This window comes from Macrosteles quadrilineatus, unplaced genomic scaffold, assembly GCF_028750875.1.
Source record: "Macrosteles quadrilineatus isolate MER2022 unplaced genomic scaffold, UCM_ALF_1.0 Scaffold_3__2_contigs__length_128488019, whole genome shotgun sequence".
Lineage (NCBI taxonomy): Eukaryota > Metazoa > Arthropoda > Insecta > Hemiptera > Cicadellidae > Macrosteles > Macrosteles quadrilineatus.
The window spans coordinates 115641611-115713699 of NW_026542596.1; the positions used below are offsets into that span (position 1 = coordinate 115641611).

The window sequence follows — 72089 nt, forward strand, 5'->3', positions numbered from 1 at the left end:
TATCGGTGATCTGATGCTTCCAAATATGTTCTGTAGTTTTCTAGTATTGAAATACATGGTTATTACTACTGTATGAACCAGTAACGTTTTTGCACAATGATTTAGAAACCGGCTCCGAGGATTTCCTCTAATTGTTAGGAATGTCTTAGTTTCAGACTAACAACAATTTTCAACGACTCTGTTCTAAGAGAATTCATTTTAAAACTCTAAATTAAATTTAATATTTTTAACATTGGTTTTATGAATTGCCAATCCGTGATGGTTTCACGAAAATATAAATACACAAATTGTTACATATACTTATAACGAACCATCTACAGTACAATTGCATATTATTTAATACAGTACAAAAGTAAAGGACATTAATATAAATACCATTGAGCATTATTTATATAATACACTTGGGATGTATTACCAATGAATACAGAACCTTAAGGCATAAATGACATAAAAAAACATGTTTCAATTGTTATTATTATTCATATCATATAATGATTTAATATTTAATATGTGTGTGTGTGGGGTGGAGGGTGCGTGTGCGTGTGTGTGATATGATTTTAATGATATAAGATTTAAACATATAATACATACATATCTATATTCAGAATTAATTTTAATTATTTATTAATAATTAAGCTGTAAACACGGGCTTCGTCCACAAAGAGAATCTACAGTTCTAATGCACGGTGGTTCCCTACTCTTTGACTCAAAACGATGTTAGAATCTCATTATTAGATTCGCCGCGAAAGTAATCCAAGGATAATTTTATACCCTTTACACGTCGAGATTTTAAACGCCGGTGAAAATGTAAACAGCCTTTTAGCTCAGCTTTCTCATACATTTTAAATTGCTTTTTGAGACATATTACCACGAAGCGTTCCATGTAATATACGGGAGCGCATGTCAACCTTCTGTAAGACGTAAGTGCTAGAATTTTGAGATAACCGAAGATAGTAATACAGTATTAAGATTTACCATGAAATGCAAGACTTTACACAGGAAGACATTTGTGAAACCGCAATGGATGTACAAATCGTGTAAATTAGGAAGGCGTATATGTAGAGGGTCATAAAACTTCCACGACTTCTCTTCCCTACTTTGGAAACGTGTATTAAATTAGATCCAATGGTAATTTGAAAAACGAATCTTCAACTGAGTGTTCCCTAGGTCGTGCATTAATTGCGCCAAAGAGTTCCTTAGTTGCGCCAAGCCAAGTAGGGGTGAGTTGCCAGCAGAAGGAATAACCTTTTTTACGTGTCATCCTAGCCTAACCTAACCTAATTGAGTGTGTGTCCTTTACAAAGGGCTTTTTATATTAGCCTTTTTACATGAACGCTTATTTAAAATCACAGACAAGGGAAACTGACAAAGGGAAACTTTTATTTCCTTAGTCAATGGTAAAATTAAGGAGACACGCTTGAAGAACTTAAACGCAATGATATTGGATATCTTACATTAAAACTCATTAATTGTGTACTCATTGGTTACACAAGTACTTGTAAAAACAACGTAAAACAAACAATTTATAATATAAATATGATTTTATAGGTTCAATAAAATTAAAGGGTTTTATCTACTGAACAGTTAATTGAGCACTTGACTTGTACCATGCTTGTACCTCTAGCCCTGACCATCTTAGTCAGGATAATACTCCATATACTGATATTTCGCTACAAAGTTAAATAACCAAATATTTTATCAGTGAGAGTTATTGATTTATTTAATACATTTAGTTTTATCAAGAGTTTTATCGAGCAATTATAAACTTTCACTTCTGCTTTAAGATTGCTTTATTTGTGGGAAACTCAAAAGTTGGCTACCCTCTTGAAGTTTGTAGCTTACTATAAAAGCGCACTTTGCTACTCCTTATGAGTCGTAGTAACCGGATACAACTCTAACATTATAGATTTCCTAATAATATTTAATCTGATAGAGTTAAAAAAAACCAATAGTTTTCTAGACATTTATACAAACTTTTGGGATGACTTTTTGGGAAAGGCTATTCCCCCATTTTGACTGTATTAACGATCATCATTAGGTATCAAATTACCGATCCTACTCCCAAAGTTTAATAGTTAAAACTTTAATAGTTTAATAGTTAATAGTTAATAGTTTAAAAGTTTAATAGTTTAATAGTTTAAACAACTTACACCCTCTGAAATTAGTTTATACGGCTTTTTAAATTTTCCAAAAGTATATGTCTTATGTTGAATATGAAAAATAAAATTTTAATAATACTTATTATTTGTATAAGTTTCCTATCATTGCTTTATGAAAAGACTATTTAAGTAGTAGGGAGAAAGATTTTGAATCATACTGCAATAAATCTCCACATGGTTGAGTGGAAAATATCAAAAAGGTTAAAAGAAGAACGGGAACCTAAATATGTTGTTTATGTTTGGTAAATTAGAAAATAGAGATAATTTTATATTATATCAATTTTATGAAAAAGACTGAATTAATTTAGATAAATATAATCTAATTCATAATGCTAAACATACTTTAAAAACTATGACTAACATTTATAATTTTAATTTGTTTATGGGAAATATTTAAAGTCATGATCCACGTAACCAATCTACAGAACATCAGAATATTTTTCACAGTAGGAAGATTACTTCTGCAATTCAATTTAGGACCAATCATTGGAAACAGCTAATTTTTATTGGTAGCTTTTCAATTAAAAATATTAATATCTGAACAGCGTGCATTTCGTAATTAAAATCGTGAGATTGAAATATTTACGAATAGGACGGTTCTTTGCACAATTTAAATACGTTACTTTTAATAAGTACAGTACTGCGACCCAGGTTTTGATTTCCGTGTTGTGTTTCATTGATAAATTGTTAAATCACCATGATTAGTTTTACCAACGCAGTTACATTTACGTGTCTTGTTTTCGTTTTTTATCGTACTGTACTGTGATCTTTTGAAATTCTTAATTTGAATTTTTAAATGGCTGTAGATAGTATTCGTACTGGACCCAAGGCAGTAGGGATGATGAATTTACAGGGTGATTGATATAAGTGTGCCAGCCGTTTTATTCGAAAACTATTAGAGATATCAAAAAAGTTAAATGGTAACTGCCTTGGATTTTTTTTTCCAAAAATTGTTGTCAAGTCGAAAAAATTATTTTAGCCGTAATTTTTCCAATATGGCCACCAACTTTGATTTTTCTTATGGAACACCCTGCATTTTATGAAGTATCCCGCTAGAAAATGTAATTTCAAGAAGATTTTATATCTGTGATTTTTTTCATAAACCTAACCGTTTCAAGGATAATAATGGTTAAAGTTTTGAAATTTCGTCATGAGAAAGAGTTTCAACAAAGGCCTACGAAAGCATGCCAGCTATTTATTCGAAAACTATTCAAAATTTCACATCTTAAACCATTATTACCTTTGAAACGGTTAGGTTTATGAAAAAAATCACAGAAATAAAATCGTCTTGAAATTACATTTTTCACCGGAATACATCATAAAATACAGGGTGTTCCATAAGAAAAATCAAAGTTGGCGGCCATATCGGAAAAATGGCGGCTAAAATAATTTTTTCGACTTGACTGAAATTTTTGGAATAAAAAATCTAAGGCACTTACCATTTAACTTCTTTTGATATCTCTTATAGTTTTCAAATAAAACGGCTGGCACACTTATATCAATCACCCTGTATATTGTTTGGAGGATATCTTAGGTGTCTTAGATATGAAACTTTGCATTAATACATTTCTTACTTGTATAATATAATCTTTGGAATGTAATCTGCCTGTATACTGAAAAAATACCCATATTTTAACAACGAATATGACCTTGCAATCAATACATTCATTTGATTAACCATGCAAATCAAACGAATGTAACAAAATAATATGTTAGCGTATACGGAAAAAAGGACTACTCGTATTTAAAAAGTTGTTTGTAAAATAAAGTAAATATGCAATCTTAATAATTAAATACAATTCGAGTTATTGTTACAATCTATCAATACTGGCAGCTCGGTACATTCAAGACTAAAGAGCTTTGATTGGGTTTGTGATAAGATCATCTAAGTGAGATTAAGATTGGCGAAATACTCAACCGATGTTTACAATGGGACCAACCTGTCACATACAGATTATTGGAATTTAGGCATACATCATATTTTTACATAATGAACGGTATCAGCAATCTAACACATACTTTCTCCCATGAGCTTGTCAACAACCTTTAGGATGGGTAAGCGATGAGAGTAACTATGATATTTAATAGGTAAAGTCACAAAAGTTTCATTTCATTAGATTTTGAACCATAGATTTTTAAGCAATGGGGAGTTGCACTATATTGTTAAGAATTATAAGGATTATCACAGACTAATTTCAATCAAAGACGGCTTAAAAAAAATAAGATTTTCTCTTATTTTATGGTAATTTATGGGAAAATAACATAATTTACAATAACTTTTTTCACTTTTTCACTTTAGTCAACACAAATTAGACACGAAATATTTTAAGAGTTATATTTCATTGTCTGATTTTCCTTGAGGCATGGTTTATAACAATTATTAGTAACAAATAACTAGTTATAAAGTTTAAGGTACGAGCCTTGACATTTAAAAATACGGTCGTAGGTAAGAATTCAAACTCGTGTGTCTAGAGCTATTCCCAATTAAAAACTTCGCTAAAAAGACATGTTTTAAACATTCATCCATATATACGTAAATTGTTGTATAATCTAGTTGTTTATCAGTGACTTTTACATTAAAACATAATGCTGGAAATTATAATTAGATGACAAAGTTTAATATTAATAGCTTGAAAATATTATACGTAGAAATAAAGTAATAAAACTGATCGAAAAAATACAATCTGCCTGTCAAATGCCATCGCTTGTCAAAAATCCAATTCTAAAGATGTTACTCTCACTCTGTTAAGCATTGACCTCACAGTAAAGGGAATGTTGATGGGAGTCGTCAATATTGTAGTCATTTTAAAAGCGGAGTGGTACATTTCAAGTTGTGAAAAGTATAAACAACACGAAAGTATATATGTATATAACACACACATACCTGCAATTACTTCATGAAATTACACATTTTGTCGAATAAAACCTAAAAGTAATATATAAAATGTACTTTTCATAAAAAAAATGAAACTGTAAATAATGTAGCAAAAGAGAGTTTTAGCATTGAATTGAATTATTTTGTATGTCATACACTAGCGTATCAATAACAATAAAACAGCTAAAAACGATTAATATGATAATGTAGGATTTATTTTTTGCAATTTGTATTACTGGTATTAAAATAAATAATAAATCAAATAGTAAAAACACAAACCGCAACACAGATCCATTGATGCTGAAGTAAAACTGTATCATTTGTCATCCACATTCAGTTATTTTTCTATATCAATTTCCACCGATGTTACATTTTTCATTAAAAAATATTCATTGGTTCATCAAAACATAATTTTCTCGTTGGAGCTAAGCCGATTACGTCATATAATACAGTTAATCAGGCAATAATCCTTGGGATTAATTATAATGTGTATGGCGAAAGACCTTAGAAGGCATTCACGCTAAATCATACCATAGATTAAACATACCTTTGATGGTTAGTCTATCATCATACATAATATTTTACCTAACGATATATTTTATACAACTGATCAACTTATATATTAATGATAGTCTATTTTTTTTTTCAAAAACTATTAAGATTTGAAACCAAGAAAGCCAACTACTTATAAATTTGTAGTGTTGAAGTTTTTTTTTAAGAAATATCTTTTAAAAATACTTTAGTTGGAAAATCCAAAATAAGTTTAGAAAAGAAATATATTTTTTTCTATTAGAAATTGTTTAGCTTGTCTTATATCATGCTCAGTCATAGATTGGTCTTTTAAATTCACCAATCATGTACATATATCCTATAGACTATAAAAAATAATTAATTTTGATACAGCTTGAACTGTAAATTATTAATTTCATGTTTTGCCTTTCTTTAAAAACATTTAATTGACTTAGTTTCCTGTTGTACTGTAAAAACAGTCACGATCTGTGGCACATCCTGAAAAAGGGTTCCAGAATTCAAAGTAGAGTACTAAACCCTAGTTTCTTTAAGCTTTAGACACTGCAATATATTTAAGAACTAATAGAAACATTGTATATGTCTTAACTTCTTCATTCTAAAATAAAAACAGGTAAACAGTAATTGCGTTAATAATAACCTTAAAACCATTTTTGATTAACTTAAATGTTTGAATATAATTTTTATCAAAAATATCCTTTTAATTTTTCAATTATATTTTTAGCTTAAAATGTAGAAAGTTTGTCATTACGTTTGACAGTCGTGATATTAATTACGATAGCGACACTTCATTTTATTTTTTAATTAATCCAAAAAAGGCAAGTTTTTTGCACCCAGTTTTGCATTTATCGAATATTAGCATTTGGTTAGTTGTACTTCTGGTGAAACATGCTCTACCATTAATATATTTACATTTAATACAGTACGTTTCTAAAATATTGTAAAAGAAACTCAGAAACTCCTATTTGAAACTTTAAAATAATTGTTTTGTATGTTGAATGATAATTGAGTACAACTATCTTGCCTATATTACATCACTAGACTAGATACATATCCGGTTTGTTTAGTAGTAACATTGACTATTGTAGTCAAAGGTAGTAAGTAACAATTTAGAAATTAATTTATTCCATGTTAATAAATTTGAAAATAAAGCAGCCCGAGACATGGACAGGCTAGTGGATCAGTGGATGTAGATCAGAGTTTTAAATAATGAATCACATTGTTAATGATCGCTGGGCCACTGCTTCCCCCGGAGAATCAGCGGATCTGAATAACCCAAGGGAGGCAACTGCAAACGCCTACAACTATGGATTTAACTCTGGGAAGGTCGATTGAGTTAACAAATACAACAATGCTAGTTAATGTCATTATTCATACCTTACCATTACTGTTAGTTGTGCGATTAATATTAATAATATTTCTTTTTAATTTACTATGGTGAATGAGGAGGAAATAACTGGATTTATATGGTGGAATTACGATAGTAATAAATTAATAACTTGTTAAATGCATGCTTCTTATATGGGTATCCTTTCATAAAATTCGGAAGAATCTCTGAATAATATAATATAAAAATAAAGTAATTTAAAGATGTCCTTGTTATATGCTACATGAATACTATCCTATATATTATTAGGCAAATATGTTTCTTAAACACATTTTTTCTCAGCTTGTGTCTATCGCTGAGAAAATCTACGCATACTGTTGAAAAGACATTTTTCCGTAAATTTGCGGAATCCCTTTATAAATTATAAAAATAGGCGAAAAATAATCTCAAAAAATGAATAAAAAATAAAAATAAAAAGTTCACATGGCCCTTATGAGTTTCCATGCTGGTGATGAAATAATAACGAAATATTATCACACAGTACGCGAGGTATTAACGAAAATAATAACGAAGTATTAATATACAGAAAGTAAATCAAACCAAATGGAATCAACATCACAACAATTAATATTGTTTTTTTTTACTTATTGTATAATCAGCTGATTTCATGTAACTACGTGTTTGTAAAACTTCGTTAAATAATACGTTGCTTTTTTAGGGAATAGGTTCTGCAAGCAGCATTCTTGCCATAAATTTATCAGGTACTTACCATACATTTATTAATACCATAATTTTACCATCAGTACTTACCATAACTTTATCAGGTACAGTTATGGAAATATTGCTTTTTTTGATAACTGATCAATACTTATTGTATAGTGAAACAGATAATTTACAATTAGATCTCGGCATCGAATATTTGGTCCACACCGAGTTGGGTGAAAAATTGGTTAAGAGGTTTTCAAAATAAACCTGAAGCACATTTTCATTTATCAATTTAACCTTATTTTGTTTCGTCCACTTAATGAATTGCTGGCATGTAATTTTATACCTTTGTTTCGATTTTGGTGGCAAAAGATTAGCACAAACTGTTTGTGCTCTCATTTCCCTCTCGTCAACTTCGCTTTCACTAACTGACATTTTTAAACCAGTTTAATCTACCTTCCTTTAACTTCCACCAACTTAGGTTAAGAATACGCGAGTATCAACAGGAACAAGTCGGATCAACAATTAAAACTGTCAACTGATCAGCTGATAAGTTGACGTTCTAAGTATTACAATTTTACTTCTTTTCTCTGAATCCTTGAACCTCATTAGTCCGTTACCCGTGTTGTTATGAGAAAAACTATGCTGTTATGAAATGAACCTATGCTGTTATGAAATGAAACTATGCTGTTATGAAATGAAACTATGCTGTTATGAAAGTAAATAGCTGTTCAGTGAAACCTTTCAATTCTAAGAACTGAACTGAAATGGCTACTTAACAAAACAGTCGTAGGTAAATGTATATTTATGATAGTATTAGAATAATGTCGATCTGCATTTGTTTTGTATTGACTTTCAATTCCACAAAATACAGTTAATCTGAAACTAATCGTTCAAAAAAGGTTACACGTAAGTTTTGCGTTAAATTAAACTCTTCTTTATCAATATAGGAGATATAAAATGTACAACACGATGGCTTCTTTCTAATTTGTACAGAGTAGCCTTTAATGGCTTTTGTAGCAGATTTTTCTACTTTTGTATAGAAAATACAGCCAATGACCAGCAAAAGACATACTGCGACACAACACATGGTCTGTAAACATGTAACAGTCCTCTCAAGATTTACTGCGTTAGGCTTCACCTTAGACATCAGAGTAGTTTGTCTTTAGTACTCCACATATCAGCAGTCTGATGAATTCAAATGTCTTCTCCAGTTGTGTCTGACTCGTATACAATTGGTATGGCTTAAAAATATGCTAGTATACGTCTCTGCAGAAAATGCTACGAACTATACAATACCCCCGCCGCAGCAAACCTGCATACTAAGCGAATTTCCATTTGACTGATTGGATTTACACTGAAATGTCTACTTAAAAATATAACATTTATTCTTGATTTAAATAAAATTTGTTTAACAAGTACTTAGGTTTGCTGAATCAGCAAAGATAAAACTGTTTTTTTTTGTTTTTTTTTAATGTGAATAGTTAGTAAGAAATAAAAACATTTTCCAAATTTGATCAAAATATGTTCACAAACAAGCAAACTACAACAGTTTACTTTTTCTCCATAAGAATAACATGGGAATTTTAAATTTACAATTTTTTGGAATTTTCTCCGTAACTATTAGGCGCATAATAACGCTTCAATATACCAAATTATTTGTTTTATTAAGCTCTACAAAATGGTTTGGAAAGAAATTGCAAAATTTTATGTTTTTTGGGTCAAAAATGGGAAAAACCTATTTTTACCCCATAAAACCCCCCGTAAACCCCAGTTCCCATGGTCCGATCATGCTGGATCGCGAACTCGTTCGAATAAACGTACAAATTTCATCAAAATCGGATCATTTTTGCTTGAGTTATCGTGCTGACGGACACACACATATATATATATATATATAAATATATAAATGTTACTAAGCAAATCAAAATACCACAGTACCCTAAAAACATTTTATTTTATATTACTTACATGTTTCGGACATTAATGCCATGATCACAGTATAGTATATAACCTGTATATATACTGTGATCATGGCATTAATGTCCGAAACATGTAAGTAATATAAAATAAAATGTTTTTAGGGTACTGTGGTATTTTGATTTGCTTAGTAACATTTAAAGTAGCCCTCATTGATGTATACAATAACAAAATATATAAATATATATATATATGAATTTGAACGGATGGTGTTTTTGGCCTCTAGGGACCTCAAAACGAAAAAAAAATCGGTCCCGCGTCCAGGTCTTACCATGAGTACTACGGTAATAGCTTATTCCCTATATGGGAAATTCGCTAAAAATGACAGCGTTTTAGGTTTCAAAATGATTCAACCGATATGATATGTGAAAGTTAAACCTACATTTATTTGAACAAGTTCCCAAACCTGCATTATTGTACTATGGAAACATCAATAGGTTTTTTAATTTTTAACCCTTGAAAGATAAAATTCTGCAATTCTTGTTTAAAATATTTGCAAAAATAAGGTGTACATGTTTAAGCTCCATGACAATTCTGAGGACTGTTAGAAAACGGTTGTAATTTGGTTGTTTAAAGATTCTTATTGCATTTGGTGAATTTACTTATTTTATTCAAAGCTATAAAAATTTCACTAGAAAACCCCAGCCTCAAAACCCCTTATTGCTCTCCCTGTTGCATCATTGTAGGCCCATTGTTGGGGATTAATATTTTAAATTGCTATCCATAAAACCATTGAATAAAAAACAATATAAGGAAATAGTGTGAGTGTTTTAAATAATTATAGAGCTATTGTACGCGTCCAATAAGACATTGACAACCTAATTAAAAGTAACAAAACTCAATGCCAGTGGCTCTAATACGGATACAAAATCATGTTTGTAAATCAATATAGCACACTACTATGATCGTAACAAAATGAAAACAATCTTTCCTAATAAATACAGTGCTTTTACACAAAGAGCTGACAATCTACAGTCTTACTGCTCGGTGTTATTTCTCTTTGTCCAAAAATGACATCACAGACGTATCATTAGATCCGTCACGAAAGTATTTTGATCACTGAGTATAAGACCTTGGGCGTTGTAAAGATCACAAAGGTCCGTAAGAAAGGAAAAACCCCGTTTGTTTTACTTCCTGCCATATACACGTCAAGGTTTACCATGGCTTTACCACATCGATACATAGCTATGAAATAATAAGTCTCTTTGGCAAGAAGAACTGTTTCTTTATTGTAGACCCCTCCCCATAAAAATCTATAAGATAAACGCACTGATACATAATATACAGGGTGTCAAAAACATTTTCAGAACTTAGGAAGTTATGTCCGAAAATGCATTTACCCAGATATCCACCATTTTGTTTTCATACATGAACATTTTATCTTTGATTTTTTTCAACCGATCTTAATGAAACATGGTATGTCTATTAACGTTAAAGATATCAATGTTAGGAAACAAAATCAAGTTAATCAGAATTTTTTAATTATAGCCATTTTAACTTTTTGTTTCTGACTACCAAATAATGGCGTATTACAGAAGTAATTTAGGTTATACAATTTTAAACGGCCACCATTATAAAACTTCGTATTGGACAAACTTGATTTGTTTCCTAACATATATCTCTTTAACAGTAATATAAATACCAAATTTCGTAAAGATCGGTTGAATTAAAATAGGATAAAAAAAGATAAAATAGGAAAATAGGTAGTCATAGATTACCATACGAGTACGGTTAACACATTTTGGATGAGTGACATACGTTATTTTTCGCCACACTAGTGTAAACTAACCTAACATAAAAAAAAAACAAAAAAACTGTACAAATCCATTATATATTCCCACCGAATAATAGCTATTTACATTACAAGTGTAGTAAGAGCGTTTTTACATCACGCAGGTGAATGTTATGCAACGAGCGGAAGCGAGTTGCATAATTCACTCAAGTGATGTAAACACGCTCTTGCGTAACGTGTTAACACTACACTGTTTTGACGAACTTCCCACTCAAGGATGTAGTCCAGAACACAGCTGTTTGCCGCAAGCTTAATCAATTGGGTTTCATTGCGTACTACTGAACTGTAATGAGTTTTTACCGGACACCAACCAGCTGATAATATTTACCAATGAGTACCTCTCTTAGAGGTTATGAGTAGTGATTGTTAGTCCTTTAGTCGGAGGTAATATGCAAGGATTTGTAAGGATTTTTTATTTTTAAGTTAGCTTATGGCGTAAAATCATCGTCCAAAATGTGTTTACCGGACTCGTATGGTAATCCCACACTCGACTTCGTCTCGCAAGGGATCGACCACACACCTCGGATAAACACCTATTTTCAGCACTAGTAACGTAATATACTATAACAATTACTCACTACTCATAACATCTTTCCGATCATTGATTCGTTGATTTAATGCCAATCATAGTCAGCTGGTATCCGGTAAAAATTCATTTAAGGAAAGTGTAGCACCCATTTGATTAAGCAGGTGTCAAACAGCTGTTTTCCGCACTAGTTTCATGCTTGGAAAGTCGATTAAAACCGGTGGGCGTGGCGAAAACTTATGTTTTGATCACCATGTATGTTAATATTTTGATCTAAAAGTAATGAGTACAGCTACTATTGTGTTGTGAGTCAACAAATAAACGGCTTTACGGCTTAGTTACAAAGCTGGACGGGTTGGTTTAGTTCAAATAAAACTCGCCGCCATTTATTGCACAGTTAATTGTACATTTGGCTTTACTATTAACCCCGGTTCTTATTTCAGGAAACCAAATAAAAAGCATTTTACAGTATAAGAGTTTAAGTGGGAATCAACAATGCACCTATAGGAACTAAAATATAACAACTAAAATGTGGGGTGGAAAATATAAAATCCATACCAGGATATGAAATAAAGTGAAATAAAAATCCTTCAATAAGGTTATAATTTGTTGGTTCTATTTAAGGCACTACAAACTAAAGCTTTATTTATTTTGTGTAAAAATTGGTCATTCTCCTTTTCTTAGAGGATTTTTCCAAACCTCTAACTTAAATGGATCCTGGATAATATGTCTATAGTTTGAGTTAATTATAAATGGAACGTTCTCACCAATCTTCTGTAATAATAACTTTCTTCTGAATAATGTAGGCCTAAATTCTTCTTTCTTCAGTTTGGATATTTTGACAGTACTTTATTTTATAATTTCACAATTTATTTATCACAACTAATAGTTTCTGTATTTTCTTCTTGGATACCTTAACTGCACTGTAACTGTTCATTTCTTAAATTATGGGGTTCACATAATTAAAAACATGGTTGAATTTTATTGATAATCTTGAACCCAGATGCACTGTACAAATGGAGGGATTGTTTGGATCAATAATTTTGGATAAGCCAATGAATAAATTTTGATTATAAATTATATATATGTTGAGACAATGTGGTTTTCCTAATATTAACAACGAACGTGAACAAATATTAAAAATATAACACGATTTAGTTTGGAATTTAACTACGCCTAATGACTATGTTTATAAACATTAGTTGTTGAGTTATTACAAATTAAGTATGTCAAAGGTCTTTTATGTGTGTAGTTTGATCTTTTTCATGTAATACTAAGAGAGTGCCGTCCTTCGAACGGGGTTGGCGTATAAATATAAAATGATTATTGCAGCAGTTATACTCGTGCTTTGAGTTTATAACGGGAGAGGACATGGTTGAAGGAAATATGGTTCTTTTAATTCACTGTATACTATAGTATAGCACATCTGGGTTCTCTGCTAGTTCCTTTTAAATATGAATACTCATAAGGTTAACACTCCAGAGCCACTGGGGCAGAGCCCGAAAGGATTTGTGTGATAAGAATATGTCTATATGTTAATCGGGAATGCGAGCTATCGTCAAACCAAATTTAAACCAAAACCGACCAATAGTTAATGTGTGATTGAACTTCAAAAAACAATAAACACACAAACTTTCACATTTATAATATTAGTATGACAACTTTTTAACAGAAAATAGGTTTTGTAGAACTCCGCCACCAAAGTTTTTATCGACAAATGAAATTTTATATTACTGACCATTTAATGACGACTACCTAGTGCGGACACTTAAAAGGTTTAAGAGGAGAAAAGGGGTTCTTTACAAAACACCAACTTTCACTAGACTACTGCTGTAAGATTGTTTTTCTTTGTTGAAAGTTAAACTCAAAGTCGGTTACCCTCTTACATGAAGTTTGTAGCTCGTGATTAAAGCGTTCTTTGCTGTTTTTTGTCCTGAAAAGGTGTTGAAACTTGTTAAGTTTTCGAATAGACTAGCTAATACAGTTAGATACGTTATGAAATCAGCAACTTAGGCTTCTTGATAAAAAATTGTGTTATTTAATAAAGAAAAATACAATAAACTGATATACAATGTTTTAAACTGGGCATTTGAACAGAAGTTGCTTATCAAAATGAAAGTACGAGATGTAAAACTAAAAAAGTAGATATAAAAGTGTAATTAACTTAGGTAAAATTACAAACACCAAAACAGAACTAGTAATAGATAGTATTTTGATACAATAATAAAATCCATGGAATGTTTCGATTTTTGCCTTTTACTATTGTTTTAGTCCAAACCAATTTAATCTGTTTTAAATTTTTTTTTTATTTTGGAAGTATTTTACTGAGGTTGTTAAATAATTAATTATGCTTGAAGGCTTTTTTCAATGAACGAGATAGCTAGGAACTGTATAGCAACACAGGATATTAAAAACATTTAAAAGTTTAAAAACCCCTAAAGAAAAAATTCGAAGAATTTTTGATTACCGAAATATATCCTCAGGAAAATTTTTAAACCTATGCTTAGGAGTTCTTCTTCTACTAAGTATATACAACAATGCTGCATAAATAATTTACTTTCTGATTTCGTTTTGAATATAGATACATGATAATACTTCACCTATAAGCAAGCAGTTTTCTTGGTCCTGATAACATTTGGGTTCATACAAACGAAAAGAATTATGTACCTATTTACCTATTTATTTCTGTCTGCATTCTCAATTTTTGCTTAGGAAAAAGCAATTTTTATCGGAAAAGAGAAGGATTTCTAAGAATGCAACAATAAAACTTCCCATTGTTAGACGAGAAATATCAATTACATTGAAGAGATACACAAAAGAAGGGTTCAATAAACTTAAACACACAAAACAGGCGATTTTTTTTTTATAATAAATTGTTTAATTCAATTCAATACAACTTATAAAATACGATTAAGACTTTGAGAAATACAAACGTTTAGTGTTAACAGCAATTACAAATGTAGAATAACAATGTTATAAATATACGTTTTTATTTTTAAGTTTCTTACTTCAAAATTAATAAACACTCAGTAATCACAAGAAATCCACGTTGAATTAAATTAAAAGGTTTTTGTTGTTTACATAATGTTTTACACCGAGTGCAAAATACGTTTGTAAAGTAAGCCGAAGGCAATTATTGGGAACACTAAATTGATTATTTATTGGTAGATTTTCAGTTGAGAGTATCAATGTCCAACCAATGCTTGTGTCGCAGTTAAATTCTCGATTCGTGATATTTATGAGTGATTTTATAATTCTGACTTTTCAAAAGAATTTTCGTTTTTTTTTTAGTAAATTAAGGTCATTGATGGTATTAAACTTTTTCGTAAAACGTTCATAATAGCTGAGTCAAGGTCAGCCATTTCTAGTTCTTAAAATCCAGCCCATCCCCACCTGAGTTCGTATTCCTAACACTAACAATATCTCTATTTCATATATTTGTGCCATATGCAATAGAAAAACATACACTGACTGCGAATAATATACTACCGTAGGTCTCATGTTAAGACCAGGGATTGATACACTCCATAATTTCAAATTCATATATATATACATATGTTTCTGTTAGCATGATAACTTGAGCAAAAATTATAAAATCTTGATTAAATTTGGTTCGTGAACCAGCATGATCGGATTATGGGAACTGTGGTTTATGGGGGGGTTTTATTAGGTATGAACTTGCTTTCAACATTTTTGACCATAAAACATGAAATTTTGTAAAATATTTCCAAACCATTAGGTGGATCTAAAAAAACAAATAATTGAGTATTTTAAACCGTTATTATGTGCCCAATGGCTTATGAGTAAATAAAAATTACCCCCGCCACAGGATACCTGCCGACCAAGCGAATTTCTATTTGTCTGAATTGATTTTCAATTAAATCTTTTAAATAACATTAAGTTTAACGAGTACCTAGGTTTGCTGCTACAAGGAAACTAATAAAGTGCGTTTTTAGTAAAATATTAATAGCTTGGTCTAAAATAAATAAATTTGCTCAGTTTGATAAAAATATATTCATAAACAAGCAAACAACAACATTTTACAAATAAGAATAACATGGAAATTTTAAATTTACAATATTTTCCGTTACCAATAACCGTACAAAAACAATTTTATATACTAAATTATTATATTTTAAGCTCTTTAAAAAGGTCTAGAGAGAAATTGGGAAATGTTGTGTTTTGAGGGTCAAAAATGAGAAAGCCCATTTTTTACCCCATAAAAGCCCCCGTAAAACCCCGTTCCCATGGTCCGATCATGCTGGTTTGCCAACTCATTCAAGTGTATCCCGCCTTACACATTTAAACCAAATTTCATCAAAATCAAAGAAAAAGTTATCGCTTGCAGGATATAAATCTATATGTATATAAAATTGAACGAATGATGTTTTTGGCCTTTGGGGACATCAACATGAAAAAGAAAATAGGTCCCGGGCCTAGGTCTTACCGTGCCACCCACGGTAATAACTTCTTCCCTATAGGGATAAAACAGGGATAGCGGGGGATTCCCTATAGGTATTTTTCGCTAAAATGAAATTTTCCCCAAACTAATGTTATTCAAGTGAGGAACATATGTCAATTTTTTTAGGTGATATTTGAGCGAAGATTGAATGAGGCCTATCGAAAGGTTAGATATTAATTAAAGTAATTAGCGAAAATGAGTTGTAATTAGGCCTATTATTAACAAAACTGCTCTGTTTGTCCCTTATGGTAGTGTTAGTTTTCATACAACCCGTTGTCTGTTTGACTTAACATTGGGGACATGAGTTGCAAAAGCTGCCAGGCCAGATGTTTATTTGTTTAGCAGCTACCATCCAACAACACTGGACAGTACCCATAGTGATGAGGGTTCATGTTATAAACTATTCATGTTGCTCAGTTGTTTCTGAGCTTATCTTTATTTGAGGAATCGTCACTTATATCTTAATCCACAGACAAATATTTCTTTGAACGAGTAAATAGCCTTTAAGGGATCCAGGCTTCAGACATATTTTTTTTTTTATTGAATGGCTCCCCGGAAAAACGTTCCAAGCGCCAGAATTAGAGTTTGCAGGTTTTTGATAGAAAAACGTTCCTTGTGCTTTTGTCTATCAAGTGGTGACATCTTTTGGCTGATTTTATAACTAAAACATTGAATTATGGGTAGGGGAATTTGGCACTCCCTGGAAGAACGTTCCTTGTGCAGCGTATTGGGCAGACAAGACCATGTCTTCACCAGTGTCAAGCCTTATTAAACAATTAAATAGAGGCAAAAAACTCAAGTTAAACATAGATTTTTGGAAGAAGAAAGCTGAGAAGAGTCATAGAAATAGCGGGAAAGAGTAAAAAACTAGAAAAATTAAGTAGTGCCTGAAAAAGTACCTATTTCTGAAGTATTTGGAAAAACGTTACTTGTGCTACAATGCACACTACAGTTGAACACTATAACGTTTGTGATCCAGAATATTTACCAGGACATAGGATTTTAATTTCCATTTCTAAATACTTATTATTAGTAAATTACAACCTAGCTGTTGTCAATTTACTGTTTACTGTCTTATATGTTATTTTTGTTAAGTGAATGGGCTGATTTATTTAAGGATTTCTCATATTCCTGCACACACAACGGCTGCAAGACTATACATTTTGTGACTGACTATACTGTCGACTATACTGTACCAAGATAATACGTTTTTTTACAAGATTTGGTGTGTTCTTTTAGTTAAATGAAGTGTAATATTGTAAAAAAAATCTTTCACGTGCAGTTTGAGAATTTCTGTACCCAAGCAATAAAAATAATGAATTATTGCAGCTATTAAAACTTTATTCTTTACAAAACGTTCCAAACGCCAGTATTGTAGGCCAGGTGTGTGGCTATGTTTCAGAAGAAAAACGTTGCTTGTGCATATCAACTACGCCCAAGCAACGTTTTTCCACTACATTTACACTTAAAATGTCAAAAGGTTAATAATTTGGATTTTTACTTGAAAAAAATCCTTATAACATTGTTTTGACTAGACCTATCAAGTAGAATCTAAAAATATCCAAAAATAATCTTTAAAAAATTACTCTCTCAAAGTTTTTTTTAGTTTCTGTAAAGTTTACAAAACGGCGCATGGAAAGTTTTTCCAGGGAGCCATTCAATTGTTAGCTTAAGTTTTTTAACATGTTTATTTATTTATTTTTTTGTCTTACGACGCTAGGCATGAGCCCTGAATTGTTTTTCACATTACTTCAGCCTAGACCTAGGGGGTTGCGGCTTTATCACATGGATAAAATCCGTTGGTGATTTGGCGGGATTTGAACCCGGCACCTCTGGAACCGAAGTCTGGTGCTCTAACAACTACACCAGCTCGCTCCCCAAACATGTTTATTACATTGAATTGGTTTCAAAAGTATATTTTTCATCATTATAGCCGCTCAATATACTATGCGTACCCTTTTATTTACCGTTATGCAGTAAAATGTTACACATTTGTAAATTTGAAAAAATTCATAAAGTAATTAATATATTTTTTTAAATGAGTCATTTTGTAGATATGAAAACTAACTAAATACATGGGCATTATTTTTATTTAGAATAATTAGTGTGCATTGTATAAAGGTTTAAAAATAAACGAAAACATAATTTTAGTTCTTATCAAATTAAAAAAAATTAAAAGAAAACAAATTTTACCTATATTGATAGTTTTTATACCCAAAACATGTTTTAAGTATTCTACAAATCAGAACAGCTGGAAAACATATAGTAAAATGTTTAGCTAAGATATATAAACTTTTCTTGTTACAACCATTGATGATAATTGTGATGGAAGCACAACACATCCTCCTGCAGTATCATAGGAACATTCATTTTTAAACAAGAAAACCTTATCAGATTGCTACAAAACTTATATTTCTTATTCAGAAATAATCAATGAACACAGATATAAAAATAAAAAATAAACGCATTTTGTTCCATTTATTCATATTCTGAAGCCTGGATCCCCAGGGGGCCCGCTTTAATTCAAAATTTTCCTAGCAACCCCAATAATACCCAGTTTTGTGAAAAAAAAATAGATACCAACAAAAAAGTGTAATATATGTCTTATAAAAGTGTTCCTGGTGTTTATTAGTTTGGTGTTCCTGGTGTAACCCGTTTAAAGGTTAACAGGGGGGGGGGTCCATACTTTTGTCCTACCCTGTATAATATAATATAAAATATATATTATAAATAAATAATATAAAATACTATAGGAGTAGGTAAAATGAGCCATAAATGATAGTACGTATATATAGAGGTCCAATGTATATGGAATAACCAAAATGTTGCAGAATTATCCCAATCTTTTCTTCAAAACTTTACTTAAATTGTATCCCAAAATGTCACACGGAGGATCTAATCCAGTCTAAAGAAACTATAGACAATCTGCTCCTGACACATTCATTTACAGCAGCAGATCCTGTTGGCAATATAATCTTGTATTGACGTCTCCAGATCAGGTTACTGAGATAATACAATCTGTTTGATTCTCCCTTTGTTAAATCATCCCTTGCAAATACTTCCAGCTTCTTACGTCACTCTTTCTGATTTTGAGAATTGAAATAAAGAGGCGCTATCCTATGTAAAGTTTTGTGTTTTGTTATAAACGTAAAAAAGTTGTTTTTTACGAATTGTGGATATTTATAGGAAAGCACTGTGGATGCGATACTCCCTGGTGTGGATTAACGTCCGCACGAGTGAGTACTACGACTATCCGCAGTGCTATCCTGATAATTAGACCAATTCGTATATACCAAGGAAAAATGTGGTTCGGATTCCACTATAAACTATAGGTCCCTTAGTTGCCATTAGCTGTTTGGGCTATTAATTAACAGCTGTGTCTAAGGAATGTCGGCCTTAGTCACTAACAAGACTACAAGATCGCACCACTCATCCTACACTCATCTCTATTCATACTTGGCTAAAAATGCCTACTATGTATGGTCGCCATTTCATTGAACAGTATTAACAGTATTTAAGTGGATGAATGTATTGACAATGAATTGTCAGTTTGGTATAATATATAATATATAAACAAATTCTTATCAGTTAATATGATTTGATTTTAATATTGTTTTATTGATGTATGTCATTGAACTTCCAGCATTTTGAGATTTAAAACAATTTTATGGTCGATTAAACCTTAAAATGTTGAGGTTATTTTAACAAATAACAATTTAATATTTGCTATAAAATAATTTTCATTAAAACTACATAAGGAGCGAATCTATTTTGTGTTAAGTGAGCGTTTTTAAGATTTGAACAAATATAATTTTACCAAAATAATAATTAACTTTTATTTTGATAAAATTATTAAATCCCGGCCATTGAGTGATCCGATTTCTAGAATTGTATAAAACACAACAGCCTTTAGTAACAAGACAAAACATTGTCGGTGTTTTGCGAGACCCTACTGTTTCGGTAAGCTTCAAAAACATCGTCACAATCGGTGACAAGGCATTCCAACCATTGATATTTATAAACTGAAATCAGTTAGTTGTTAAACTCTTCACAACTAATCGTGTCAGTACGGCAATAACTAACGAGCTACCAACTATTGGAAACATGTAATTAAACAAGCATGGCATCCAATTGGTATATTTTTTAATTACATAAGTTGCGATTACCTATTTCCTAAGAAATAAATAGGTTTAGTGGAGCTGTATATTTGAGCTCTATTATAAACAAAGTATAGGTATTTAAAAAATAATTAACACTTACAAATTGTTGATTTATAACTGACCAATTGATGAAATGTTTGGTAGAAGACTAATACCTTAATTTGATAATTCACACAGTAAAGTCAAATCACTGATTAAGAATACCTAATTAGGTCTAGCCGCTGTACCCGTGCTTTGCAACGGGAAGATGTACTATACCCCCTAATCCAACCCTTGTTTAGTAGTTCGAATTTATAAACAAAAGATACCAAATTTATACAAATATTTATAATTTACATTTCATCAAAATACATGAATTATATATCATAATTTTGTACATGTAATATATCTACATGAAAATATATCAATAACATTATTTTCATAACTTTCACTTTAATAAATCAAAAGCAGAGCCTGGGTTGATACAGCAATGGAAATAGAATCTTTTTAATTTCCATAATCAATGACATAACTTAAGAATAAAGAATCTACGGCAAAGCTAATAAATATAATAAAAATAGAATAAATAAACCTACCACATAGTTGTGTCAACTGTCAGCTGTCTGAAATTTTGAAATGAGCGTTGAAATGCCAACGCAAAGATAAACATGTGAATTTTCTCATGTATTTATGGACACGAATTATTAATATTAGTTTTAAAAACCTCACGTCAAAACTTCGGACGTCCAAGGGGCGTAGTCCGAGAGGAACTCGGGGAAGTGAATAGGCCTGTGACATTCCTAGATATGTGAACCATCTTTGTGCTAAATTTCGGCTGTATCGGTTTAGTATTTTAGTCGTGACAGCTGCCCAGACAGACAGACACCACCTCAATTTTATAATAGTATAAATAGATAGATGATAAAATACTTAAGTAGTGTCCCATAAGTTAGAGCTGGCCTTGGATATTTTTTGCTTAGGTATATAATCCCTACAATCACCAATCATTATTGGTTGTGGTATTAAGAACTAATGACTATATCATAATGCCTCAACCCGGTGGTTCAGAATCCATCTTAAGCTGTATAATAGTATAATAGATGTACTTAATAGTTAAGTAAAGAAGAAAAAGTTTGCAGGCTAGTAAAAAAGTTTATCTATTAATGAACACCCTTCACGAAGAGCCAAACAATGGTATTTAATGGATTTATTAATTAAGCATCAACCATAGTTATAAAAATAGGTTCCTCTATAGAAATAGGTCCATCAATGACGCAAACCCCATTAAATAGCCCAGCATTTACTAATTTAAGCTGAAAGGGGATCTTTTTCAACCTTATATCACCCTCGTATAAGATCATGCAGTAACAGCGAGTAACGTTTTATACGATACCGGTTTATGACTTTGGTCATTACCTCGAAACTCACCCATCTATTGCACGCTTGAAACCCCTTTGTTAGTGTTCTACATTTGGGCAAGAACAATTCCTCTGTGTTTTTACCACCGATGTTACTCTTTGGTTATGAAAACAATATATAGTCTAACCTACTAAATCTACTTGTGCATTAAGCATAAACATTCTATATATTCTGCTCGAACTTGATATATTATGACACTTTATTTAATATAAATAAAAAAAGTTTATGATATATTAGTTTGGCATTAAAAACTCTACTATTACAGGATTATTTTATTTATAAGGAGATTCTTCTAAACAAGACTGTAATCAAGTAATGTGTTTGCAATTCAGATAAATTTTACCAATATAATTTTTGGTGGGACATAGTTATTGATTACTACAAAAATTTTTTTATATTATAATCCCTTTAGAATCCTGAGTATAAACATTCCCACTGTAACGGATATGCTCACTGTAAGTTATTGATTACGTAACAGAATAAATTATCCCTACAGCCAGAAACAAGTAAAAGCAAAACCAGACAATCACAAAACAATCAAACTATCAACAAGATGACTTTCTGTACATATTTAAATGAATAAATACTGTACTGGTATTTATAAAAGTATTATAAACATGTTTATTGTTATATTAGTTTACGCAACGGTTGCGTTAAGTTAGTCTTTACAAAGCTCGTGCCTTAAAAACTTCTACGAGTGACGTAAAGACTATTAGCGCGAATTGCGTACTTTGCCTACAACCGTTTTTTTTATTACTAACAATCTGGTTATTAATTGCTAACAATCACTACTTATAACTTCTTAGAGAGGTAATGTTTTCGATTATTGTCATTGCCACTGAAAGTGATGGAATGACTCATTGTATAAACAGCTGATTTCATGTAATTACATCAATTTAACCATATTTTGTTTCGTCCATTTAATGATTTGCTGGTATGTAATTTCATACCTTTGTTTCAATTTTGGTGACAAGAGATTAGCACAAACTGTTTGTGCTTTCATTTCCATCTCGTCAACTCCACTTTCACTAACTGACATATTTAAATCAGTTTAATCTGCCTCCCTTCAACTTCCACCAACTTAGGTTAAGAATACGCGAGTATCAACAGGAACAAGTCGGATCAACAATTAAAACTGTAAACTTATCAGCTGATCAGCTGATTAGTTGACGTTCGAAGCATTACAAGTTTACTTATTTTCTCTCAATCCTTGAACTTCATCGATCCGTTACCCGAGTTGTTATGAGAAAAATTATGATGTTATGATATGAAACTATGCTGTTATGAAAGTAAACAGCTGTGAAACTTTTCAATTCTAAGAACTGAACTGAAATGGCTACTTAACAAAACGGTCTTAGGTAAAAACGTTTTTAATAGCTAAAACAGAACTATAATTATTATTACTAGCTGCCGTACCTGTGCTTCGCATTGGAAAGATGTACTATACCACCTAATCCAACACTTGTTAAGTAGTTTCAATTTATAAACAAAAAGCCGCTAAATTTATACAAAAAAGTATAACCTGCATTGTAATTGCCCTACTTTTTACATAAAAATATATCAATAACATTATGTTTATACCTTTAACACTTAAACAAATCGAAGGGAGAGCTTGAGTTGATACAGCAACGGTTATAGAATCTTTTTTCCATAATCAATGACATAATTTTAGAATAAATAAACCTACCATATAGTTGTGTAAAATATTAAATTTTTTTTATTAGCTGTCTGAAATAAATTGTGAAATAAGCAATTCGGCAGTTCTGATTGTTTAAATTGAAATGTCTACGCAAAGGTAAACATTGGGAATTTTCTCATGCTTCCATGGAGACCAATGTTAGTATTTAGTTTTGAAAACCTTACCTCAAAACTTTGGACATCCAAGGGGCGTAGCCCGAGAGTAACTCAGGGAAGTGAATAGGCCTATGACATTCCTAGATGTAGACAATCTTTTTGCTCAATTTTGGCTTTATCGGTTTAGTATTTTACTCGTGACAGCTGCCCAGACAAACAGACAGACACCACCTAAATTTTATAATATTATAGATATCAATTTAACTGACCTTAAATTAAAATACATTGACCAACACCTCCAAACAAAAATACCCCCGCCGCAGCAAACCTGCAGACTAAGCGAATTTCCATTTGCCTGATTTGATTTTCAATTAAATCTTTTAAATAACATTAAGTTTAACGAGTACCTAGATTTGCTGCCTACAGGGTAATAAAGTGTGTTTTTAGTAAAATATTAATAGCTTAGTATGAAATAAATAGATTGGCCAAGTTTGATCCAAATATATGCATAAAAAGCAAACTACAACAGTTTACTTATTCTCCATAAGAATAACGTGGGAATTTATCATTTACAATTTTCCCGTAACCAATAACCATACAAAAACACTTCTGAATTATTTGTTTTTTAAGCTCTTCAAAATGGTCTAGAGGAAAGTTTGTAAATTTTATGTTTTGAGGGTCAAAGATGAGAAAACCCGATTCTTACCCCATAAAACCCCGTTCCCATGGTCCGATCATGCTGGTTCGTGAACTCGTTCGAATAAACGTAGGTTTACACGTTTCTACAAAATTTCATCGAAAACGGATCATTTTTGCTTGAGTTATCGTGCTAACGGACACACATATATATAAATAAATATATATAAATATATAAGTTTAGTATGTATATATATACATATGAATTTGAACGAATGGTGTTTTTGGCTTCTAGAGACATCAAAATGAAAAAGTAAATCGGTCCCGGGACTAAGTCTCACCATGAGACCTACTGTAATAGCTTATTCCCTATAGGGAAATTCGCTAAAAACAGATTTTGGAAAGGTTTAAAATAAAACTAATACTTGTGACAACCTTTCTAAACCATAATTTCTAATCTTTCCAATATCATTGATAGATGCAGTAAAGTAAACCGAAGCCATTATTGAGAGCAGTAAAAGTGACACTTTATTGAGATCATTCAGCCGTTGAGGCAATATCAGGCTCGAGTTCATTTTCTATCTGACGTCACACCTTTATTGTAGTAAAGGTGTGACGTCACCCTCGATTACTTCAGATTACCAGAGAACAAACTGAGATTTTAATTTGCAAACGGTAATCTTACTAATATTATAAATGTGAAAGTTTGTGTGTTTGTTTGTTTGTTTGTGTGTTTGAAGTTCAATCACGCATAAACCACTGGACGGATTGGGCTGAAATTTGGCATGATGATAGCTTACATTCCCGATTAACATATAGGCATATTCTTATCCCAAAAATCCTTTCGGGCTCCGCCCCAGTGGCTCTGTAATTCCCCATGTTAACCATATGAATATGGTTAAATGTTAAATATGAGTATTCATATTTAAAGGGAATTAAAGATTTTAGTCAGCTGTTTCAACTAAAAAAGTTGGTTCTATGATATGGAAAAGCATAAAAAAGTTATAAGATTTACCAACAGGGTGCAGCACTATATTTTTTTTGCATTTATGAAAACAGCTAATTTGAACTAAGCAGCAACAAAAAACTGTGATTCGCAATGAGAACTGTCAAAGTAGGATGTTACAGTTATGTTTATGTTTTTCAATTCATGAATAATTTGTGATATTTTACGAATTGTTGATAATTTATTTTTCTCTATTGCTTAGGTGAAGTGATAGAACATTATGGCTATGGTAAATGTGTAATACTATGGAATACTGTAAATTAAAAAAAAAAAAAAAATTATCAAACTGTGTCCTCCCTTATTGCAAACGCAAAGCTTGAGTATAACTGCAATAAGCATTTTATACTTATATTCCAACCCCCTACGAAGGACGGGTACTCTGCTAGTGATTTTATATGCCAAAGTAATGATGAATATAAAAAACTTTTACAGTTTCTTGCTTTTCGTAAATACTTATAGTATTCCTTTTTAAATCTGTATTCACATTGATAATGTAAATTGGTTTAAATTCTCTTGTAGAGTCTTACTTATTTGTAGGATATGTGTAAGGTAGGCCTACGGTTATTAGATTTTCAGGTAAAAAATGAAATAAATTATGGTTCATGCCTAGTCAAATCAATTTTCATTTGTATTCATTAGTGTATTGATGACTTTAAGTGTTTCATGTAATAATTCAATTATCTGTTTTGCAATTAATTGCTTTAATTAATTGTCCTCGATAAGAGTACAAAAACATTATATCATTTGGCTTTCTGTGGTGTTTCCAAAACAGAGACAGCCAAGCTTAGCTGAAAAACGTCTTTTTGCAACGTGAAAGGTTGCTACTGGAACACCGAGAATCGCTTATCGGTAACGTACCATTGGTGATTGTGAAATTAAATTCTGGTCCTCCAAAACAGAACACCTGCTGTGCAACCAAATATACGATAAATTATATTACATGAGTACCTTTTTTTAAAAACGCTTTTACTGATCATCTCTTTAGCATTTTGAATACAAGAACAATACGTTCACTCTACAGAGGAAAATTAAGAAATTCTATGTTTTAGGGGGGGAAATGTAGAAAACACTGTTCCTACCACATATCAATTATATAAATTATTTAAGATGGGGACGCCACTATGTGCGTATTAATTCTAACCCAAATATAAGTGAAGGATGAGTTACGCGATCTGGCCGACATATTTATTTTATTTTATTAAATAAAATAAAACAAAATAAAATTAAAGAAAATAAATAAATAAAACCAATTCCTTAGACAGAGCTGTTTTTTAATAAAAATCATATAATACATAGCCTCCGCATCCCCAATTCATGCTGGTTTGTGAATTCGTTCGAATACACATAGGGTTACACGTTTGTACCGAATTCCATCAAAATCGGATCATTTTTACTCGAGCTCGCTTACCGGATATATATTTAGACTGATGTACATGAATTCAAACGGATGGTGTTTTGGCCTCTGGCGTCCTTAAAACGAAAAAGTAAATCGGTCCTGGTTCTAGGTCGTACCATGAGGCCTACGGTAGTGTCTTATCCTTGAAGGGATATTTGCTAAAACTATACTTTTTGGAGAACTATTGCTATTTTAACTAGTGTTTTTCCTTGACACTCTTCATAAATTTCACACGGAGGATCTAATCCAGTCTAAAGTAACTATAGACAATCCAATCCTGACACATTCAGTTACAGCAGCAGATCCTGTTGGCAATATAATCTTGTATTGACGTCTCCAGATCAGGTTACTGAGATAATACAATCTGTTTGATTCTCCCTTTGTTGAATCATCCCTTGCAAATACTTCCAGCTTCTCAGCAGAACTACTTTGTTTAGAAGTAACAATTTGTAATAAACTAAAAGTAAAATGTTTTGTACTCTAGATATTGTTTTGGTCTAACCTGCTTAGCTAGTGTTTTATTTACTTGTTGTCAATATTCCATTTGAAATAGGTGATCAACACTTTTTTTATGTTTTAAAAATAGTAATACTATAGAAAATAGTTATGTGTCAATTCATGAATCATTTAATATTGTCTTTAGAGCCTAAACAAGATGCATTCCGCATGCTGACGTTTAGGTAGGAAATTTAAAACTTAATAAGTTTAATTTTGTAGATGTTTGATGAAAAGAAATGTTAAACAATCTTTTTTTTTTACTACCTACAGAACATCCTTTATAAGGATTTGTATTCCATACCTCAAAATCCATCTGAACTACAAAATATGAAAATTTTAACCATATGTTTTGCAGTTAACAGGTATCTGCGATTCGAAGAAGGTACATTAAATACATTGAAAGGAATGTTTGTGCTATTTGATAGTGAAAACTAATAAGTCATTTATAAAAAGTCCAAAGGTGTTTAAAGTTTCAAATCCTAATAACGCACATATCCAAAATTTTCCGAAACCGAAAACCCATCAAAACATGACGGCAATTATAATAAATTATTTCATAGTAAGATATGAATGCATTTATCTCTGTTTCTTCAGCACAACTATCGTATAATCATCCAGTAATTTATTATATAAGGTAAGGAATATTAAAAATTGGTAATATGCTAATCAAAGTTGAATAAAGTGATTGAAAATTTACTTTTATGTAGGTCAGTTGCAAAAGAGCGATTTATAACCAACGGAACTGAGCCAATTTTGCTAAATTTCAAAAGGGAATTATAAAAACTTTCCTAAGGTTATTTTATCCTTCTACGTCATAAGCTTGAACCAAACGTCGATCTATAAACATTAATGTCCAGTCAAGCATACCAAGATCTACGCTTCAAGGGTTAGATGCAATGGAGTGCATTTACTATCGCCTATTGAAGTAAATTGGTCCATAAATATTATATTTGTTATGTACGCACCCGATGGAAACATTCTACAGTTTTGCAAATGTTTATAGATTCTTGTTCAGAAGTTTAGTTAACAGCTAAGTAAATTTTCTTAACTTCTCTTAATCATCGTCAATTAGGCTTAGCTTAAAGTTTTGACTTTTATTAAATAACTATGTTCACTCTATTTCCCAACGGAGGTAATTAATATCAAAATAGCTTTCAGTATTTTTTTCATTGGACTTAGCTTTCTGAAGATCTCCAAACTGCTAATTTAAAATAATAGCATTTTTTTCATATTGATTCAATAAACCGTTAGACAAATGCAAATTCCTGAAATGATTATTGTCTGAAAATATTTAAATTCATTACATTGTATTAAACGAAAAGAAAGATTTCAACCAGTTGATAATATCATTAATTGGATTCAGTTAGCTGCAGTGTAAAAAAAAATTCTGCCTTACTTATAAAAGCTGCATATCAAGAGGTTAATTAATTATTGTACATTAGTATCCTTGAATCGTATTTAGAATTCCAAGTTGTTCCAACATACGATAATGAACACCTGGACAGCATGAGATTCAGTGTTTACCTATGTATCTTTATACAATTAACATACATACTTTATACAAAGAAACTATACAAATAATTATAAAATCGTAAAGGTATTTTATTCTATTATTTAATAATAAAGAGCCCTTTCTTATCCGGGCTATTTTCTAAAAATCGATTTTACATATTGGCAACGATTTAAACTCATCTATATAATACTAATAGGCAAGCATGTTTGTTTAAAACCTTTTTTCTCAGCTCGTGTTCATTGCAGGGAAAATCTACGCCTTCTGTTGGAAAGATATTATCATATAGATGTGCAGAATACCTTTATAAATTAAAATATGCTAAAAAATAAGCACAACAAATTGATTTAAACTTTTAAAAATTAACATGGGCCTTATGGGTTGCCATAATGGTGACAAAATAATAACAAAATACAATATTGTATAAAAGTATTGTATAAATATACTGTATAAATAGACAATTTAAACAAATGGAAGAAATTCCACATACAGTATAAAATCCAACGTGAAAGTATTGCAAAACCACCATTTCTTTTATTTTATTTACATGAGTAAAAAAAAGTGTGGGGTGGAAATAGAAAATTCTGTACATTACATATTTTTAATCGAGTTTTAGACCATTGGACGACCTCTAGTATTAATAAAACTTCATAGTATTAATAACCTTCAGCCAGTAAAAACAATACAAAAAGCTGAGCTCAAGAATATTGGTTATCTGTTGACAACCTTTTAAAAAGCTTAATATCAAAAACTTAATGGTATTTTAAACAAACGATTTAACCTATCAAAAATCCTCTGAATTGCGTACTATATGCTTATATTTTGTTATATATATGTTTATCTTACATATTCAACCTTATTTTAGCAAGCATCAGTAAACTAGGTATTAAATAGTTTTACAAACAATATATATGTAGACTGTATAATATTTTATGAATCGCCACGTTATTAGCTTTACTCCCCCTGGTATACATGAGATGGTTTGAGGTTGAGTGTGATGACAAGTAATTTAAAATGTATGAGAAACTTGAGCCAAAAAGCCTATCTGCATTTTTCATCAGTTCTTTGAGGTTCTAACAGAGTCAAACTTGATTATATCTTGGTTTTTAATTTATGATTATGAGTTGGATACTAGGTCCAATTTTAAATCTTCTGAAAAAGGTACACCAATTAGATTTTTTTTATAATACATAATTTTAAAACTTTTTAGCAGTACGTGAATATACTGTATTTAAATCTTCATAGTACGTTAGGTCAAAGCATAATGCATTGATTGATTTGTCAGAATAATGAATTATGTTTCTAAGTGATCAATTCGAATCAACTTAACTGTCCATAAATGACATGATTGTGTCTTTATAATTTAAAATATATTTATCATTCTCGTGATCATTTTTAGCATACACATTTCTTTTAAATCTATATAAATAAAATTACAGTTTTGTCTGTACATTGCTCAGATTTATATATTTTTAATTAATTGTTAATTTTACGTTTAATACATTAAAGAAGCCGAAACAAGTCTAATCTCTATATCTGTCTGTCTGTCTGTCACGGCCCAAGAGGCATTTTATGCGGTCTTCTCCTGAAAAACGAGAGTACCTATCATGATCCAAATCATTTTAATGCATTCACTGGATTGGATAGAGTGTCTTTAGTCATTAAAATATGACCTCACCACCTTGTAAATAAAATAACGGACGTTTGAAAACCCAATTTTTTGCGATTTTTGTCAAGTTTTCTCCCAATACTTATCACATAATACTCATGAAATAACGAACAGCTGTTCGTATCAAGATTTTTTTTCTAGCTGTCACTGATATGTTTACATTAAATGTTGTTTACAAATACCGTAACCATTTTCGGTAACGTTTTGAAATTAAAACCAAAACCAAGTGAGATTAAAAACGTGTTTCCTTACATAATGGATTTCATTGATCGTAAGTGTAATTTTAAATTGACGTATATATCTGAAAGAAATATGAAACTATTATTTACAATCATGAGGAAGTAGAGCACGGTAGTCTGTTGTATTTGAAGAGTTTGTTAGATTAAGTGCTTCTTATTTCAAGAAAACAACCACTCACGAGCGACATTACTCTAAGCTAGCGGAAACAATTTTTATTGCAGCTGTCGTATGAATGTACTTTGAGTTTGAAAAGCAATCTACATGTCATCATCGTAAGTCTTAAAACTTCAAACGATTTTGAGGACATCATTAATAATGTTGATAATTCTGTCCTATACGACTTCGCTGTTTTATTCATAGTATATTGTCGCGAATAGCTACTTAGTAGGAAACACAGCGCATAGCTTTTGATCCTGGATTGTATGGGATTGAACTACAAACTCTTCACGAATCATACGAATAGAACTTTGAACTCTAACATGAAAATAAGTGTGTGTGGTTTGATTTATAACTACTCTATTTACATAGAAATTTTCCAATTCCGCTCATAAATGGTTTATCGTGGAATTTTCAAAGTTAAGAGTTTGATTATAGATTAGGGGAATCAAGGCCAGTAAGTTAAACGGATTAAAACAATAATTTTTTCCAGATTTTATCTGATTTTGGATGGGTGATCACCAATTACATGTGGGGGATGGAGGCCAGTATCTCACCTAAAGATTTTGTAAACGAGAGGTTTGTATCAATTAGAAAATGATGTTCATGAAGTATGCATTGTTTGGTTATTTAAAATGGTATTATATTCATAAGTGTAACAATAAGTTTTAAAACAATTGTCAAACAAATATTATGTATTTTTTAATAATTAAACTACATGTGTTGTACACTATTTTTCTAGTAAACTACCAATGCATTTTACAATATATCTTTTTCCGTTGTGCTGTTAAACCTACACTCTTGTAAAACGAAATTTACCTACCAGTTAAGTCAAAATAATGTTTGTCTGAAGCTATACAGAGGAAAAAAAAACTTATTGTCTGTTGTAGTTTTGACGAAGTCAATGGTTGCAGTAAGGACCACCAAAGCAAGTACATAGAGGTTCAAAAACACTCAAAAGACTGACGTTTAATAGTAATTTAATAGAAACAAGGAAATATGTAATTGGCTGAATCAGATGATACAAAAATGTACCTAGAACATTTCAAACACACTCTGTTGGCCAAAGAATAAATCTCGAGCAACCCATTTAAAACTTAAATCGTAACTTTAAAGAACTATTACATTATAAGGAAAGGCATTTAATTGACCTTAAAATAGCATTATACAGAACTTGCTCTTCTAGATAGCTCACAGAGAAATAATAAGTCAAATCGGTCAAGAGAACGTATTGACGTTTCTTGATTGGCGTTGTCAGTCCAACGTCACGAAGTACTTGTCACCATACTAAAATGTTATCAGCTGTTTTCGAACTTCATCATCGGAAGTACCAAAATCAGAATTTGGTCATTTAAAAGTTAACTTAAATATTTATTTTTCATGTTGCTGAAGAAAGTGGTCACTACACCGACCACCGAAACTACCGAAATTGTTTGTAAAAACTGAATATTTTTAATTTCCCCCGCTATATCTCTGACATCAAACACTATTTTAATCCTACAACTTTCCTAACTTAATTTCTCTGGTGTTAAATACTAAACCACTACTTTGTTTAAGAGATAATATTACCAAATTTAAGTGTTTGTTGTGTCAATCAACTGTTTGCATATCTATCACTGAAAAATTACTTGAGGACCAAACAATTCTCGGAGTAAAATATTGAAATAGTCTTAAAGCAAATTTGACAATCTATAGTAATTATTCGACCTACTACATTGTTCTTCATCCGTCCAACATAAGCAGGTGACAAAAAATTGCATTAAAGCTGTGTGTAGGATTTCACAAAATAATACAGGTTACTGAGGTTTTTTAAATAGGCTATTAGTAAACTCCTCCAAAAAATGACATAATAACCAACCTGATAAAATTAATAACAATCTAGAAATATAAAAGAGGATGTTGGTTTGTATATTTATATATTTGGCAGTGATAAACTTATTCATCGCTGGACCGATAGCCACGAAACTTAATACATACATGTAGAATTTCATGGAATAGGTGTATACACGATCAATTTCATGAGAGCTTAAAGGGCTTAGCCCTAGGATCGTGTTAAAGGTACTTATGTAAGAGATTAATGTAAGAGGATTTGTAAAGAATATTAGTTTGATAAATATACGTCTCCTTTTTTAGGTAATAAACTAGGTTTTGTCGTATTTTACTCTATTGTATCACAGAAACTATTATTTCTACCTCGAGGATGTCTGTTGTCTCTTGTATCAAACGACGTAGGATATTTGTGTACTGCAAGTAGCAGTTGCACTGTACCATGTAACTGCGATGTTCATCCACTCATGGCATTGAACAAACATCATTGAGAACCTTGTATATCAGGGTATGTCTGTATGCATTTCACCTTCATTTTCTGTGAATTTTATTACTTAAGTTTTCTAATCAGAGTCTCCTGTGTCTACTATTCTCAAGCCTTATATTAACTGCACAGGTTGTATTGCTAAAATAACAAAACATGATTAAGAATGGATTCGTAATAAAAACAATAATTTGAGTTATATTTGAATTAAAAATTTAAGTAGTGACATTAAATAATATTTACATTGTATAGTAATTAATTTAAATATGTTCATAATTAATATTATTATTAATTTGTCATTATTTTAGGATAATGTCCACCATACAAGAAGGCCACACACTAGACCAAGTAATCTCTTTAAGGAAATATGAGTGCGAACATCTGCCTTTCAAATCGGAAAATATCACCGGTAAGTAAACAAATATGACTCTTCAAATTGTGGATTTTTATGCCACTATGTGTATACAATGATTTTAACTCATAATTTACAATTTTTCAATCCAAAACTATACGGTACCTACTTTACTGGTATTATTTTTCAATAAAGTTATTGAACGTTTAAGGTACTCACAGGACTTCAACTGATTAAGATTGCTAGTCCTCCCTCCTTCATAATCAAAGACAAATATTTTACTGAAAAAATTTGAATTTTAGTTGTCTCTTTTTTAGTTGGTTCTTTAATCTCATTACTTATTTCTTTATTTTGAAGGGTATCCTTAAAAGTGTGTCAACAATGAGAATTTCATAAGAGCTTAGAATTTCAATTTTCTTTAAAATCATTTAAGTACCCTTACTGTATATCTTTTACCTTAAAATTGGTTATAAGTATTCCTCTTCCAAATACAGCACCATCCACCATATACAGCAAAATCTAAGATTCAAAACGTAATTACCAATTTTAAATTGAATAATTTTTTAGAACAGTCTTGTTAAATTGATTTAATGGCTGTTTATGAAAACTCGTACCTTAAATTTTCGAAGAGTGTCGTTAACACTATTTACGCGAGTTGCGTACACTACTTTACCTACGACAGTGTTTTAATTACTAAAAACCGCTACTCATAACATCTAAGAGAGGTTATGTTTTCGTTTATAACCTCTAATTGCCACTGACAGTGATGCAACGAAACATAATTGCACCACTCAACAATTAAATTGGCCTGAACAGCTGATTAGTTGAAGTTCATTAATATTAACATTTTATTTCTCTCTCAACCCTTGAACCTCATTGGTCCGTTTGTTGTTATGAGTAAAACTATGCTGACATAAGTGAAACCTTTCAATTCTTAGAGGTTTATGAAAATTAATCAGTTTGAAATCAAGTAATATTTTCCAGGCACGATGTGTCCTCGAGAGTTTGATGGCTGGACATGTGTTAATGCTACTCCTGCAGGCTCCGTCGCGTACTTCCCTTGTCCTTTTTTCATCCTTGGGTTTGACCCTAAAAGTAAGGAATTTTCCAATAGTAAGCAGCATGCTAGATCTTATGAGAAAGGGAGGTCTGTAAACAGAAATAAGCCATATTACCTTAAATACCTATGATTTATAGACATGGTGGAATAGAAACCAAGTTGCAGCTTCAATACGTTGAAAGTATTTTTAATATTAAGTGTTTAGGAATATTATTTGTTATTTGGTGAATCAAAGATTTAAGTACTATTACGTTTGGCCACTTGTTATACGTACTCTATTCCATGTTTATTTTAACGATCAAAATTATTAATTCATTCATTTTAATTATTTTATCTTAAGTCAGGTTTTATTATTGTCATTGAAGTAAATTGCTGCATTCACTAATTGGCCTTCTAGAATACGTTTCCTTTTAGGAAAGTTCGCGTATTCTTACAGAAGCCATGTGTCGTTCGTTATTTAAATAGGTTCATCCAAATTAAATGAATAGACAAAACACGTCTTCTTCTGTTAGTGAAAAAATGGAAAATTTGAAACAACTATTTTCTGCACATTCTAATCTAAGATGGATGGAAAATACATACTTAACAGAATTTATTGATTAACAAGTTATCGTAGGATTTATTGTCCTAACGGATAAGACGAAGACAATTTTAGAGTATATCTCCGACTAATATTTCACAAATATTGTTGAACTTAATAATGTATTCCACGATACTATTTTTTTTATCCTAGGACGCTAGGCACGAGTCCAGAATTCTTTTTCACATTACTTCAGGCTAGACCTAGGGGTTGGTGATTTGGCAGGATTTGAACCCGGGACCTCTGGAACCGAAGTCCCGCCCTCTAACCACTAGCATTCCACGATAAAATATACGAGAGGAAACTAAAATGTATCCTATACGAAATCACTCAAGGGTAAAGACGATAAAAAAATGGCTTCAGATTTTACAATAAAACGTAAATTTCCTTTAAAATATGAAAATCAATTATTTTCCTTGCGCATTCTAGCGATACATTTTATTCTAAGACTAATTTTAAAATTACCGATGAAACACTTGGCCCATTTGACCAAGAGAACAAAAGAATTATTTTAGCAGATATATGTAAAAAATACACGAATAGATGAGAAATATGTGAGACAAAAATATCTTGTGACATGTCCTGTTTTAGCTTAACCGTATTACGAAACTTAAATTGCAAAATTATGCTCAGCTATTAACTTCTTCAAAGATAAACTTGCAAGAAACCTCAAGCAGTCAAAGCGTTTCTCTTTAAGTTAATCCTTTCTTCAGAAACTTTCTTAGCACTTAGAGTGGAGATTAAATTGTTTAGGAAGATGCAACAGTTTGGATTCTCGGAAAGTGTTAAAGTACCGAGCCTGTTCGCCACCTAAAACAATATGAACTCCTTAAATGTTTCACTTATCAGGTATAAATTTAAATTAAAAGAGGCGTCCATGTATAGATACAGGAATAAATTGAAAAAAATGACAGTTTTGTTTACGTTTCTTACACTATAAACATTATGTGCGATTCTACTTACCAACATATGGTATGTTAACTCAAAAGCTGATTATGACAATACAAAATATGGATAACAAACCTAGTCCTTCCTCAGTGTTTACAAGACGACAATGGGGTTTGTAAGTCTAGGGTTCTACGTATTAGGCTAATAGTCAAAGGTTCTACCATCTATGAAAATTCCTGAACTCATTTTAAAAATTATGTCAACAAAATTACAGAAAATTAAAAATAAAAATAATTTCTTGAATTACACGTGATGCTGAAGCTTGTGAACTGCAGTTATACTGATGATAATGTAAAGATAAAGACGAATGTTAGTTTTTTATTATGTACAACTCAATGGAGTCATTACTGTACTCAAGTATGTGTTGTGGACGAAGTTAAGCTCGAGCGAAAACATAACATGAATAATTTGGTTTTTAAGGATTTGTCTACTGTTTAAAATACCTACTTTAACTGCACCTGCAGGGTACGGTCAGCGGGTCTGTATGGAGGACGGCTCATGGTTCACTCACCCAGAGAGCAACAAAACCTGGTCAAACTACACAACCTGTGTCGATATGGAAGATCTGCAAGTAAGTGTCAAACTATCGTTAATTCTTTTTTTTCCACCACTGCATGGAAATCCCACTGCTACATCTGTAAACAGTACGCAAAATAGCAAATTTCCGCTATAGACCGGGAATGACTATTGCCGCTGGCTTAATCAGTTGATTTCATGGTTGGCGTTTCTATAAAACACCAACAACACTAACACTTAGTGTTCTTAAAACACAGATAGCAATTCATTGTTTAGTTCAATAAAAATTGATAATTTATGAATTTTAACACACAAAATCAGAACGAATAAAAAAATAGTTTATTTTGCATATCATTTGTATTTAAGGCAGTGCAGGGTATTCTATTTTTATCTATACATGCATACTGTCTTTCACTCTAACCACTATGCTAGCACACTTTAACTAAGAAAAAAAAACTTAGACTTAAAATAAAATTGGTTTACTAATGTATTACCTATTACTTATCTCAATTTTCCTTCATCACAGCTTAACATTAAAGTAATAAAATAACAAAAAAATCATATGCAACGCTAAAATTATATAGCATTGACTATGGACATTAGCTAATAATAACTCATTTCATAATGCGTACCTTATTTCTTAACGACCATGTCGCTCCCTAGAAACATACCAGTATAAATGTATTTGTTTTTATACAAATATACATAAAGTCTTGAGAGGTAAATGATAATGAGGTGTCTGGCTAGGATGGCTTTTCTTATGAGTAAACAAAAGAGGGCTCTAAAAGTATCTTTTGGTGTTTTACAACGATATTTTATGACGAGCAACATTTTACGGTTGAAACATTATCTCAAAAGCCTTTAAAGTTACTTATTTTAATGGCCTCCCTAATCACTCTGTATTTTCAGCTACGAACGCAGGTCAATTTAATTTACAAGACGGGATATACAGTGTCCTTGGCAGCGCTCATCATTTCGATCGTCATATTCTTTTACTTCAAGTAAGTATTTGACAGTTTGAATTCTTTTAGAAAATGTTAACCAACGCTGTAAACAACTACTAATAACGATGTAAATAACTACTTAACGGTATAAGTTGTTTACATCGTTGATGTAAACTGTGTGTTATTTATACAAATGGGTACCCAACGTAATCAAAATTTTAAGACGATTAATAATTATTACTAATACAAATACAGCTGTTGTACAGATCTTTGAGGAGATGCTGTATTACTTAGGCTAATATAGAGACAGCTCTCCTCATTTAATTTATATGCAATTTTTTCAACTATTGCACGTAATGCTTAATGTTGATAGTGAGCTATAAGGTCAAGGAATTTTATGACAATAAATTGCTAATGGTTATTGGTAGGAACTGAGCCTCATCCACCAAGACTCCAAAACCGTAGTTTCGTACTCAAACTGATAATAGTCAGCTCTGTGTCAGGTTTATATTACATTATATATTTACAAACGTAAATAAATCAGTAATGGAATGACCGTAAATCAATGTTTTACAAACGTATATAATGGTTTTTAAAGTAGCCGTTTTAGTTCAGTTCTTGGAAATGAAACGTTTCCCATAACATCATTGTTTACTTTCGTAACAGCTAACAGCTTAGTTTTACTCATACTGTAACAACACGGATAACGGACCAATGAAATTCAAGGATTGAGAGAGAAGAAGTAACATTGTAATGATTCGAACTTCAACTAATCAGCTGTTCAGACCATTTTAATTGTTAAGTGGTGAAATTAGTGTTTGGAACAATGTTACGTTGCATCACTGTCAGTGGCAATGAGAGGTTATAAACGAACTCATAACCTCTCTTAGAAGTTATGAGCAGTGATTTTTAGTAATTAAAACACGTCGTAGGTAAAGTAGTGTACTCAACTCGCGTAAATAGTGTTAAAGAAACGAGTGGAACATTTATGGTATGAGCTTTTTTCGTCGCGTAGACTATTATCATAGATTAAACATTCTCCCTTAGGGAGTATGTTTATTCTATGCTATTATTATACTTGTTTTGTAACAAAATTGCTACTACAGTGGTTGCTCTAAAATAAGAATCATTTCCGTATTGTTGTCAACCTCATTCTCTAAGCTGTCTGCCAAAGGTAAAAAGAAAATGTCTACTTTTTAATTCAAAACCACACCAAACTATTATTGTTAATTCGTGCATTCCAGATCGTTGACTTGTACGAGGATACAGATTCACAAGAACCTGTTCATATCCCTCGCTCTCAACAACTGTTTGTGGCTGGTTTGGTACGAAGCTGTTGTGGATAATCTACCTGTCCTAATGGAGAACAGGGTAAGTAAACTGATCGAATAAATACGAAAAAGGCCAAATGTTTTTTTATAACTTACCATTAGGAAACCCCAACTAGATATACCAGAATTAATATATTTCTTAGTAAATAAATTTATAAGCAAAAATGCCTGTATTCAAGAGCTTTTTCCTTGTTTCTTTGAAGTTACTCAACTCTGAAAAAAACAATACAATATTTGCAAACTATCCAATAACAATTAGAAAACTGTCACAGTACTATAGGATTGACGTGCATTTAAATTTATTTTCTAAAGACAAGACACAAATCCTTTGTAGGTCTAGGGAAGATCGTTGAAAAACTCACAAGTGTTTTATCACCTCTTAACAGTTTATTACTTTATTACTTATACTTCCATGAATTTTATACAAATACTTCCATGAACTTATTCCCACCATCATAGATGTTTTTTAACGCCAAGTTGAGAAATCCTTCAATAATGAGCCCATATTGGTTGCCAGCTAGAATGTCAGATTCTTCACATCCTAGTGCAGTACTTCCTAGTAGCTACGTATTTCTGGATGTTCTGCGAGGGACTGTACCTCCACACGCTGCTGGTTGTCACCTTCGTCACAGAGACCAAGGTGATGCCCTTCCTCTACCCCATCGGGTGGGGGGTTCCTGCCCTGCTAGTAGCGCTATACGCTGTGCTCCGGTCCTCCAGGAGGGAGGAGAAACTGCAGTGAGTATTGGCATTCATTGGTTCATTTTGTTAACTTGGATGGTTTATTCCAAGCACCTCAAGTTTGGAATATTTTGTACGGGGAACTTCTCAAGTACAGTAATATTAAGAGAACTGGAAAACATTTAAATCAATCAACGCGGGAAGAGACAGGTTACGTCAACTTTGCAGTGAAGTTGGAGAATTTGTTTTCAAAGAATAGCTAAATAAACTTTTCATTCAGATTATTCTGCAATAGGAACTCCTCTTGTAGTTTTTAAGATTAATTCAAAAATATTACTGCCAAATAATCAACGTAATCCTCATGAAATTATCATATAAGGTAAACGCACCAGTAGCTGACAGTATAAGAAACTATACGCACTTAATAATCCGTGGTTTTGAATAAATAGGAACTAAAGAGATATTACGGATTTTATGTGATTCTAAATTTAGTGTAGTTTTCAAATTTGTCATACAAAAAGGGGTTTTTAAATATATTTTATAACATTTTTAAACTTAATTCAACCTTTGTACGTGTTCCAGTGGCTGACAGTGAAAAAAGTGCTTGTACCAGTAGCTGACTGTCAGTTGTCCCAGTAGCTGACACTGGAACTTAAATGTACTAGCTGCTAAACCTAAAGGTTTTATAATTTATTAGACGAATAAAATCTAACTTAATAATTAAATTATAAAATCACATAAAACGTTATTAAGAAAATTTATTTTACATATTTTAAAATAAATGATATTTACATTAAAATATATATACAGGGTGACAAAAAAGTCTGGAAACGGCTTGATATCTTTTTAACTAAATTCGTTTGAAAATTCAAACTTTTCACATCAACTTATATGTATGATAACTACTTTTTGCAAGCATTACCATTTTTTGACCTCTACCAGGGGACGACCCATGAGGAGTAGGTACATAATCTTTAATATAAGCATAGGTTGATATGCACATAATTTTAAAGGTCTGGTCCAGTGGAGTTCATTGCCGGAAACCGCGTCAAAAAAAGGTTCATCCGTTACAAAATGGCGGCTGTCCAAATTTCTTGCGGAATATACCTGCAGAGGCCTTAGTATTGGTAAATACTCATATTCAACATTAGCCGGGAAATCTGAAACTCGGTTAAATTTGTTTTGAAGATTTTATAATATTAATCTATGAGCTATATGACTTTAAAATACAGTTTCAGCTCTCAAGCTAATGTTTAATACGAGTATTTACCAATACTAAGGCCTGTGCGGGTATATTCCACAAGAACTTTGGACAGCCGCCATTTTGTAACGGATGAACCTTTTTTGACGCAGTTTCCGGCAATGAACTCCACTTGACCAGACCTTTAAAATGATGTGCATATCAACATATGCTTACATTAAAGATTATGTACCTACTCCTCGTGGGCCGTCCCCTGGTAGAGGTAAAAAAATGATAATGCTTGGAAAAAGTAGTTTTCATACATGTAAGTTGATGTGAAAGGTTTGAATTTTCTAACGGATTTATTTAAAAAGATATTAAACCGTTTCCAGACTTGTTTGTTACCCTGTATATATTTTATATATATTTTTAAAAAATATACATTTTTTAAGATAATTTGGCTTATAAATTAAAAAATTAAAATCGTTTTATAAAAATGTGAGATCACATAAATTATAAATAGCATGCAAATTTCGATGGGTGAAACCAATTTAATATTGTGCAAGTAGCAAATATCCCCTGTCAGCTAGTGGAACTTGTATGGCTTTTGTGTACCAAAGCCTGACATTGATATAATTTTAAATCCAAAACCCCTAACGCCCCAATTTTTTCATGAAATTGTCAACAAAGGTATAATTGATAAAAATAATGAGCCTAATCATTAATACTATTTAAGAAATTTAGCGAAATGACAAAAAACCAAACTAACTTTCTTAACAATTTCATTAAGGGAATCGACTAAATGTGATGTGTACGGACAGGGTCGCTTTCAAACCACCACCATTCCGCAAGTATGGGCTAAATTTAAATGATTTTTTTGTAAACAAATCAAGAATAAACATATGTTCTTCTAACAATGCAATCATGTGTAAATATTTTTAAGAGGCCACATTATAATGTTAAGAAACTCAAACTGTCAGCTTCTGGAGCACTGTCAGCTACTGGTGCATTTACCTTACAGTGTGTTTAGAGACTTTATTTTACGATATAAGCAAGGTAAATCTGTGTATATATTTTTTTTAAATTTAAGTAAGGCAATAGTTTATTTGTATCTTTTAGAAGCAATTGAGGTAAAAAGCGCGCTAAGGCTGTTCCAATCCTATCACTTTCTAATTGGGTCTGATGAAGATTGGTAAAAAATATACCTATAAGTAAGTAACACACAAAGTAATACACAGTCATATCTTACAATACATTTAAACATGACGTATCCTATACAGTTATGTTAACTAATAAAACCATTCGTTATATTGATACACACTAATCACTTAGTTAGGACTTTGCAGACATTCATATTTCTACAGTAAACGAATTCGAAATAACTCAAACATTTTTATAACATAAATCAACCACGAATATTTTGTTAGTTTATTTGCATATTATAAGGTTTCGTCAAAGAAAAATAACCATCCTTTCCTTTTATGATATACATTGAAAATTTATTTCGTTGTTTTTTTAGTATTTAACTTTTATTTCCACGAGTTTATATTCCATGAAAGATACTTCTGGGAGAATATTTCCTTAGGATCTGGTGCAATAGAGAATCATTTGAAAGTCAAATGCCTGCAATCCTCGGATCGCTGTGAAGATCTGATTCAGGAGAAAATATGTAAACACGTACACAGCTTGGTGTAAGAAATTTATGAATGTATTTGAACCACAGACATGTTCAATAAACTACGTATTAAATCCTTGCTATCATTAAAGTTATATTAGGCAGCCTAATTACATGATAATATATGATATTGGTGATGAAATACATGATAATACATCTGCATACAAAGTTGAATTAGTGGTCTTATAAATTTTAATTGCAAAACCAAAATAGTATATTTCATCACTAGGGCGTAAAGTCAGTCTTTTCGACCCGAGCTCAAGTTTCACATTTGAATTGAAGCTTAGGTCATAAAATTAGATTGGGTTGAAATATTATATTTCGTACCTAGTGCCGAAAATGAGGTTTTGTCGGCTTGAGATCATTTTTAATTTCGAAACGAAGTCGAGAGCTTAAAACGATCGAGAGCTGCCAAACCGTATCGGCCTGTGCTACTTTCACAACACGACCAAAACTTTAGAAAATATATACAACAAATGAAAACTAACAGTCAATATAGGTAGATTAAATTAATACTAATTTTATGCCTCGATTTATAAAAGGTTTTCCACTTGTTCTAGTTGTTGGATCCACGAGTCGCTCTATTCTTGGACGTTGTCTGGACCTGTGTGTGTCTCGATGTTGGCCAACCTGGTGTTCCTGATCAACATTGTCAGACTGTTGCTCACCAAACTACACACTGGTCTCAACAGTCCCAAACACTCGCAGTCGTTCAGGGAGTCACTAAAACACGCCTCCTTCAGGTCTAGAAGGTAACTTTTGAAACTCTCACAATGTTTGATAGTTAATACCTTAGGGATTTGTTGACTGTGTTACATATGGTTACGGTCTACAAATGTATTCCCTTTGGATTCTGCTAATAAAATAGTTTATTTGACATAAAAATTTACATTACAACAAGATATCCTTTCAGTTGGACTTGAAAAAGAAGTTGGCGTAATTCAACAATTAGCAATTTACATCAGCGAGTTCCATCGGTGGCTCAAATTCTTCCTAAGACTGGTTTGCCTTTAAATTGTTATTTGATATCTGATGATATTCATGGTCAAATGTATATTTATGGAAGTTGAACTGTTGAATTGAGCTTTTTGGTTTATCAGGACGATTGATAAAAATCCCAATCATTATGAGAGACAAAATATTTATAATGGTTTGAAACTGGACCCAGTTGTCTTATATCATCTATAATATTAAAACGTGACAGGGTTTTTTATTTAACGATTCTGAATCAATCACTTGACGGATTTTCATGATTTTTGTGTTGAAAGAAAGATAGTTTTGAGAACTAGGGAATGTCGAAGCCATCATTTTAGTTTAGGGTCCCAGTTTTTAAGAAATTAAGTTATATTTTTTTTAAATCTAGCAGCCGACGCTAACATTTTAAACTAGCTTTTGGTATGATATAATTTGCTTAACATAACAGCTGTAAACATTCAGAGTTTGTGACACAAATTCAGCATTTGGGTAGAATGAAAAGACATACTAATGGTTGACTTATTTATACTATGTGTAATGCTGATCATTGATACGTTAAATTCTTCGGTAAGAGGATGACATATTAATTAAATATAGGCCTACATAGTAAAATACTAGCTTGTTCAAATTATTTTGTAAAGCAGTCTTTGATTTGTTTCAGTGCAATATAATTTGCTTTAACTAACAGCTGGTTAAATATAAAAAATATTCTGTGGAACTATTATGTTATTTTATTCACTCTGACTTTGCCATTGATTATAGGAAAGTAAGATTAGTAGATATAATTAGACCACATAGATAAGTAAAACCATTGCTGTGTACAAATCGAGGCTGTTGTCTCACTCATTCATACAACACTCGTCTTTGCCCTAAAATTCGCAACCAGATGTGACTAAAATCTTATCCAACCTAAGTTAATATCAAGGACAGCTGGGTTCAGTTTTGTTGACCCACAGTTTTATTCCTGTAGAAAAGCCTCGTCCACCAGTCAGACGGCGGCTCACCCCACGGGCAGGACCAAGAAGGCAGTCCGAGCTACCCTCATCCTCATCCCCCTGCTGGGTCTGCAGTACATCGTCATGCCCTTCCGTCCAGAACAAGGGGACTCGTGGGAGGCCGTCTACCAGATCGCCTCTGCGGTCATAGCGTCGTGTCAGGCAAGTTTTTCAGAGGACTCAAAGTTAATTCTACAAAGACAAATTATTTCTCAGAGGAAAAATAAATTTAAATATTTCTTGAAATTTGGATACTGCGAGTAGTCTTCTCATCCTATAATCTTAAGCCTGTTCTGGGTTAGATTATGTCATGCTGCTTGAGTATCTCTAATGGGTTTTCCCTTATTTCAGGTCGAATTTTACAAAGAGTGTTTTTAAGCTTTTACCTAATTCATACAACACTCTTATCGAATACTCTTACTATAGAGTATGGTTGAATTATTTTTTTTAGGTGATTGTTACGTAATTCCATATAGTTATCAGTTTCAAAATTAAAAACGTTTGCTGTAACCCAAAATCAATAGTTACAATTTATATTACTGTATGTTTAAAACTTCAATTAATTTATAATCCTGGAAAGGAGTGAGTCCTTTGGGTATAGGAAAACTCGGAAAATTTCTAATGAAGTTCACCGTGTGTTCTTTGGCTAGAGTGGGGCTCCGGGCTGGGGTCTGAAGAGTATGAAACTTTTTATTGGGTATAGTCTATGGGTCTTAACCCATTGTACAGTTGCTACATACTGGCTAGCGTTAACACATTGTTCTTGATATAATGAGAAAAAAACTTACATCAAGCATTGCTAGGCTGATAATTTTCGATTATTATTAGTCTATATAAAAGGTTAGAAAATATTTTCAGATGTGGCAAAACATAAAATGTACGTATTACTAAATCATATCTTTAAGTACCACACAGAATTACCCAGGTTTTGGGGGGTATGTAAAGCCCTCCATTGGAAAAGATGGATAGCCCCTTATAAAATTACTAAAGCGGTTGTAAAAAACTTCATCAGTATTTTGAATTAGCTATAGGTAAATTATATTACTCACTCATAAACAAAAAAAGTTCAAGCCTAAGAAATCTTGGGTCTTCAAGTTGCATATAAAATGCTGCAAATTAAAATGTTGAGTGGCTATTTGGAATATTATAGATATCCAAGATTTATTTATGCGTCTCTTGGCAAAAAGTATATTCAAGGTATTAGGGGACTGTTTAGAAATTGACCATTTAAAAATTAATAAATATTCCTGGCTTTGGTAATGGGTTCAGCAATTCAAAACTTAACGATTGAAAAAACCTAGTGAAAACCACTTTTTTAATTTTCAAAATATGTAAATTTATCAAATGGTCGAATAAAAAGAGTCAAATTAAATATCCACATCAAATTAAAATAAATTACAAGATTTGGTTTACGTTGAGGTGGATAATTTTTACAATATCAACCAATCGTTGTTTTCGAGAGAGAGAGAGAGAGAGAGAGAGAGAGAGAGAGAGAGAGAGAGAGAGAGAGAGAGAGAGAGAGAGAGAGAGAGAGAGAGAGTTCTATTATCTGGTCACTTATGCGGCTATACGCTCGTCCTGAAGTATACTTGTGGGGCTATTGGTCCTCGTGGGGATATCCCCATAAGGACCAGGTCTTTTTTTTGGCTGGAATGGATTATTCGTTCAAAATAATGCGTAAATTGCCCACTTTCAGCGCAAAACGAAAATATCCCCACATGGCACCTTATGATCCTTACACTTAGTTCGCTTTTGCGGCCACCAGAGCTGCGCTGATGCCGGTTTTCTCTCTCCGAAAAGAGAGTAAAGCTTTGGTCCTTATGGGGATACGAGGCCTGATTGGTCCTTTTTGAATTTAGAGAGAGAACTGTACCTCATGATCAACTGTGGGGATATAAGAGAATATCTGCGGTCCCTATGAGGATGTCAATTCTGATTGGTTCGTTTAAATTTTAGAGAGAGAATTTTACCAAATGGTACATTGTGGGGATGGTTTGTGTCTTCAGTGATAGACATGACACTCTTTGAGGAGCACGAGGTTGTAATTTTGTACAGTTATTGTTCTCTGAGTCCGTTGTGCTGCTGCTGAACAGACATCATGAAGCGTGGCGTGGCGTAAAAATCCAAATTTTTACGCATAATTACTATTTTATTAAACCTTTTATAAAACTGAAAAACTGAATGGATAGTATATTTCTGTCCCTTAAAATCATTATTGGTATATACTTAGAGTTTAAAGAATAACGTCCAATCTATCTAAAATCCATATAAAAGATTCGAGTTTTGTCTGTACATTGCACATAATAATATATTTTTAGGTTGTTTTTAAGTTTTATACATTATGAAATGAAAAACTAAATAAAAAACTTTTATTTATCCCAAGAATAATAAACTAAAACAGAGAGTAGCTATACAACATTAGAGTACAACATTTTTAAGATAAAATTTGCCTTACTTTGCCTAAATTTGACTAATGGGCAGGTGCCTGTGCGTAAGCCTGGCTGTTATCAGTCTAAAGAAATTGAGGGAACACACTAAAATTTGGAAGATTAAAGAAGCAGAAACGAGTCTTATCTCTTTATTTCTGTCCGTCTGTCTGTCTGTCTGTCTGCTGTCCGTCTGTAACACTCAAGATGGCATTTTACGCTATCTTTTCCAGGAAAACGAGAGTACCTATCAAGATCCAAGTCATTTTAATGTATTCACTGGATTGGCGAGAGTATTTTTAGTCATTAATATATGGCCTCACTACTTTGTAAATACAATTACTGACGTTCAAAAATGCAGTTTTGTGCGATTTTTGTTAAGTTTTCGTCCAATTTTTATCACATAATCATCTATGAAATAACGAACAGCTGTTCGGATCAAGGTAATTTTTTCTAGGTGTCACTAATATGTTTACAAATGTTGTTTACAAATACCGTAACCATTTTCGATTACATTTTAAAAGCAAATCCCAACCAAGTGAGATTAAAAACGTTTTTCTTGCATATCGGATTTAATTAATCGCAAGTGCAATAAAATAGTGTAACCACTTAAATGAAATTAAATAACTAGGCATCATCCAGGTCAGGAACCAGAGATTAGTTGTGTATAAGATTGTTCTTGAGTTTTGATAACCAGAAAGAAGACCTTGAATCAGTTTTGTATACGGCTGGGAAACTTAAATTTATTAATGATCGACACCAATAAATTAGAAACAAGGTTTCCACTCATTGACGGCGCTTCAATAAGTGTAAAGTAAAAAATCACAACTGCAGTTGGTGATTGTAACTGAGGTTTACGGATGATGCTAAACTCGATTTTTTAATGTGTCACTTTTTGTTCCTATACCATTGACTTTAATAGTCAATAGTTCATACTCACCGTGTGATGCAATCGCTGGACCATACAGCCAATAGGCCCATAGCCCATCCTTTGGGTACGTACGCCTACCCAATTATTCATAACAAACTTTTTGACGACAATCCGTGATAACCGGTACTTTTCCCTAGAATACACGGCCTACCTCCTACCTACTTAAGAAATAAAATTACAAACGTCCAAAAACCCAACGTTGTGTGATTTTTGTCACGTTTCCTTCTATACCAATCATTGTTTATAGAATACGTAATCTATTAAATGACAAAAAGTTGTTTGTATAAGGTTGTTTTTTTTTTCAAACTGACACTGATAAGTTTACATTAAAAGTTGTTTACAAATAAAGCAATTAATGTGAAATAACATTGATTGCCGATAACTTTTTACGAGAAAATCCAAAACCAATAAGAGATCAATAAACTTGATTAACGCATATAATTGGTCTATTTACTTTAATTTTTTTTGCTGTAAACGTTAGTTTTTGGTTCTGGTTCTTTTGCCTTAGACGAGTTGGTAGCTGAATTATGCAAATATTTGTTATGCAGATATCTGAAACTATGCAAACCAACTGCTGTTCTTAAGGTTTCAACTGACTAAGATAAGATCCCCGTACGTAGAACGGACACAAAGCTAGTAAAACATAAACGGAGCAATGTTTTTAGTTTTAAAAGTATTTGAACTCCATTGAATCTCCAACACAACACCATTTTACAAGCTACATTTTACGTTGGGACAAGAGTTTTATATGTATGGTATTTTTTGCCACAAGCACGAGGCCTCTTTCAGGCCTCGATCAGTCGTAGCCTATTGTAGTAAACAAAAACCAGCATTAAATTACTTCTAATGCTATTCTTATGGAGAACAATTTACTTCATATGTAATTTTGTGTTAAAATTTTGGGAATTTCACTATTTTTTCCGCCGTCTCGGTATTGTGACCTTTCCCTTTAATTTGAGCCCTCTCCCGTCATTCTAGGACTTCTCAGTCGCCTACAATTTTGACGCAAATAATCGGCTTACGTAGTAATAGCTATTTACATTACAAGTGTAGTAAGAGCGTTTTTACATCACGCAGGTGTATGTTGTGCAACGAGCGAAGGCGAGTTGCATAATTCACCGAAGTGATGTAAACACGCTCTTGCGTAACTTGTAACGTACAAAATTTTACCTGACCCGACAATATTAAGGAGGTTACGAGCAATATACTTCATTATCAATTTCACTCATCTTCTAACAGTAACGTCCATTTACAAACAAAAGCTAGGTTAGGAAAATTCTTCAACGCATAACAATAAAATTCAAACACACAGCTGATTTCTAGCGTTGAACGTCGTTGGCTCCATGGAGGTATATTTTTTAAGTTATCCACTCAATCTATATAATTAATACGCTACATGAAACTTTGTCGGTTGAACTCCTCCGCCATTTCTTAACCGATTTTATCCATTGACGTCTCATTGGAAAGAGCGTGTCGCGTAGATTTGCAAACTGGCCTTACATTACCGGTTTGGAACGGTAATATTTGGATTTTGGAGCAACATGTACACTAGTGTTATTTAAATGGGTTTCATTACATCACCGAGTGAGTTTTTTTTCAACTTTACATCACTCGAGAAGTAAGGAAGTTGTATACATCACGCTTGGGATAGGGAAGTTTAACATGGCGGGTTAGGTAAATATATTGACTAGAGCATTTTTCAATAGGCACAACCATTGTAATGTTGATATTTATTTAACGTCATATTTTTGTTATTTTCGTTATCAAATTTGTTATGTAATGTACACTGCAATCGGAGTGTCGTTATTACCGCGAGTCACGACGGACGATGTAATGACAATTCGGAATTTGGTCAACTCGAGTCGTGAACATCATTGTGCGCTGTGATCGGTGGGCGGGGGAGGAATGACCTTCACAGACCGCGCACCTGCTTAACTGGCCACACCCCAGCGCAATGGGTCCAAATCATCGATATGTCCAAATGTATGTAATAAACATAAAGGAATCAGCTTTGAAACGTCAAAAAAACTCACACAGAATATTTTGATTTGTTTTTTGCTGAAGAAATAATACTGGGCAGACCTCCAACAAAAAAAAAGGTGCGAAGAACGTTTAAAGAGATTTCCTGAGCTGCAAGGAATAGGAAATTACCTGAAGATCAAATGAAAGGTAAACGCAATAGTACAGGAACGAACACAGAAAAGCCTGAACAAATTATCACATTAGTTGTTTTTACTGTGTTGTATCATTTTTAACTTATCCATAATGCCAGTTTAAACATGTTGGTATTATCTGTCGTTTTTCATAGTCCTCCAATGTATGATTCGTTTATGAATTTAAACACCAACAGTAATGTTTAAACTATCACATTAGTTGTTTTTTCTGTGTTGTTTTATTTGTAATGCCAGTTTTAAAATGTTGGTATTATCTGTCGTTTTTCGTGGTGCTGCATTGTATGAGTTGAATTTGTTTATGAATTTAAACACCCAATGTAATGTTTACTGTTATTTACAAAGGTTTTCAATGGCTTATAAGCCTTAGGGTTTTATGATTGTTATGTTTTATGTTTGTACGACCATTTTCTACCACTACCATTTTAGGTTTTATTCTAAACGTGTCTTTTAGAGGAGAGAATTATTTTCTTCTTACATTAAGCAATAATTGCCTCGGTCCTTAAGATGTTTTTGGGGCTTGTCAAACGATGAAATATACAAACAGTTCACAACAAACATGCGTAACGTTTTACTAACCCCAAAAGACATCTGAATAATTAATGTGAGCGTTGCAATACAGACAAGAAACACTACGTTATTAAAATTATTGTTTTGTGTCCTTAGATCTTTTGAAAGTTATTATTTATACAGTTTAATAGTTGAAACTTAATACTTCTGTTAAATTTCTACCGGTACATTCTATAGTTACTTTCTGAAGGGCTACACTGAAAATTTGTACTTATTTTTACTATAGTAAGATGATTATACTTTATTCCCAATTTTTAGGTTAAGTTCAATTTACATTACTGTATTGTTTGTCAGTATATTTTTATGCCACAGTGTTTTAGCAATTTATTTAATAATATACTACACTATTTGTATATATTATACTTAATTAATAATGTAATTAAAAAAAAAACAATAATGATTTTTGAAAGAAAATGTTTTATTTTAATCCTTAGAGAGTAATCTGGTAATATCTCAAACATTATTAACATGTTTTCAGACGGTTTGAATAAACAGTCTAGTTACCTTGTATTTTTCATGATGTCGTATTTGTCCATGCAGTTTAACAAATTACTTCAATAACAAAAGAATTTAACGACATAAACCAGTAAATTACATAAGTATAAAAAGTAGTTGATGATTATTATTTTAATATTAAAAACGTAATTATATTCCAAAATATGACATAAAATATGAAAAATGTATGACGTAGTATAAATATTTATTATTAAATCCAGTTTTTTATGTTTATTGAATGTTGCAATATTAATTATAAAAACTGTTATAACTCTAGTTACAACTACTACTATACACTCCAGTAATAAAAAAAGGTCATTCTTTGCTATACTGGAAAAAATAGACACTTACATTGATTAGAAACAAGAATAGATAAATCAAGTAATGTTACTTTTGAAGCCATAACAAATGGACTTTTAGGCTTTCACGCCATCTAGAATTAGCAACACCACAAAAGTTTTTTTGGCTGGTTCGATGTGAGTTTCCTGCAAAAATATCTACAGAAATATGGGTTGCAGAAAAAAGCACCTGATGGTGTCATGATGGGGTGACTGGGATTGCAGTATTGCAAGCTCAAAGGGTCGCCGGATTTCTACCCCCGGATATTTACCCCCATGAAAAAACGCCTACGTCATTTTGACGTCACGAGGGGCGGGGCTTATACACGTTCGAGAAACAGCCCGCGACTGGAAATCTACCCCCGGACATCTACCCCCAGACATCTACCCCCGGACATCTACCCCTGGACATCTACCCCCGGACATCTACCCCCGGACAACTACCCCCCGTGGTCAGCTTCTGCCGTGTATCGGCCAATATTCATTGTGTTGTATAATTGATTTTATAAATTGCTTTACCTTCTTATATCCAGTAGTAAACATGCGATATGTCGATGTCTGTTTTAACATTTTCCATATTTATAATTCAATAAGTTGTAACAGTCCTTTTTCAACCCCCCATTGTTACTTTCACAAACAGTAACAGCTAACGGCGCATGCATGAGCGCGGATCGAAAGTGTTTATCACAAAAGATTGACCAATACGATTTTAATACTATTTAAAGGTTCTTCCAAAAGAAGAAAAACCTGTTAATTATAACTCTTATGACGTACGGTATGGGAAAATTTTTATTCATTGAATGATCAACCATATTTTGTAACTAACGCAATAGTCATTATTGCTTTTACACTTATTACTCATCAAAAAAGCTAAAGAGCTGAATGCTAAAAATTTGTATTACTTCAATCTATTTATCGCAGTTATATGAATTAGCATAAGCCTTGAAAGTAACCGTCAATGTCGACGGGTTTCACCTAATTCTGTTCTGTATACTACATTAAATTCCTCATTTTAACATTTTAGTGGCAGGAAACCAGCTTATTCACTTCGTATATGGTATTCTTATAAATGAATCTTTTGAACACTTATTTATGGACATAAGTTGACAAGTTTTGTTTTAAGGCAGGATTTTCCAATAAGACTTTATACATTCCCTGAATATACGAATGTGCTGCAATGGGGGTATTTAGGCGTATATATTTATTAAAAGATATTAGGCTATGCTTAAAAAATTGAATGTGGCCATTATTTTGAATTTGAATAATTGTCTTATTTTAGGTCTTTAAGAGAAAATACTTTAAAATCCTTTCTTAGTACGCATCTAAAATCTTAGAAACTAATTTTTTTTACTACTAGGTGATATGAAAAATTTGCCATTATACACCTAACTTTTATTGATGAAAAATTACAAATATAAAAAATATATTTATAATACAAAATATGATACAAAATATAATTATAATACAAAATAATACAAAATACAAAAATTAAATTTGAATAATTGTCTTATTTTAGGTCTTTAAGAGAAAATACTTTAAAATCCTTTCTTAGTAGGCCTACGCATCTAAAATCTTAGAAACTAAATTTTTTTACTACTAGGTGATATGAAAAATTTGCCATTATACACCTGACTTTTATTGATGAAAAACTTTTGATCCTCTTTCTCAATTTAACAGTTTGCAAATGAGTTTTGGTTTACTAAACAATTATTACTACTAGGCCTACATTGAATAAACCGGAAGTTCACCACAGTTTATTCACTTTATCCTTTAAGAAATGTGTGTAAAAACAATGGTTCAGTACGATGTAACACTTGACCATGTGAAAAGTGCGCAATATTATATTATTTTCATAGCTTTTTAATCTCCTGTTTACAGTTGCAGACGATCTATTCATGTTTTCACAACCTGACTTAAAAATTGATCTGATGAGTACTACTCACATTTCACTTTTAAACTGTTACTGTATAGTGTAAAAGTTGGTCAACCATTGGAAGCACCTTCTAGGAATAAATCAAAGGCTTTGGGGTCAACCTTTTGAAGCCATAATCGAAATATCCTTTTAATTACCATTTTGTGCTGCGGTAGATCTTAAACTTTTAAAAGACACCTCAATCGTAAAAATCTGTGAAGTAGGTCGGGTTGAAAAGGACTGTTATAACTTATTAAATTATAAATATGGATAATGTTAAAACAGACATCGACATATCGCATGTTTAATACTGGATACAAGAAGGTAAAGCAATTTATAAAATCAATTATACAACACAATAAATATTGGCCAATACACGGCAGAGCTGACCACGGGGGGTAGATTTCCGGGGGTAGATTTCCGGGGGTAGATGTCCGGGGGTAGATGTCTGGGGGTAGATGTCTGGGGGTAGATGTCCGGGGGTAAATTTCCAGTCGCGGGCTGTTTCTCGACCATGTATAGGCCCCGCCCCTCGTGACGTCAAAATGACGTAGGCGTTTTTTCATGGGGGTAAATATCCGGGGGTAGAAATCCGCTACCCCAGCTCAAAGACCACATTGCCTTCTTTGGAGGCGGCCATGCTTGAATGCAAGCCTATTGTAATCGTTTAATTACAACAAGTTAAGCTCAACACCACAATGAATGATAACACTATGTTGCGGTATCAACTTGAAGTGACGACTTTTATGAATAGCATTATAACACTATCTGAGACAGGGATCTCAGATGGTGCGTATTTAACCTGCATATGAAATTATATAATATCAACATAAAAATGATGAAAATACTGTATGTTACTATTGAAAAAATTGTATGCACATTAAAATACATTTATCCGAAATTTTATAAAACTTATAATTAAATCTTCAGTTATAACGTTGTCTAAGGAATATAAGAATATATTCCAGGTAAAGTGGTGTCAACATTTGCCTCACATACATAATATTAATGACGGGGGTACGGACATGAATATTCATGTATGTATACATGGTAATTTTTTTATATATTTATTTAAACCATTGCTTATACTTATACAAAGTCAAAGTCATCTTTATTGTCACATAACGTTTTTTTCAAATGCTCTGGCACAGCCGACATTGTCAAACTATACTAAGATAAACTAGCTAATTGGTAAAAATAAATACATAGTAAAAAAAAACAATTCACATAGATTTGTCTTCGAGAAACAGATCTATACTAAAATAATTATTTTCCAACAAAAACTAAACAATGTTTCCTTAAAAGATACTAATCCTATGATTGATTCGTTGAACCCAGGCAAATAGTAAAAACATCTTTTACCCATATAAGAAGGTGTCCTCTCCACAAGATTTAATCTGTGTATAGGATATTGAAAATCTTTATTAAATCTAGTGTTATAATTGTGCCGATTATTTTCACTGAGGAGTTTTTCGAAATTTGATTTCACATACAATAAACATTTAAGAATATACAAATTAGGGACGGTTAGAATTTTTAGTTCTTTAAAAAGTTGTTTGCAAGAATGTTTTACGGGTTTGAAAACATTATTCTAAGTATTATTTTTTGAAGTTTAAAAAGTTGATACGAACCAGAGGTGACGCCCCAAAGCTTGAATTTTTCCATACTGTTCCATACTGTAAAATTGATGAAAATAAAGCGTGATAAATCATTAGTCTAGTGTTTGAATAATTTCTTAAGACCATTCAATTAATTATATTACCCTTAAACATTTAGCATGAACTGTTTTTACGTGTCCTCCTAATTTCATTCTCATACCTCCACAAAACCCTCTGAGATATCGCCGTAAAGTCCTCTCTTACAGTCCCACAAATCCCTCTCTTATATCCATTGAAAGTTACTTGGTATCCTATTTCACCGTCTAACATTCTCAAAAACTATTTATAGGCCTACATAACCCCACAAATATCTATCTTGTATATCTCCACAAGATCCGCTCTCATATCCTCATAACGCCCTCTCTTGTGTCTCCTGGATAATCACCATCGCACAAACCCAAGTAACTGTAGAACTATCAACTCTTTTCTCATATCGCCATAAAGTCCTCTCTTATATTCCCACAAGTCCCCCTCATATATCCTCACAAAACCCTCTCATTTATCCCCACATGCCCCTCTCTCATATCCTTATAAATTCCTCTCTTATATCCCCACATGCTCCTCTCTTATAGCCTTATAAATTCCTCTCTTATATCCCCACATATCCCTCTCACATATCCTCACTATGCCCTCTCTTACAATGACCGTTATATCCTCTGAATGTTCTCTCTTATATCCCCACTAATTCCTCTCACATATCCTCGTAAATCCTCTCTCATAGTGACCGTTATAGCCCCACAAGGACAAAAATCGGCACTTGGTAAATGGACGAATTTTTGAGAGAGGGCCACAAAAAACAACTGCTAAAATTTTATCTAACAATCTTCTCTCACTGGATTCTTTCTAACACTAAAAATGGCAGAGTTCCCACAAGTGACCATACAAACAAGTATCCCCGCAAAGCACCAGATGCTGGACAGAGAGAGAGAGAGAGAGAGAGAGAGAGAGAGAGAGAGAGAGAGAGAGAGAGAGAGAGAGAGGGAGAGAGAGAGAGAGAGAGAGAGAGAGCGTATATTTGAAACTCTATCTTTGTTAGTTTTAATTTGATTCATTCGCTTTACTACAAGTTACTACTTTATTACTCAACTCAATTACACTTCATGTTTTCATACTTTATTTTTCGAACATGTAAAACACATTTTAGATAAGAATCTTGTAAAATATAAAATAAATGTAATCTGTTTTCATTAATAATTATTATATAGTTTTAGTAAAACCTGTTTAATTATTTTTTTGCAGGGATTGTGTGTGGCTTTGCTCTTCTGCTTTTGTAACGGAGAGGTAACTTCAAGTTATATTTACATTTTGTATTATAAATTACATTACAATTGTTGTGCATTGGTATCAGTGTCGGAATCAGTGACTCAGTAAAGTATATGTAAAATAAAGTTGTTCGTTGATACACAAATGTACAGGTATTTCATCTTAATCTTTCAAGAGATTCTAATGGAACGATCTCATTTTTAATCTTAATTGAATAAGTACAAGTTTTACTATAATGTTGGATATCACTTTTTCTGGTTTACAGTCAAAATTTGTTACTCTATTCCACTATATTCGATAGTGAGAACAGTTTTAAATTAATCAAAATTTGTCTTTTGATTTACCTATTTTTGTCGTGTTATCGTATTGCAGCTTACTGTAATTATTTCCTCTCCTCAATGAGGTAAGATTCAAATTCCTAACTACTTATTCCTGATAAAATATCCTAAAAAATAATTGATCGCTTAATGCAAAATTTTCTGATCGAAAGATAAACAATCTTCTATTAACATTTTAAAGGAAATATTTCAAAAAATGAAACAACTCTCTTATATTTTATTAATGTCCATCATGTACTAAGTGCTATAAAATCTGCCGGTCTCGCCAAAATTTGGTTGATTACTTCTCTACCTTTTCAGGTTATAACTGCAGTAACCAAAAGATGGAAGCAATGCCGCATAAAGAAGCGGACATGTCACTCTTGTACTGGAATCACATCGGTCTCGGTAAATATATATTTTGGTTTAATAAGCCGGTTAATTTATCCTAAATTTTAAAGTTAACTTTACCTATAACTTTTTGGTTTTTTATAGAAAGGAATATCATTGTGCTAAATTCTATTGGGAATCTAACGTGAAGTTATGAAAAACTTAAATTTTTTAGAACTTTGAGTGTAAAGTGGTTTTGATCAATGAAAATCCACAAGTTAGTCATATATATATATATATATATATATATATATATATATATATATATTTATTTATATCACATACTAACGTATTCGTCCAGAGAACACTTAAAAAATTGTTTAGTTATTAAAAATACAACTAATGTAATTGTGTTTATCAATAAAAGTTAGTATTTATCTTCATTTTATTGTAGAGATTGCTAAAATACTAAAAAAAACTCATTATTACCTTGTTAATGTTTACAACAGAAAACACAAAAACCAAAAGACCTTCAATCAAAACCATATAATAGCACATCTTAGTCTCATTTTTGAGTCTTGAAATGATTTAAAAATAAGAATTGTCTCTGTAAAAGGCAACGTGATAAACTGTAGAAAGTATAATGTTGACAGTTCAGCCGTTCGTCTTTCGCCCAGGAGATGGTGCCAACGGCGGAGCCGTACAACGAGAGTCATCAGATGAACAACTTCCACAACGTAGCACTCTGAGATCCGGTCAGGTTCATACTGGGCCAGCCCCTCGTCACATCAGGTCCATGTACAAGACTGTAGACAGACATCAGATGAACAACTTCCACAACGTAGTCCTCTGAGATCCGGTCAGGTTCATACTGGGCCAGCCCCTCGTCACATCAGGTCCATGTACAAGACTGTAGACAGACATCAGATGAACAACTTCCACAACGTAGCACTCTGAGATCCGGTCAGGTTCATACTGGGCCAGCCCCTCGTCATATCAGGTCCATGTACAAGACTGTAGACAGACATCAGATGAACAACTTCCACAACGTAGCACTCTGAGATCCGGTCAGGTTCATACTGGGCCAGCCCCTCGTCATATCAGGTCCATGTACAAGACTGTAGACTAACGTCAGATGAACAACTTCCACAACGTAGCACTCTGAGATCCGGTCAGGTTCATACTGGGCCAGCCCCTCGTCATATCAGGTCCATGTACAAGACTGTAGACTAACGTCAGATGAACAACTTCCACAACGTAGCACTCTGAGATCCGGTCAGGTTCATACTGGGCCAGCCCCTCGTCACATCAGGTCCATGTACAAGACTGTAGACTAACGTCAGATGAACAACTTCCACAACGTAGCACTCTGAGATCCGGTCAGGTTCATACTGGGCCAGCCCCTCGTCATATCCGGTCCATGTACAAGACTGTAGACTAACGTCAGATGAACAACTTCCACAACGTAGCACTCTGAGATCCGGTCAGGTTCATACTGGGCCAGCCCCTCGTCATATCAGGTCCATGTACAAGACTGTAGACTAACGTCAGATGAACAACTTCCACAACGTAGCACTCTGAGATCCGGTCAGGTTCATACTGGGCCAGCCCCTCGTCACATCAGGTCCATGTACAAGACTGTAGACTAACGTCAGATGAACAACTTCCACAATGTAGCACTCTGAGATCCGGTCAGGTTCATACTGGGCCAGCCCCTCGTCATATCAGGTCCATGTACAAGACTGTAGACTAACGTCAGATGAACAACTTCCACAACGTAGCACTCTGAGATCCGGTCAGGTTCATACTGGGCCAGCCCCTCGTCACATCAGGTCCATGTACAAGACTGTAGACTAACGTCAGATGAACAACTTCCACAACGTAGCACTCTGAGATCCGGTCAGGTTCATACTGGGCCAGCCCCTCGTCACATCAGGTCCATGTACAAGACTGTAGACTAACGTCAGATGAACAACTTCCACAATGTAGCACTCTGAGATCCGGTCAGGTTCATACTGGGCCAGCCCCTCGTCATATCAGGTCCATGTACAAGACTGTAGAGTAACGTCAGATGAACAACTTCCACAACGTAGCACTCTGAGATCCGGTCAGGTTAATACTGGGCCAGCACCTCGTCACATCAGGTTCATGTACAAGACTGTATAGACACCAGATTACCAACTTCTACAATTTCTGGTAGACAAGTTGTATTGCTTCTGTTTTATTCATCACAATTTAAATTAAGTCAAGCTCACATTGGACTAGCTCTTAATTATTAAGCCAAAATATAAACCATTACTCATTTTGCTTGTGAACTACCAACAGAATGTTTTGCCAAGTGAGCTGGTGTCGCTGTTGGTAAGTCTTTTGTAATACCATACATTTGTTTCGGGTTTTCTGCCATTTTCAGTGATATTGATAAACTATTCGTTTTTAAGTAGCACAATTACATATTGTCAAGTTAACACATTTTTTACATGTGGAAATCTTATACTGTAAATGTATGGCAATAAATCATCCATATTGCCATTTCAAAGGATTTGGTTTTATAAAAATTCCACCCACGTTCAGTAAAAGATAATGCACTTATATTATCCTCGGTCGGCTGGTATCTAGATATTTTGGGATCACGTGTCTGGAAACTGTTGGCTCTTAAGGATTGTTTTTGTTAGTACTCTAGAAAAATATTAGTAAGATTTCTCATTTGAACTGTCAAGATATAAAAGGATTCAAAACGCTTTCCATGTTTGTGTTATTGTATTAGAACGTAGGAAAATGCTGTGAAGTTGCAGGATTGTAATATTATATTTAATTTTGTGTTGAAATGGATATTAAATATGGATTGTGAATCACATTTAACATAATGAGGTGTAATGTAAAAAACACACATTTTAATGTAATTTGTGATGGTTACTTCCCAAAGACAGCTTGGAGGGGGTCGTAAAACCCAGGGGAAGATCAAATTGACTATTTTTTTATTTTACAAATTTATTGGTATTGTTTTTGTTGAATGCGATGTAAAAGAATAAATTATGCATTTGGGTGCATTTAATACAAAAATGTCTGAAGTACTCAGTAAATTATTAACGGAAATTCCAGTAAGCTGGAAAGTACTGCAATTGACAAGATTGTAAAGATTTGATTTAGTACAGGTCTAAATTATGGGATGGCCTGTAATCCAACTTTCTGGCTTTATCTGACCACAGCTGTTTATTTATGACATGTAGTAACATAAATTATGCAACAAATGCACACCGTTTTGCACTTTATACTGAATTTGTTAGTGTGACAAACATATTGATCTTCTTAGTAGCACTGTATAGCTCGTGTATGTACTTGATTGTACAGTAATAAATTGATATTTTAACATTGAGTTTAATTTAATATCAACATCCATAACAGTTTAAAATGTTTAAAATAAAAATTAATGTTTTAAATAATCAACAAATAAATGTGAGTTCTAATCGGTCCCTGATCGGTTTAATTAGTTACAACATTAAAACTAACTCTCTACATTACCGTAAGTAAACTGGTCATAGCCAACATTAGGTTTCTATCTGCCACTAACATCTCGGTATCGAGCTCCGTTGTTTTAGGCAATGTTATCACGTTCTCTAAAGTTTTCACATGTGCGACATCCTGCAGGCTGATACATCAGCTGTTCCTGTGCTATTGTTACGATGCGTGATTTAAACGTGTTGCCTACACAAAAGTGTTGACATGAAATAGTTATTTGTGTAACTATTGGTGAAAGTGGCACTTTGCTGCACACGAGAGCAATGTTTACGCACGCCGCAGGCGAGTGCGGAATGATCTCGAGTGCAGCAAAGGCCTTTTTCACTCGTGTTACTCATTATATTTTTCCTACAGTCACTATAAAACATATAAATAATTAGTCTTTCAAACACTATACAACACGTTTTTAGGTTCAGCTGGCAATACAAATGGTGCCCTAGAGAAAGTAGCACCCGCGGTCCGTATCACTCCGCTATTTTTCCTCGACAAGAAATGTGCTCCGCGTTTTGAGAATATAGTTCCGTATGTTTTTGTAATTTGAAGTGGTTTCCGCGCCTAAAGAAAATGCTTTAAAGGTATTTTCTTGTTTATTAAGATCGTAGGAATGTTTTAAAAACTTTTAAAAGAAAAGTCCAGAAATTTCAGAAATACCGAAACGATAAACACGAAATGACAGGTTAAATCGTAGTTATAATAGTCAATCAGCTGCTCATAGTATTATTATCTTTAAGTGTTGCCAACCTATTTCCAAGCGTACACGGATTACGTGCATAATAGAACCATGTTGTTTTGTGTTGTTTCGTTGGAATCCTGATGTGCGGCAAAGTATAAACCGTACGACAAAGTATAAACCGTACGGCAAAGAATAAATATGCGGCAATTAGCAGCTTTCTGTACTATAAACAGTACAAGGAAGCCAACTTTGTCGGGTGACTGTAGGAAAAAAGTATTTATTCGAGTTTGGAAAAACATAGATTTAGAGCTCCACTGGAATCACAAAGTAGAAATAGGAAAAGATTAGTAAATATGGGTACGATATTAGATAATAATATCAGATAGTAATATTAGATAAACGCATCAATTTACAACAATCAGGCGCTAAGATCAGACTCTTAGTTTAGAATAAAATATTAAATTAATATCATATCATACTAATATTATAAATGTAAAAGTTTGTGTGTTTGTTTGAAGTTCAATCACGCATTTACTACTGGTCCGATTGAACTGAAATTTGGTATGATGATAGCTCACTTTCCCGATTAACATATAGACATATTTTTATCTCAACAATCCTTTCGGGCTCCACCCCAGGGGCTCTGGATTGTCCCATGTTAACCTTATGAGTAATCATATTGAAAAGTAGTTAAAGAATTCTGTCAGCTGTTTCAACTACACCAGTTTGTTCTATGATATTCAATATAATTAAAAAGTTATAAAGTTAACCAATAGGGTGCAGCTCTATTAGTTTTTCGCTGCATTCATGACAACAGTTAATTTGAACCAAGCAGCGATTGAACTGTCAAAGTAGGATTGTTCCCAGTTAAATTTATGTTTTATTTATAAATAACCTTTTGTTATTGTGCAAATATTCAATAATTTAATTTCTTTTCGTTTAGGTGTGGGGGTAGAACATTATGGCGACGGTATATGTGTTATATTATAACATAACGTAAATTGAAAGAACCAAATACTCAAACGGTGTTCTCTTCCATTGCAAACGCAAAGCACGAGTATTACTGAAAAAAGCTTATACACGCCAACCCCATACGAAGGACGGGTATTCTGCTAGTATCTTATAATTATAAAAGAGGATATTTGTATTTATATTTGGAAGTGATAAACTCAAACACCGCTGGAGCGATGGCCACGAAACTTGGTACATATGTAGAATTTCATGGAATAGGTTTACATAATTAATTTCATGATAACTTTCAGGGCTTAGCCCCCCTGGGACCAATTTAAAGGTAACCATGTCAGGGATTTTGAAAGACTATTTAAAAATAAATTTAAACAGCTGTTTCAAATAAACCAAATAGTTAAGTTCTACGATGTTCAACAGCATTACAAGTTACAAAGTTTTCCAACAAATTGCAGCACTATTATATGTTTATTTTCTCCCCTTATACCATAGTATATGGAGATTGGAGAAAGTATCGTTTTCGCCAAAATTTTGGAGTTTGAGTTTTGAGTGGATATATCCGTTTTGGGTCCATTTGTATTTTTTCATTCAATATTTTCAACCAGATTTAAAATAAATATACCCTTTAAACTGTTTGCTGGTTACCATTATGAAATCATTCACAGTTAGAATATTTTACGATCAATAGATTTATGGAATAAAAAATCATTTCATCAACAATAAGATCAGCATTCGTTAGGGGAACAAGGAGTACAAAAGAAGAATGTTAAAATTAAAGTGATAAAATAAATAAGCTATGCAATATGAAACAAGCTTGAACACAAACCCATATAATTGAATTTAATTTAATTTAAATACATAATTTTGATTCCAAACCCACTTTTGAGTGTGTGTCGTTTATCAAATTGCAATATTATTTCAATAATATCTTAAATTATATTATTCTGAAAAACAACGAATGCTACCTATTAAATAATTAACTGCTAATGTATGTAATTAATTGCATTAATTCAAAAAGACAAAACGTGGTAAAGTATTCAACATTTTATTTAATTAAAACGTCGTTCCTAAAGCTTCCCTTAACATTGTTCTTTGTGCATTGTCTCAACCAACAGAAAGTTCGTTTGTTGAATCTGTTAAGATTTACATTCAGTCGAGTTGTTTAAGTATTTATTTGCATTTCCTATAAGTGCATTTCTAGGCTAAAACAATATTTGATGTTGAATTATAGCTATCACACAAATAATACTGAATTATCTTTAACATTTGTGAAACAGGAATTCTCTAAATTTGAACTTTCTGTAAAAAAAACCAATACAAATTGTACAATTTACACACATTACCTATTCCTAAACATTCAACCACTTTTTTCAAGAAGCACTTAACTGTACAATGGCATAACACTTTTTAATTCACTCCCACTTTTTCTTAAATTTGAACCAAACCTGTTAAAATTTAAAAGACAACTAAAATCTTTGTTAATTAAGTTTACCTGTTACAGCGTTCAAGAATGTTCATCTAAATGCAGTTCTATGAATAGTTATGTAAATATTTATATATAAATCTGCACCGTTGTATAATGTATAAGGCGAGTATTTATATATAAATCTGCACCATTGTATAATGTATAAGACGAGCCAAAGGCGAGTATTAATATATAAATCTGCAACATTGTATATTGTATAAGATTGTAAATAGTTCTTATGTGTATCCAACTTTTATTTAATTTTGACTTAGCCAATACAACTTTTATACATTGTTAATTCTGGCTCAATAAATGATTTGATTAGTATATTAATTTAAACGAGATAAACATCAAATGAATACCTTTATAAATTTTTATTTACTTACTTTTTCCGTCAAATTTAGTATTTTGCCACCTTACTGCTGTGTTAGCCCTAGGGAATTAATCATGTGAAACGTAGTATAGTCAATGCTAGTATACATTTATACTGACAAAAATGACATACTCACTTCCAAATGCATATAAGTCAACGAGTAGTTTATATTCTAAAACGATTAGAGTATTGCCAACATTTTGCTGAAACAACTTAAATGACAATTGATAAATAAATTATCTTAGTAAGATAAAATGTGTTAGTACATCATGAGAAACTTTATTCTTAAGATATTTTAATCCGTATGCATTTTCTTATTACTATGTTCCATTGCCGGCGGGTCCTAGACTATTGGTGACCCTTTCATACACCTTCGTACCAATTGTAAACATTATCCCGACTTATCCTTACAATTGATTTTGACCTTTTACCGTAGTAATTAATTATCTTGTTGCCTTTTAAAGTAAAGAAAGTACATTAGATAACTATCATTACTTTTGAAAAAGTAACCCTACCTGGTTAAATATTTAAATCTGAGAGTGTGGAATGGAGTGAGATTATCTCTGTGGCCTTGTTACTGATTAATATCAGCTGTTTCTATAGTAAGCACCCAATTAAAAACCCAATGGTCATGGATTACTGGCTCTAGTTTAAGCCCATCAATCTTAAAGCTACTTATCTTTTTCTAGTTAAAACGAATTACCTTTTTAAATTGCTTAACTTGATAAATACGTGGAATATACATTTTTAAACACATACACCAAAAAGATTAATTATGTATTGAAGCTGTTTGGTTTTGTAAAAGGAGAGTTTCCAACAACAGAACTACGCGCCTTCTCGATTGTTGACTCGGAGTCATCATTTTCCTTCAACGTGTAGCCTACTTAGTCAACATGGCTTAACTTGGCCAGAGAGCTTGGTTATCGTTGAAATTTCTATGGATCGAGTTAAAAAGGACCAAGCCTTGTTGATTAACATATTGAAGAAATAAATGACAAAAACATACAAGTTTTTGTACAAGCGTTTGCGCTGAATACAAAGTTTGTTCTAGCAAAGATGTCGTCAGATTTGACAAATCTATTGAAATTAATCCGTAGTATAGTCTTACTAATATTATAAATCTGAAAGTTTGTGAGTTTGTATGTATGTTTGTGTGTTGCTCAATCACGCATAAACTACTGGACGGATTGGGCTGAAATTTGGCATGATGATAGCTCACATTCCCTATTAACATTTAGGCATATTCTTATCTCAAAAATCCTTTCGGGCTCCGCCCCAGTGGGTCTGTAATTCCCCATGTTAACCTAATGAGTATTCATATTTAAAGGGAATTAAAGAATTTAGTCAGCTGTTTCAACTTTACAAGTTAGTTCTATAATATGCAATAGCATTAAAAAGTTAAAAGGTTTCCCAACAGGGTACAGCACTATTACTATTTTGTTTGTGCATATATGACAACAGCTAATTTGAACTAAACAGCAACAAAAAGCTGTGATACACAATGAGAACTGTCAAAGTAAGATTGTTTATAGTTAGGTTTGAGTTTTTAATTTAATGAATAATTTGTGATATTGTGTGAATGTTTGATAATTTATTTTTTTCTATTATTTAGGTGCAATTGTAGAACATTATGGCAATGGTAGATGTGTTATACTATATCATACCGTAAATTTATGAACCAAATTTTATCAAACTGTGTCCTCCCCCCATTGCAAACGCAAAGCTTAAGTATAACTGCAATAAGCATTTTATACTTATATGCCAACCCTGTACGAAAGGACGGGTGCTCTGCTAGTATGATATAATTTAAAAGAAAAAAACGCTGTAAGTAGGCTATACAGTAAGATTAATATTTTCCAAACATTCCTTCAGAAAGTTGTAATAAAACTTACAAGTAACTGTAAAGCTTTTGTTTGCTTCTAGACTTAGAAATACTTGAATATTGGAAAATTAATCACGCTATTTTTAGCAGAATTATAAATACTCTTTTGTTTTAATTTATTCATTTCCTCGTTGCTACTCTTTAAAAATGTTAACAGTTATACATTTTTAGAAAGGGAAATTTGATATTATACAAGTTAAGTTAATACGGAAACATTTCGCCTTTATTACTGTGCTAACTATTTATTTAGATTTATAAGCGTACTTGCAGCTTGAGGAGAGCTCAAAACTACAGTAAATTCATTAGCTCATTCAACCAATAGGCCTAATAAATTAAAGTTGTTTATCATGAAGCTCACATAATTTCAATTTATACTTTGACTACTTAGGATTTACAAAGAACGCTTGCCGAGGTGCATGTGGTTGCCATTTGGCCGGGGTAGTAGCAAATCAAATTGATCAATCTTTATTGTACAATTGTGATACGGTAGCAGGATTACAATATAGAAATATAAAACATTATCGCATGGGCTTTTGCCTGTGCGTAATAAGTTTTCACTGACTGCTTGGATGGTCAACTTGCTTGTAGATAAACAAATTACACAAATTGATTGTGAATCGTCATACACAATGGAAAACACACATTTACACTGTTCTTAGTCTACTATAAATTAATATAAATATATGTTTTTAGGCATGGCAAGAGGGGACTATGGATGTGTATGGACTATTGGTTTGGTCAGTAATGGTAGGCTAAGTTTCTATTGACACGTCTTACGAGAGTGTAAGAATAAAAAAAAGAATAAAAAAATAGTCAGCAATTTTGACAGCAGTGATTTTATCTGTTATATGTGGACTAATAACACAGAATGAAAAAAATTGTATTAAAAAAGCTATTAAATCAAATGTATGAATTATGATTTGTTCAGTATTATGAGTCAACTGCAGTGGTGCTTGTGAAAATCGTTGCCAACAAGATTCGAATGACGGTGATTTGGATGAATGTAATATCTTGAGCAGCATAGACAAGACGAAAAATGATTTCATGACAGCAAGAATGATGAAACTCCTTCTTTTTAAAAGCATCGGAGATTTGATTTGATTTATAGTTATTTTTTTTAGTGTTCTACAGAACATTAATTGCACTTTTATAAACTATTAAAAAGTCATAACCACCACAATTGTCTTTAATTTTTTTTTGTACAAATAGGTTATAATTTAGCTAAAAGTTTTATTTGCTTTTTAAAATTTCATTAAAACTGTAATTTTCATTAATGAGATTGCTTTTGCTGTACGCCCTAACAAAAAACACTTATGTTGGAAAATTTGCAAAAAATGTCGTCAATTTTTGATTTTTTTTTTTTAAAAAGGGGGTCTTCCAGTCAAAATATTTTTTTGCAACCCTCAAATTCGAGCTCAGCATCCCAAAAAACATAATTTTACCAAAATCTGTCCGTCATAGCTTCACAGGTAAACTCCCTGGTGCCTTGAAGGTGGTATATTTAAGATGTATGGATAGGTTCAAGTTAAGGCAGTAGCTGTCGAGTATGACAAGCAATTAATTGTTGAACATTCAGGCCAAGACGCCACAACAAACATAACCTGCTGTGCTATGGAGTGCAGAGTGTTTAATGAGTGGTTGACATACATCATTAGCCTTGCAGTGTTCAATGGAGTTTGGCATTTGTTTCCTAAAATTAACACTTGAAGGAAACTACGTACAATTGAAAGGAAACATAAGTAATTTTAGGCTATCTTAAAAATTATGAAACTTATGATCAATATAATCTATCAAGAGTTATGGTTAAGTTGAGTCAATTTAGCATTTTATCGTATCAATATTTCGCTCTCCTAGCTAAATATAAAGTAGAAGAATTAGTGGTAAGTGTGTGAGTCAGTCAGTGAGGATTTGCCATAGGTATAGATTTATCTTGCACTAGCGGTGTACCCGTTTTTCGAAGGGTTAAATACATTAGTATTGATATTACAACACCAGCCGAACGTTTAACCTTTCTCTTAAAAACATTAGTCAGGCCTCTTGTCTTATGGTTTGTTATATTGTACATTCAATAGTACGAAATTTAAATAAAAAACGAGTGTTTGATATTTTATTTCCAGTTATAGGCAGACAAACAGACAGACAGAAATTGACATAACACTTATTTCTGCTTCTTTTTCTTTAATATACAGGGTGTTTCACGAGAGGTATCTCAAATGGATTACGGAAAAACGGCTTAACGTACAAGGATGAAATAAAATTATTTCCCGCTAAATCGACCCCAAGGAATAACGTAAAAATATTTTTAACTTTTTCCCAATACAGGGTGTGCCAAAAACTGAGGGTCACTAGTTCGAATCTCGGAATTTTCAAATGTAAACATATGTCATGTTATACATAATTTTAAAGGTATTTGATAGACAAACGTTTTAGCGAAAACAGAAATTAGTTATCTTTTTCCTTTTCAAAATGGCGGCAATTTTTTTGGAAAAAATCTATATTTTTTTAATACTCTGTGTTTCCTATACCAATGCATTTATCCCTTCTCCGGTTAAATTTTCTTACTCATTATGAAATTAGCTTTACTTTGATATGCTACAAGTAACGGTTTTTTGAAATTATAAAAATTCCCAAAAAAAATATTTTTGAAAATTTGCAAATGCTCATTTTTCAAAAATTTCAAATAGCAACATATGTCAAGTAGCACATCATTTTATAGGTTTTTTAATTCCTAAACACTTTGTAATTTACACTTACTTCGTATATCTTTTAGTTTTTGCGTAAATAACAAAAAACCTAATTTTCCTATATCAAATGCATGTTATTTGGGTCTAACACTAAAGGCCCAATTTGATGAAGTGTTAAACCACGTCAAACCCAAATAACATGCATTTGATATAGGAAAATTAGGTTTTTTGTTATTTACGCAAAAACCAAAAGAGATACGAAGTAAGTGTAAATTACAAAGTTGTTAGGAATTAAAAAACCTATAAAATGATGTGCCATTTGACATATGTTGATATTTGAAATTTTTGAAAAATGAGCATTTGCAAATTTTCAAAAATAAATTTTTGGGGAATTTTTATAATTTCAAAAAAACCGTTACTTGTAGCATATCAAAGTAAAGCTAATTTCATAATGAGTAAGAAAATTTTACCGGAGAAGGGATAAATGCATTGGTATAGGAAACACAGAGTATTAAAAAATATAGATTTTTTCCAAAAAAACTGCCGCCATTTTGAAACGGAAAAAGATAACTAATTTCTGTTTTCTCTAAAATGTTTGTCTATCAAATACCTTTAAAATGATGTATAACATGACATATGTTTACATTTGAAAATTCCGAGATTCGAACTAGTGACCCTCAGTTTTTGGCACACCCTGTATTGGGAAAAAGTTAAAAATATTTTTTCGTTATACACTTGGGGTCGATTTAGCGGGAAATAATTTTATTTCATCCTTGTACGTTAAGCCGTTTTTCCGTAATCCATTTGAGACACCTCCCGTGAGACACCCTGTATAAAACGTAAAAATAACCCAAAAAATATAATTCTGAGCAATGTAGAGAAAAAACTCTAATTTTATTTATATTAAAAAAATTGTATTGCTCTAGATTGATTGCATTTATCTTATTGATTTCTTAACTTGCCAAACAAATTGTTGGCATGATCTATTGTCTATGGTGTTTAATGATCATATAAATCTATCTATCTATCCAACCAAATAAAAATGTCTTGACAACACAAATCAAGTAACATATATTCAATAATATTTGGTTCAACCATTTAACTAAATGTTTATGCACAGATGATACCCGTGAGAACTAAAATATTGAATGACTTATCGACTGTTGTAAGAATTAGGTTTATGTTATCAAAGGATAAAACCACCCAAGCTGATATCATGTCCAATACCAACATCCTAGAGAATTTCTCAAGCTACAAGAGTGCTTTTGAACCAACATTCTAGTGTTATGCAGTATTTTTATCAGACTTTTCTAAACTTCATACACATTCAAATATCCGTTCCTTTTGAAACCACACTTGAGAGCTTTGCAACTTTTTAGAAAAAGTTTTGAAACTTTATACACATATAAAAAGTTCGTGGAAGGTGATTGCAACTATTGACTTTTGGATACTGAAGTTCTTATAATAGACAGATTTTAAACATAAAAAGTGGGTTCATGAAATTTAATTGGAATCATTGTTGTCACAATTACTTTTATGCTTTTATTGAGTTCTAACCAAGGTCGAGTTTTCAAATTATTACCAATATAAATAGGATGATATTTAGTCATTCGAATGGATTTGTTCAAAATAAAAATTTAAAATGCGAGTTATTTAAAAGTCATTGACTTATCATTTTTGAATAAACAAACAACTCGGATATGGACTCTATTGGAAAGCTACACTAAAAGAGTACTAGTAGAGGTAACAAATTGACATAAATGAAATGTATCTTTGTTCATCTCAATTGCGTTTACACACATGCTAAATACTTGATAATACCCTACAGATATTCAAGAACAAGTAATGAATACATTGTAAAATAAAACTGCAACTCTAGATAAAGACTGTTACTTTTACTAAAGAAGACACAGCCGTTCACCGACCGTAGAATAATTAATGAATCAATTAAGACTCCTCCTTCAAAAGGTAGCTTTTTAGACTCTGTTAAACACTAATTTATTGCTTAACGAGAGGTGCTTTATTATATATGAGAGACTAGCAGATTGTCCTTAGTACGGGGTTTGCTTATAAGTATAAAATGATTATTGCAGTTATACGCGTTTGCAATGGGAGAGGACACGGTTTAAGAAAATGTGGTTCTTTTAGTTTACGGTATGCTATAGTATAGCACATCTACCATAGCAATAATGTTTTACCACTGCCCTAAATAATAAATACCCCCACCACAGCAAACCTGCAGACTAAACGAATTTCCATTTGCCTGATTTGATTTATTTACATTAAAATGGCTCCTTAAAATGTCACATTTGTTCCCTATTTAAATATAATTAGTTTAACGAGTACTTAGGTTTGCTGCAACAGGGGGGCCCAACTTTACTCCGGGACATCGTCTGTAATTGCCCATTTCAACCGCAGTTGCTAAGAATTGATAAATAGACACAGTATGAACATTATAACCGTAATACTACCAGTTATACACAAAAATTACAAATTTTCATTTGAAAATTATTCAAAGATTAGTAGAACATAAAAAAAAACTCAAACCGTCAAAATTGTAGCCTATATTCCTTAACAAATAGAATACTATGGTTAGTTTCTCGAACATTACGATTGAATTCTTTATCATGTACCTTTTTCTACATAAATTGTTCCCACAATTTTCACTAGGATTTATATTATGTCCGGTATAAATAACTACATTATAAAGATGATTAATTAAGAGATAACACAGAGAAGGGACGACAGAACAGGTGCGCCTCTAGAGATATAAATTATGTGTATATAATTAGTTGGCTGTCCACTGATATCTTTAATGTAGTGTTCAACATTGAAACCTACATTATATTATTGCTTTGTGTGAAGTTATTTTTTTTTTGTACATCTGAGAGGTGTATACTGTATAGTATACTATGTATGACCGGTACAAACCAGTTTGATCAAATATGCAATTTTACGTTAGTTAACTTACGAGTTGTTTGCTATGTAAAAATATAATAAACATAGTCCTATGTAGTTTATTTTATTTTTAATCAAAAAGGTTTCAAATTAATTCATGGGGATGTAAATTTTTTTTGGTTGCGTAAAAAAACCTTGTGCACATTAAAAATCAAATGTATTTTAAAACTCATTTAAGTCTATTTATGACCGATTTCTTATAGGTTTTAAAATTTGGTCATCCTAAGACGAATGTTACTCGAAAGTAGCCCAATAAGCCCAGCATAAATACTTTACTTAATGATATAACTTATGAACAAAAATGAATGTATTAATAAAATTTACAAAAATAAATCTCTGGAGGTAGATAAATAATCTCGTTAATTCATAATTTGCCTTCAGGATCGATTAATTGACATAAAATGAGTTTACTAACCTATCAATCCTATATTTGTCGTAGATAGCTAACTATAGTTTCGGGATTAAAACCCCGTTTTCAAATCTTTCTCTTCAGTCGTCAACCGTTAAAAATATCTTCCTACACTTGCCACCTATGAAAACATTTAGGTTTTGGCCTACACAATTAGATACAACCACGCGAGGCCGGCCAAAAACAAAACCAGATTGCGGATTTTCATCAAACTTGATTTGCAATCTGCTAAATTTGCTTATACAATCTAGAGCATGTGGAAATAAGGTAATTGGTAATTGGACAAAGTGTTGATTACTGTTTACCAATTACTTAATTTCTGTCAAACAATCGACAAGACTTATTATAAAAGGTAATTTAACAGTATTATGTGAGGGAAGTCAATTA

The 72089-nt window shown here is 32.2% G+C and overlaps 1 protein-coding gene across 1 annotated transcript; it reads left to right on the forward strand.

Annotated features, from left to right (window-relative positions):
• The first annotated feature begins 31349 nt into the window (after nt 1-31349).
• LOC128990890 (calcitonin gene-related peptide type 1 receptor-like) lies at nt 31350-58431 on the forward strand. The gene is made up of 12 exons (XM_054413531.1): nt 31350-31396; nt 33437-33537; nt 34465-34575; nt 36533-36639; nt 37494-37585; nt 38773-38899; nt 39377-39597; nt 42956-43147; nt 44341-44527; nt 56106-56147; nt 56768-56854; nt 57430-58431. The coding sequence occupies exons 1-12, from the start codon at nt 31356-31358 to the stop codon at nt 57523-57525; spliced, it is 1404 nt and encodes a 467-aa protein (XP_054269506.1). The 5' UTR covers nt 31350-31355; the 3' UTR covers nt 57526-58431.
• Nucleotides 58432-72089: the final 13658 nt, after the last annotated feature.

What these genes read in the sequence shown, in the direction of transcription:
- LOC128990890 (XM_054413531.1), top strand. Translation starts at nt 31,356, where the DNA reads ATGGAGGCCAGTATCTCACCTAAAGATTTTGTAAACGAGAG. An exon ending in CTGTCCTAATGGAGAACAGG is followed by an intron (nt 38,900 to 39,376) that starts GTAAGTAAACTG and finishes ATTGGTTGCCAG; the next exon opens with CTAGAATGTCAGATTCTTCA. An exon ending in TCTGCTTTTGTAACGGAGAG is followed by an intron (nt 56,148 to 56,767) that starts GTAACTTCAAGT and finishes CTACCTTTTCAG; the next exon opens with GTTATAACTGCAGTAACCAA.